The sequence below is a fragment of the Hydra viridissima genome, unplaced genomic scaffold (genome assembly GCF_058129835.1).
Source record: "Hydra viridissima isolate aposymbiotic clone 2 unplaced genomic scaffold, HvirCarnegie_v1 scaffold_1, whole genome shotgun sequence".
In the NCBI taxonomy this organism is placed as follows: domain Eukaryota; kingdom Metazoa; phylum Cnidaria; class Hydrozoa; order Anthoathecata; family Hydridae; genus Hydra; species Hydra viridissima.
The window spans coordinates 29,833,651-29,905,739 of record NW_028324300.1 but is presented as its reverse complement, the minus strand read 5'-3'; the positions used below and the strand labels follow the sequence as shown (position 1 = coordinate 29,905,739).

The 72,089-nt window shown below is 29.7% G+C and overlaps 2 protein-coding genes and 5 pseudogenes across 16 annotated transcripts; 3 read left to right on the top strand and 4 right to left on the bottom strand.

Moving 5' to 3' along the window:
- The first annotated feature begins 106 nt into the window (after positions 1-106).
- LOC149894419 (high choriolytic enzyme 1-like) lies at positions 107-18,442 on the top strand. Of its 6 annotated transcripts, XM_090098938.1 has the most exons (21): positions 107-357; positions 578-680; positions 2,434-2,496; positions 9,794-9,865; positions 10,052-10,078; positions 10,704-10,730; positions 11,066-11,104; positions 11,439-11,468; positions 11,911-11,997; positions 12,193-12,319; positions 12,462-12,532; positions 13,111-13,215; positions 13,390-13,439; positions 13,568-13,766; positions 14,078-14,122; positions 14,996-15,046; positions 15,136-15,186; positions 15,661-15,711; positions 15,801-15,851; positions 17,714-17,846; positions 18,152-18,442. In XM_090098938.1, the coding sequence occupies exons 2-20, from the start codon at positions 587-589 to the stop codon at positions 17,809-17,811; spliced, it is 1,338 nt and encodes a 445-aa protein (XP_089955064.1). In that variant the 5' UTR covers positions 107-357; positions 578-586; the 3' UTR covers positions 17,812-17,846; positions 18,152-18,442. The 6 variants fall into 6 exon arrangements, 5 of the variants coding, with proteins under 5 accessions (XP_089955064.1, XP_089955057.1, XP_089955075.1 ...); XR_016456003.1 differs by lacking the exons at positions 17,714-17,846; positions 18,152-18,442 and adding an exon at positions 16,588-17,370 and having other exon boundaries at positions 15,801-16,271; XM_090098931.1 differs by having other exon boundaries at positions 17,714-18,168.
- On the bottom strand, positions 5,087-7,906 carry LOC145180648 (uncharacterized; annotated as a pseudogene). Its single transcript, XR_016448978.1, has 2 exons — positions 5,297-7,906; positions 5,087-5,196 (listed from the first exon to the last, which is right to left on the bottom strand). The product of XR_016448978.1 is annotated as an uncharacterized LOC145180648 (transcript).
- Positions 18,443-24,512: 6,070 nt separating the features above from the next.
- Positions 24,513-41,848, top strand: LOC149894418 (hatching enzyme 1.2-like). Of its 9 annotated transcripts, none has more exons than XM_090100214.1 (14): positions 24,513-24,625; positions 27,519-27,560; positions 28,362-28,403; positions 29,110-29,151; positions 32,248-32,286; positions 32,441-32,470; positions 33,831-33,917; positions 34,561-34,702; positions 36,250-36,320; positions 39,861-39,965; positions 40,335-40,384; positions 40,771-40,963; positions 41,246-41,290; positions 41,442-41,848. In XM_090100214.1, exons 1-14 carry the CDS (start codon positions 24,535-24,537, stop codon positions 41,546-41,548), a joined length of 1,086 nt encoding a protein of 361 aa, XP_089956340.1. In that variant the 5' UTR covers positions 24,513-24,534; the 3' UTR covers positions 41,549-41,848. The 9 variants fall into 9 exon arrangements, with proteins under 9 accessions (XP_089956340.1, XP_089956356.1, XP_089956372.1 ...); XM_090100271.1 differs by lacking the exon at positions 24,513-24,625 and adding an exon at positions 26,531-26,643; XM_090100262.1 differs by lacking the exon at positions 24,513-24,625 and adding an exon at positions 26,877-27,025.
- LOC145188651 (uncharacterized) lies at positions 37,684-39,704 on the bottom strand (annotated as a pseudogene).
- A 22,495-nt stretch (positions 41,849-64,343) lies between the features above and the next one.
- On the bottom strand, positions 64,344-67,925 carry LOC149894417 (uncharacterized; annotated as a pseudogene).
- A 289-nt stretch (positions 67,926-68,214) lies between these two features.
- Positions 68,215-69,820, bottom strand: LOC149894416 (uncharacterized; annotated as a pseudogene).
- A 1,299-nt stretch (positions 69,821-71,119) lies between these two features.
- Positions 71,120-72,089, top strand: part of LOC149894414 (uncharacterized) — a 6,726-nt pseudogene continuing 5,756 nt past the window's right edge.

The following is a 72,089-nucleotide window of genomic DNA, read 5'->3' as shown; positions in this document are numbered from 1 at the left end:
TTTCCGGTAACATGTGCGTTAGTATGATTTCGAATCATTCTTCTTAAAAAATAGAATCATTCTCGGTTTCTCTCTAAGAGAAAAACCGAAATACGGTTGGATTTAGCAAGATGCTGACAAAATTGATGCTGACAAAAATAATCAGCATTAAACCTTTTAACTAAAAACTTATTTAGTTTTTTGTTTAAAGAAAAATGTCCCATTGATCCAATCATAAGTAGATTAATGCATGAACAGCAAGAACTACTTTAAACTGATTTGATCTGCCGAGATTGCAAGTTAGAAAATTTGCTTCCAACATTCTTAAAGATAAGAAAAGAACAATCTCTTAGAAACAACACAAAGAAAGGTTTTTTGGTAATACTTTAATTTTTTTATTTTTTATTCCTGCCATCAATATTTGTTTTTTTGGATTTTTTTTTCGTTTGTATTACTGTCGGTATTGTTGCTGGTGTTGTTGATACTGGATTTTTTAAAATATTTTTTGTATTTATAGTTAATACTGAATATTTTTAATAAAAGTATATTTAAACTTTCAATAAGATTATTTTTTCATAAACCATTTTTTGAAATTAAGTATTCTGAGATGAAGTTGTTACCCCTTTTGGTCCTAACAATTGCTTACGTTAAAGGACAACCTGCAAAACCATCGAAGTTGGTAAAATCTCCTGATGTAAAAGGTATCTTATATTTTTCTGAAATTTGTATCATCATATTTTATTAAATATATATTATCTAAAAGTTACTTAACTTAGAATGCCATCCGCCAATTTTAATTAATGGAGTTAGGAGCCTGGGTAATAGCGGGTTTTAATACCATTAACACGCATTTTATAAAAAACTTTCCAAAACTAAAAATTTTGAAAATTTAGATGACAAAAGAAATGAAATCGCTTTAAATTTCTCAAGTAAAAATTAAACGAAAAAAAAAAGAAGTTTAAAAAAAAAGAGCACAGAAAAAAAATAAAAATAATAATAATAAAATAAAAGGAGCGAAAAAGCTCGACGCTTAAACATTTCAAGATAAGGATATTTAACTGGGTAAACTTTACAGTAGCAAAAATTTTAAAAATTACAGTACCTAAAATAATAGAAACTTTTATATCAGCTGACAATTTCCGCCATTAAGTTGAAAAGTACTACCTCCGTTCCACATAAGTTGTCACATTTTGCTACTTTTTGTCCGAATATTGAAAATGTATGCTATTTTAGTCATTTTTTTAAAGATCAGCTAAATTTGTGCCGTTCTAATTATTTTCTAAAAGTGTGAATTTAAGAAAAAAAAGTAGTAGTACTCAGAACAAAATACTAGTTGTATTAATTAATACAAGTTGTATTACAGTGTGAATCTGACCTAAATAAAGAAACTCCCCATAAATTTAAAATGTAATGCTGAACCGTGGAGAATACGAAAAGTGTTTTTAAATATTGAATAATTGAAATGTTACTACTACACAATTAATAAAGAACTGATTTCTGAATCGCAATTTTTTATTCAACTATTGATCACCTATTTTTAAGTGCCCAAGCTTGTTAGAAAGCCTTGAGTAACATTTTTCAACGAGCTATAGCTTTTGAAAATCGCTCCACCACAAGCGAAGCTATAGCTATAAAAGTTTGATCAAATGGGATAAGTATTATGGAACAAAATTTATGCGTCAAATGTGTCAACTATTGTAGAACAGAGGGAGTATTAAATTTCGCACAATATTTACGATTTTCCTGACGAATCTTCCATTAGGATAACAAGCTAAATTTCGTGGTTCCTTTTTCTTACCTGAATGATTTGGTTCGGCACGACCTATTCTGGGAAAGTGATTACTGACTTAGATAATATTTTTTTCTGATATTGAGGTTAGCATAAAACTCAAATGTAACAAATTGAGAAGGTTATTCCTTTAGAAAAAAGGAATGCAATTCGTCTTAGTTCGTTAATTATCACCTTGAAGCAAAAGAAAAATTAAAATTTTTGTTGTTCAAACCTTCTAATAGAAAAGGTATTTTCATTGAAATAAAGAAAAATAAGAAAACACGTTATAATGTATATACAATTACTATAGATATTAATTGCAATAATAACTGCTATTTGTAATTACTCATGTATGTTGCAATTAAATTTGTAATTGGTGTGTAAGTGTTGATACCGATGGTCCTGAACTTTGTGAACTAAGATATGAGCAGTTCGATGCAACGTACACATTAAATAATTAGGCCATTAAACAATTATTATCCAACCGTATGCAAAGTTTTTAATTTGCATTTTTTAACTTTTTACTCAAATTTTAATGTCATACAGTTGAATAATAAACTATAAACAGGAGGATTAATTAAGTTGATCTCGGAAGTTTGTTGAATCATTAAGAGGAACTCTCAAACGGTTTAACTCTAACAAGTATAACATTGTGTAAACATTTAGATAAAATTTTCTTTTAGTGGAAGATTATCTTCACGATCTTTCGTTGAGTATCAAGACTCTCCGTGATAAATTTAAAAAAGGTAAAATTATTGCTAATAATAATATATTTTTTTAATCTAATTCACTGTAATATACAGGCCTGGATTAACCATTAAGCAAACAAGGCATTTGCGTTGGGCACCAAGCGTTTGGGGGCGCCACAAGTCCTCAAGAAATTTTTTTTTTAACAAATTTAAGTCCAGAAACAACTGAAAATAGAACAAGCGCTTTGAAAATGAAGAAATACATTATAATAAAAATTCACATTCAAGTTTGGTAAAATCTTGAATGCTTAAAAATTAAGCTATGAATGAGTCGGTTTTTTCTATTTAGCTTTTTTTTAAACTAATTTTTTTTTTCGCGCTTTAATGACTTTTTTTTTTGCACTTTAACGACTTAACTTGAGACAGAAATGAGTAGACGAAGACAAGTATATAATGATAAGCAGTTTTGCTTTTCTTGTTTGGTCGATGGATCATCTGAGAGCTTACGATAAGAAAACTGCAACAGCAACTTCTACAATTTATTATAAATATTTGACACTAGGCATGCGCAATGGATGGGATTCCCTAAAATGCCGTTTTAAAACTTTTTACGCAACGTCAAAACGTTGAAATTCGTGTTTTCTGAAAACGGCTTATAAATTGATCAAAGTACTACTTGCTCCAAAAGTGTTACAAAGTAATTATTTAATTTCTGATACAAATTTAGGATATATACATAAGTATAAATACATACATACATACATACATACATACATACATACATACATACATACATACATACATACATACATACATACATACATACATACATACATACATACATACATACATACATACATACATACATACATACATACATACATACATACATACATACATACATACATACATACATACATACATACATACATACATACATACATACATACATACATACATACATACATACATACATACATACATACATACATATATATATATATATATATATATATATATATATATATATATATATATATATATATATATATATATATATATATATATATATATATATATATATATATATATATATGTCGAGTAGTCTACATGAGTAGGAAAACCGTTTTTAAAAAATAAACAGTGCTTCTACCGGAGTAACTTTTAACCAGTTATAACATACAAACTCTTGAGGTAGTTGAAGTACATTGAGTAAACGATTTATATCACTACGTAGAAATATAAATTCACTTTTGCATTCATCATCAGACATGATTTCTAAACAAAATTGTTTATAACTCCGAAACGGTACATCTAAATTCTTAGACAAATTTAATTTGTATAGTAGTAAAAATTCCTCGTCGTCTATGATATTTGATTCTAATGCAAGTAATAAACTATTTCTAACATTTCTTAAAGGGGCCATATTTAAATTTTTTTTGTTTATTTCAAGATGTTTTCTTTTTTTGAAGTAAAAATTCGTAACTAATTTTATCGGAAAACCGCAACTGCAAGTCGCAACCGCTCGATCCAGACCTTTGTCGTCTCCGTTGCCGTTGCAGTTTTCAAATCGTAAGCTTTCTAATATCACAAACATCTCAGTGTTGTGAAGAACTAATAAATGCTTATCCTAAAGATCTGAACAATAATTTGTATACTGAACTACAACAGTTTCATTCATATATTCGACACAAGTTTTACAGCTGCATCAAAATCGGAAAACAACACGTTCAATCATGGAGAATTATACCAAGTAACAGTTAGAGACAATATTGAGTGTGCTTTTCCAAATGTTGAAATCGCCTTTCGCATATTTTTAACATTAACGGTTACTACCTGTTCAACTGAGCGTTCTTTTTCTCAGTTGAAACGTACAAAAAATCCATATAGATCAACAATGAAACAAGAAAGGCTCGATTCCTTATCTCTGCTTATGATTGAGGCAGATATGTTGCGCGGCAGATATGTTGCGCAAAATTAACTTTGACAATATACTCAAAGACTTTGGTTGATGTAAATCTAGAAAAAAAAACTTTAAAATGTACAGTATCGGACAAAACTTGGTGGATAAACTCAAATTCAAATATAAACTAAATATAAACTAAAAATAAACTCAAATTTAGAACAAAAGTTGATCAAAAACTAAAAAGAACTAGTAAAACAATTGTACATGTTAATTTTTAAATAGTTTATTATGTTCTTAACAAAATTTAAAACGTTTGAATCATACTAAGAATCACAAAAAAAATTTATAACACATTTTTCTCAACAAACTACATTTTTTCTTTAACAAAACAAAGTGGACAAATCAAAACGAAGCTTTTTTTATAAGATTTCATTGTCTTTATTCAATTTAACGCAGGGTTGGAAAAAAACCCGGTTTTTTTTTAAAAAAACCCAGCCCACTGGGTATTTTTGGATTTTTTTGGATTTTATTGGGTTTTTTTGGGTTTTTTTTTAAACTAGCTTTTTTTGCTTAGAAAATAAAAGACATAATACTTATTTTGTATTCAAACTATCTTTATACATTTAATTTTTTCAAAATTATAATTAAAAACACATGGTAATAGTTATATTTATTTATTGAAAAGAGCTTTTACAAGGAAAATTTGATAAATTGAAGAACTGTAAATAAAATTCTCCTTACATAATTTTACTTTGTTTGATTATTACAATAATTTTCAGTTCTTGACAGCTTTTCAGATGTTTTTGACAGATTTCCAGTTAAACACTTCCTCTGGGATCATCAAGAATAAACTAAAACAAATATAAATTACACTTAAATAATAGAAATAGAGTTTTTTTCACAATTTAGATGGTTATTCTGAAGTTAAAAACGATTTTTCCTACTACTTACCTACTTATTGATCAGATTCGATATCATCACAGGAACTGCTGTCAGCTGCTGAGCTATTGTGAAATGATTTTTAAATTTTCACAAGTTTCATTGCCTTATCTGCACCAAGACGATTCCTGATCTTCGACCAGACAAATCCAAAGGTTGAAAACCATCTCTCAATTGAGGCTGAGCTAGTGGACAGGAGTGTAGAGAAGCTAGAAAGCTGCAGAAATTGGCAGAAACCTCTTTATCCCTGATTTGAGATCTAGTAACCTTTCCTTTCATGATGTTCCACCATTCTGATGGAGAGATAACCTTCAGTGATTCTGAGAACATTTGCTGGAGAACACCTCCCTGTCTTTCAAGTTAAACTTGTATAGTAAACCCAAGAAATCAGGATTCCTTTCCTCTAACCATTGTTCTGCAATGTTTTCATTATCATTAGCAATGAAGCTTTTGTAATCATCTACATAGCGATAGTCAGTTATATAGGCCAAAATATGAAATGGTTGGACAGCATCTTGAAATCTCTTCTTTATTGTATTATAGTATATGGATAGCTCTTCATCCTTTATTAATGAATACCAGATATGAACTGCGTCAGAGAGATAACAAGAATCACTCTGCATCTTGTCTAAGGCAATCCCCAAATTTTTCATTTCACTAAGAAGACGACTTGCCTCACGTTTGATGGCTATATTCTCAATTATTCTTCCAATATTGGCTGGAAAATCTTCCATCTTCTCTCCATAGATCTCCACGTAGAAGTTATAATTTTTCTGGTATGTCTCAATGCAGGCAACTTGAGAGTTCCAGCGTGTTTCATTTGGCAGCTGAGGCATACATCCACCTTTTTCCTTTAACAAACCATGGGCCATATGCACATTTCTAAAATATTTCTGAACTCCCACAACCTGTTTTAGAATTGTTGAAAAAGAATTGCAAATGTCTTTCTGTAGTAAATTCATATAGTGTGCATTACAGCCATATGTTAACATATCAGGATACTCTTGTTTGATCAGCTCTTTCATTTTCTTCATCTTAGCTTTATTGTCAGTGCAGACAGCAAATACAAACTTATTATAATCATTTTTTATGCTAACTATAGCTTCATTGATGATTTTGAAGCAGTATTCTGCAGTTTTTTTTTCTGATCCTGAGTCAACTATGTTGTACAGATAACTCTTTTTTCCATCATAAAATGAGTGAGCAATTATTGGGTCATTCTGAATACTAGACCATCCATCTTGACAAATTACCAACGTGTCTTTGGTTTCCAGTTCGTTCTTTATCCCAGCTGACAGATTATCATAGACTTCATTTAATAGATCTCCACCCAGTTTCTTTCGGCTCGGTGGGACATACCCAGGACAATGAAGAGAGAAAAGTTTCTGAAACTCACAATTTTCCACTGAATTAAAAGAAATGTTAGAGCTGAAAAAAAACCGGCCAACTTGCATGTCTATGGGATCTTTCTGATTATTTGATGCTCTAACTACAAAGTTATTTAAGTTACTACTTTTAAACCTTTTTGCTGGTGTGGAGCTGGACATAATAGATCCTTCGGTAATTGAAGTATCTGACTCATTTGACAAGAGGCTAATATTGCTCATTGAGCTTCCAGGTCTTGGTTCTTGTTCATCAGTGTCCTTCTTTCTCTCTTTACACTTCTCCAAATGAATACGAACTCTTTCAATTTTTCCACTAATCTTCTCTGAACAATGGTCACACTGAACACTATTTTTGTCCCCTTCTATCTCACTGACCTCCTTCCACTCCCATCCTTTCTTCCTTCTACTTCCGAATGGCATTCTTATAAAGATTTTTTTCTGAAAAATACACATTGCATCGAAATATGCAAGTTAAATATATTTAATGCTACACAAATATTAATACTGTTTGAATAAAAGTTTCTTGAGTAATTTGTAAGATAGAACACAGGCCTGACTTTGATATGGTTGATGAAAGCCACTGAGATCACTGAAAGTATATTGTAAAAAATACTAAAACTATATTTTCAGAAATATTTCAAAAAAGTTATGTCTTTTAAAAATTTTGATTCTTATTAAATACTATATTCTGATCATATCCATATCCTCTTTTCAATATAATTACCTTTTAATTAGTCATAATTATGTTTAAATGTTTTCTGAAATAAATAAATCACAGAAAAAAACCAAGCAAAGAGAATCCTTTAAATAAAATATTATTTAAAAAAAAACAAAAAAAACCCGGGTGTTTTTGGGTTTTTTTAAGTGGGTTTTTTTGGGTGGTTTTTTTTGGGTGTGTTTTTTAATGCCAACCCTGATTTACCGCATTCTTTTGTTTTCACTTTTATCATAACATTACTCTAAAATAATAAAATAGATTTCGGAACGTCTGGCCAATTATTTTTTCAGTTAAACTAAAAATAGATTTAACTCGTGATAAATGGGGTAAATTGCAACTTAAAATGGCTTACGACAAATTAGGAAGTGTTTTACGTAAAAATATGATTAAAGATTTTAAAAGCGGAAAACGTCAAGCTGAAATTTGTAGAAAATATAATATAGCTAAATCGACTGTTAGCAAAACTGTCAAATAATTTGGATCTCGTAACTGCTATAAAACAAACCATCGGGGCGGACGTCCAAGAAAAACATCACAAAGACTAGATCGAATAATTGTTAAAGAGCTTAAAAAAGATCCATTTTTTTCATCCACAAAATTAACCGAAAAACTTGAACTACAAATCTCTAATTGCACTGTGCGACGAAGAGCTAACGAAGCAAAATTATTTTCTCGAATGCCTGCCAAAAAACCGCTAACTTCCTTTAAAAATAGAAAGCACACCAAAATTGGACTGTAGACCAGTGGATAATCATACTTTTTAGTAATGAATCAAAATATAACCTTTTTGGAAGCGACGGCAAGAAGCGAGTCTGGAGACCAAAGAACACCAGATTCAATACTAAATATACCACGAAGAGTGTTAAGCATGGAACGTCTGTTATGGTTTGGGGATGTTTCTCAGCACTAGGAACTGGTCCTATTTACAAAATTAATGGAACTATGGACCGCTTTGTTTACAAAGATATAATGGAAGATGTTATGTTACCACATGCTGAATGGGAGATGCCCCTAAAATGGATTTTCCAACAGGACAATGATCCCAAATATACGTCAAAAATTGTAAAACAATGGTTCAAAAAAAGGACAAGAATATCACCATAATGGAGTGGCCTGCACAAAGCCTTGACTTAAATACAATAGAAAATTTGTGGGAAATAATTGACAATAAGATTGAGCGTGCAAATGTGAAGACCAGTGAGGAATTATTTGAACAAATCGAGAAGGCCTGGCGAGAGATTGATATGAGAATTGTTGACTCATTAATTGCGTCTAAGCCCCGAAGAATGAAAAAAGTAATTAAAAGTAAAGGAGGTCCTACCAAATATTAAGTTAACTTTTGAAGTTTTTTGAAAAATAGTAAGTTAGTTTTTGAATTTTTTTGAATTTTCAGTCGATTTTTTGAATGTCCACTTTGTTTTGTCCAAAGAAAAATGTAGTTTTTTTAGGGAAAATGTGTTTTAAAACTTTTTTAGTGATTTTTAGTATGATTAAAAAGTTTTAAGTTATGTTAACAACATAATAAACTACATAAAAAATAATATGTTAAATTGTTTTACTAGTTTTTTTAGTTTTTGATCAACTTTTGTTCTAAATTTGAGTTTGTCCACCATGTTTTGTCCGATACTGTAAATAACTATATCTTTTTGATTTTTTCGTCTAATAAAAAATACAGTTTGTCTATTATTATTTCAAAATTTATTAACTATTAATTTTGATACAGAAATACTTTATTGTAGGTTTTATATGAGTGATAGTAGTACAAACTACAAACATATTTGTTAACAACTGTTTTCTTTGCATAATATTGAACGTACCAGCGGTCACAGTCAACGAAAAATCAGGGGCCCCGGGCAGAAGGGGGCACCGATAAGGGTTTGTGCCTTGGGCACTAAAAAGGCTTAATCCGGCCCTGGTAATATAGTAAGTAGTATACTAATATTGTTAGTAAAGCTGAACTGGGTTCAACTTTTTTCTGTTATTGGGCCGTGGTATTTATAATTTAAGACGTTATAAATACTTTTTTAAAAGCAAGATAAAACCTATTAGGAAAGAGAAACCAAATTAACCCACTTTAATTAAAATTGTTTCTAACTCAAAGTGTTTTTTTTTTTAAGCTCTCCCCCTTCAAAACGGTGACTTACTATTATTTAGTTTTTCTCCGTATATTTTAAAAAGAATCAGCTTTTTCTAACGCGACTCCGATTCGGAAGTAAAGGCGTTCGAATATCGTTAAGTCAGCAACATTTCGTATGCGATTATTTTTTATCGTAATAAAAACTCGACATTCGATCATATACTTACGAATAACACATTCAAAAAGTAGTGACATTTCTTGGATGTGAAGTGGATGATATTTTTAATGTTTTTAACTAATTTAAGTTCTAAAGTTTTTTACTTTTGTAGATTTTGAAAAAGACCATATTTTAAGTAAAATTGATATCAACCATCTTCATCCTGATATCAATAACAATCTAGGTAAGTTTTTTAGCGGATTAATGTTAACATTCTAAAAAATAGATTTGACAATAAAGAAATACAAATTTTTTGACCTCGATATACCGGTAGCCTCTTCTGAACTTGGTATAAATTGGTGTATCTGTTTTAAAAAGTTTTTTTTTGAATATTACGAAAGATATCTTAATTTTTTTTTTCAATTTATAGGACTTGATGATAAAAAACGCAAGAATAGTATGACTTTAATTTCTGCTTCAAATTGTTTCAATTATAAAATTTTATTTGTGTTTGTTAAGATTCTATTTTGTAAATTATCTATTTTAAAAAACAGTTTTTATGTAGTAATATTTTAATAAAAAGTAAATTTTTCTTTAAAATATTTAATTTTAAAAATTCCCTTAAATCTTTTTGTTACTTGTTATTTTAATCTCGTTTCCAGCATTAAAAAAAATAAATATATCTTTTTAAAACCTAAAACTGTATTGAATAAAACCTAAAAATGTATTGAAAAGTATTTTTGTTATTTATAAAAATGTCTAATATCAGTTTTTAACTCAGTAAAATAGAGAGTAAAAGAGAGAAATATGAATAGAGACTTTGATGAGTTACTATTCTACCTCAGCTCAAATACACTTTGTCACTATTTATCCTTGTCTTGGTTAGCAGCTTGTTTTTTTTGTGTGTAGCTTTTGAAAAAGACAACAAAAATAAATAAATGCTCCTAACCAAGCAGTATGTTTAATCAAAATTGATGTCAACCAGCTATCTTGATACTAAACTTAAAGTGTATTTATTTGAAAAGGTTTTCTTTATTCTTATTAAAGGCATTTGCTTAAAAAAAAATTCTTTTAATTTATAGGAGTTGAAAAAAAACACAACAAGAATGGTATGAGTTTTATGATTCAAATTTTGTGTTTATAATTTTGTAGTTATTAAGGTGTTTGTTTTAAATTCATTTCTATTAAATATCTTCCTCTTTAATTGTCATTGTGTTGTTTCATTATAATAAGAAATTGCTTTTTTTTTTAAATAGTTAACTGATTTAAAATTATTTTTTTCTAATTCTTTTAAACTTCTCTATTGGTTGTAATTTTACCTTAGTTTAGAGCATAGAAGGAACTTCTTTAGTTAAAATGAAGCTCAAAGAAGTAGAATAAACAGTTTGTTTCTTAATTATAAAAAGCATTATGCTTTATATTTGATTTTATCTTTTTCATTTAGAAAAAAGGAAAAGCATAGAGGAAATTAACCTTTCTCATGGTAATAATACTTATGGTAGTTTCACTTAAGGCTTCAAATTTTGTTTAAAATGTATAAAAAATGTATTACACTTACCAATCAATAAATTTTATTATTTTTCTTACTTATCTTAAGGAAGTTTTAAAGTGTTTTATGCTTTTATGTTTTATGCTTATATATATATATATATATATATATATATATATATATATATATATATATATATATATATATATATATATATATATATATATATATATATATATATATATATATATATATATATAAACTTTTTTTTTATTACCCTTTTTGTATTTTTTAAATTTTAATCATTGTTTTTTTGTTTACATTTTAGGCATTTTATCTGATATGAAACTTAGGGAAGGTAAAAAAATTTAATGTTGGAGTTTCAGATGACATCAACTTCCAATTAATTGTAAACAATATTATCAGCAACTATGTATATATATGAGTGAATGTTTTATTTACTTATCTTCTCTAAAATCATATATAGCTAATATGTAGTTAGTAATAAATGGTAATAAAATTCATAACAAAAAAAATCTTTTAAGTATAATTATTGTTTGGTAATAAAATGAAAATTTGCTACAGTGGGATTTCATTCTGAAAATTATAATAGTAAGTTTAATACCTTTATGATGTTCATGCTGTTTGCTTACTAATGCTAAACAAAATGCTAGAAAATTTAATTGTTGTTGTTTGAGATTTTTAACTTGTTTATTGGAGACGTGAAAGAGTAGGTAGCAGCATCCAAGAACAAAAGAGATGTTTGTATGAAATAATGATATTGTGTTGTGTATTGGTAGGAAACAAGCGTGAGGCAGTAGCAATTTGGAAAGATTCCTTTGGAAAGCCACATATTCCTTATGTTATAAACACAGATGGAGGAAATAGTAAATATTCTCCTTAGAATTTAAAAAAAGTTGAATTAAAACTCTTTTTCTAAGATTGCATAAACGATAAATGTGATTTTCAAATTTGAGTATATATATATATATATATATATATATATATATATATATATATATATATATATATATATATATATATATATATATATATATATAAAAAATTTTGATGTATTTAAGATTTTAACCAGGAGATCAATAATGCTATTAATGCAATGAACTCTTACATGTCTGTGTGTGGTCAAAAAGTGTGGGTACTGAGGACTAATGAAGAAGATTATGTGGAGATAATCACCTCACAAGAAGGGTATTCTACTCTTTTTCTCCTTTTTAAGTTGTTAAGTTTTTTTTATGCATATCATAGGTTACTTAAATAGATTTGTTATCTAAAGAATTTGAAAAAATGTTCAATGTTTTCATTACTTTTATTCTACTTTTCACATTTTTAGTTGTTGGTCTGATGTAGGTAGAAAAGGAGGAAAGCAGCAAATAAATATTGGAAAGGGTTGCGAGTACAAAGGTTGTTACATCATTTATTTTTATGAGTTAGTTTATATTTACTAAAAAAAATTGTGTATAAACTAATTTAGAAGAAGAAATAGTGTAGCAATTGTTAACAATGGTAAAATAGATCAGATGAATAACAGAAATTAACCATAAAAAGAACCAATACTTGATGCTAAACATGATATTCATGTTATTCTATTTGTTGTAATAAGTAAATCACTGCAAATTTATACTTTGAACCTATTGATTTATAAAATTTAGACATAGTGGGACTAAAATTTCAGTTAAAACCATAAAAAAATATTTACCCATAAGATATTATTTAGATTTTAATTCATTAGCAAGTTTACCAAGCCACCAGAGGCTTAACAAAAATGTGATTCTCTGTAAATAAGTGTTTTGGATAGTGTTTTGTCTATAATAATTTTTATTACATTTATAATGAATTATATGTAATTATGATAAACTTGTAAGATACTTTTAATAAATACATAAACCATATAATCAGTTTTTTTTCAGGTAAAATTTATTTACTTCTCTGATTTTGAACAAAATGAATTGTTATAATAAACTTTCAGTATATTTTTCAAGGCACTATTTTGCATGAAATGCTTCATACTATGGGCTTTGACCATGAACATAATCGATGCGATCGTGACCAATTTGTTGAGATTGTATGGGATAACATTGCTGGAAGTAAGTTTCATTAAATTTGATTATAAACATTAATGTTTTATAGTATCTGTTTTTTTAGTTTAATTAGGTAATTGAACCTGTAATTAAGTATTACTTAAATGTGACCCTATCTTCATTAAAAATGTTCAGTTTTGTTTTGGATTTGATTTTTCATTTTTGTCACTTTAATTTCAGCAAACAATGATCAGTTTCTCATAAATTCAAACCCACAATTTTATCCTACTGTAAGTTTTTACTGGAGACCTCTTGATTTTTTTTGAAAAAATAAATGATTGTCCTACTTGTTTTTCATTGCATTTTATTGTTTTTAGATAAATCATAAAATTTGGTCATACTGGTATATTTTTTTTAGTATTATGATATATTCTCAGTAATGCACTATGGATTGTGGTCATTTAGTATTAATTCTACTAAAGAAGAAAACTTTAAAACAATAAAGGTTCGATCGCAATATATGATATTGTCACCTGCCATAGAAGCAGTAATTGGAGAGGTAAATGACATGAGTAAATCAGATAAAGAGGATGTGAATGTTTTATATGGATGCAAGGGTGTGTTCTTATGCTTTCTGTTAATTACAATCAGTTGTAAAACATTTTTGCTTAAAAAGATTGCCTATCTACAATCTTTGAAAACCCTTAATGTTCTGCAGGCATTAAAGCTTTTCATAGGTTTTTAGATGGGCAACATTTTTTCAAACAAAAGTAAAAATTTTATTAACAATACTTAGTTTTTTTTTTTTTTTGTTAAATTTACTAATCAACTAAAAACAAGTGTAATTGCTCTCTCATTTGCATTTGTAAGTCTCCTAATAATTTTATAAAGGGGCATTTTAAGTTATAGTTTTTATATAACTGTTTAGCTCCAAGTTGTTTGGTAACATGTGAAGGTTTTAGCAACTGTACAGGTATGACTATTTGTTATATGTCTAAGTTAAACAAAAAGTGGTCTTTTTTTCTGTAATATAGCTATTTAAAGAACCTCTGCTGAGGATAAAAAGAAGGTTCTTTGCTAATGATCAAAAGGAATTTGTTTTTTTAGCCTCAAAATCAAAGATTTTAATTTAATTTATGATAAAAAAATATGAAGATAACAAAAGCTTGCTACTTTTATAATTGTTTAACAAAATATAACCAAGGACTTTGTTGTTCTTCATAATAAGACCAAGGACTTTATTGTTCTTTATTGTTCATATTCATTAAACAGATTTGTTAAACACACAAATGCTTAAGTGTCAGCCAAATTTGGAGATGAACTGAATGTCTATACTGATCCTATTACTAAAAATTCCTAAGCTATTATGAGTAGAATTTTTTTTGATGATGTGAAAGGAAATTATTGAACATCTGGTCATCAATAGTAATAACTTTTGTTTGGAATTAACAATTGATCTTTCTTTTTTTGTTAAAAAGAATACATAAATGCTTATCTAAATCTTGAATTAAGAGTATTGTCTGAAGAATAGGCTGTATTCATATTTACATATTAGTTACATACTACTTTGTAGTCAGTGAAATATTTACAGAACTTCTGTTGTTTATATTTTTAAATTATTTTAAATTATGATTTACTAAACTAAATATCAAGGTTTCCAAAATTACATATCACTGGTATAATTTTTAGTCTAGATTAATTTTTTTATGCCATGGATTTGTCATTTCTAAATAGCATCATTCTCATCAAACATTTTAAATAAAGTCTTTAATCTCCTTGATTGCTGATATATTAAAGCATGAAATTGATTTTGATTAATTAACAATCATCCTCCTTATATTCTCAGCCCTAACTGGAGATGAGCCATCTGTTACAACTGAAGCTCCAGAAGTATTATGTGAGTGGAAGTATTTACTATTTTTTTCATTTACACCTGTGTAAAGTTGCTTTTGAATTAATCAATATCTAATGTTTTCATGATAATAGTTAAAAAAGCAGATGAATCATTTGGTAACAAAGGGTCTCCAGCAATAGTATGTAAGTTGAGTTGCTTGTAAATTTATTTATGTCAACTCCTTGTTAAAAAGTTTAGTTTTTATGTGACGAAAAAAAGGTTTGAGATCTTTTCAGTTTTCTCAAAGAAGTTTCATTAGTAAGTCCACGTGTGCTACTAATTGATACCATTGAGTTCTTTAAACAACTTAGATTTATTTATTTACAGTTGAAAGTTAAAGCTGATGTCTAATTTAATTGCTTTCTCCAATAGTTCCATAAAAACCCCCTTTTTTATAAAATACATTTATGATCCAGTAAAGGCACAGAAAAGGAAGTTTTTCTTTGGAAATTGTTTCAACTATTTTCAAATTTGTTTTATGCATGGATTGAACATTTCTAAATAGCATCATTCCAATCAAAAATTTTAAATAAAGTCTTTAATCTCCTTGATTGCTGATATGTTTAAGCATGAAATTGATTTTGATTAACTAACAATGATCCTCCTTTTATTCTCAGTCCAAGCTGAAGATGAGCCATCTGTTAAAACTGAAGTTCCAGAAGTATTATGTGAGTGGAAGTATTTACTATTTTTTTCATTTACAGTTGTGTAAAGTTGCTTCTGAGTTGATCAATTTCTAATATTTTCATGATAATAGTTAAAAAAGCAGATGAATCATTTGTTGACAAAAAGCCTCCAAGAACATTAGGTAAGTTGAGTTGCTTGTAAGTTTACTTATGTCAACTCCTTGTTAAAAAGTTTAGTTTTTATGTGACGAAAAAAAAGGTTTGAGGTTTTTTCAGTTTTGTTAGAGAAGTTTCAAAAGTAATTGCAAGTGTAACTACCAATAGATATTTATTGAATTCTTTAAATAGGTTAGATTTGTTTACTTGCAAACAAACGCTAAAGCTGATGTCTAAATTAATTTGTTTTTCAAATAGTTCCATAAAACCTTCTTTATGACATGCTGGTTGAAGTCTTGTCTCAGCCTAATGGAATAGCAGATTGGGTATTAAAAAACACCCTTCAATTAAGTAATGTGATAGAAATAATTATTCTCTTATAATTGTTGTTAGTCACTGATTTGCATTCCAAGTAGTATTCATTTATTGATTAAGAATAAATGTTTGTGCAATATTAGTTCAAGTTAGAGGGGATCATTATGTTTATAAATAAATTCATCATCCAGTGAAGGCATGAAAGTAGAAGTATTTCTTAGGGAATTGCTTAAAATATTTGCAAATTTATTTTAATAATATTACCAGTATTATTACCACCAAAGCAACCCCACACCATGATACAACTTCCACCATGTTTTACAGTTAGCGCCACACACTGTTTCATCATCTGTTCACCAACTTTTCTTCGAACTAATACTCTTCTCTTCGAACTAAAAATTTAGAACTTTGCCTCGTCGCTTCAAACACGTTTCCAGTCATCAACAGTAAATTTTTCATATTTTTTTGCTCACTGTTGTCTTTTTTCTTATTTTGGGGCCGAAAAAGTGGTTTCCTTGCGGCTTTTCTACCACCAAGCCCTGCTTCCAACAATCACCTCTTCACTGTTGCCACAGATATTGTTTTTTCTCGGGAACTCTTCGTACTATTTGTAATTTTGAGGCAGTTAATTGTTTTTTATTTCTTTACTAGTTGTTTATTTTTTTACTAGTTGTAGTAATTCTTCTATATTCAGTACCAGAGGTAATTCGCTGACGTCCTGATCGCTTCTGATTGACTGCACTTCAAGTTTCTTCCTTTTTTTCTATAATATTCCAATTTGATCAATTGAATATTTATCTTGCCACAATTTAAATGTTGCCGATCGTGTTCCTACTTATAATTCTCGTTTTCTTGCCATTTATTTAAAAATATCAACTTTAATAAAAATAACAAAATTACAATTGTTATCGAACTTCACTCTGGCAAAACTAAACCATAACTTAACCTTTTGAAACGAAATACAAAGAAATTGTTAAATGTTTAGAAATGCTAAATGTTTATGCTTTTTAGCGTCTGTAAACTTGACATAAACTTTATTCAGGAAAACCCGCGGATCATGGTTTATTTAAAAAGTAAATCTAGGTAAAGAAACCGTAAACACCCACTATGAAAGCATATATTGTTAAATTAATTTTTTTTTTCTGCATTTTTTTTTACTTAAATTATCCACGTTTATATCACTATGATTTACCAATATTACAAAAAAATAAAAGTGAAAGAAATATAAAATTACTGGTACACTTTTTAGTGATTTTTTTTTTTTACGGTTTGGACAGGACATTTCTAAATAATACCCTTTTAATCAAGCCACTAAGCTTAAGTAATTATTCTCCTATATTGTTGATTTGCAATCGTCGAAGTTTGAAAGAAGAATGAATCTATTTAATCTGTTAGTCCAAGTTACAGATGAGCCGATAGCTTTTACTCATCCTGCAATTAAGGCTTGTGAATAGAAGTAATCATCTTTGTTTAAGTTGTTTGTTGTTATGTAATACTGCTTTCGTCAAATAATTAACAGCTGATGTTTACATCTCAGTCAGAATTGAAGTCTAAATTTTTGTTTTACGAATAGATAAAAGAAAGCGCGAAGGGTTGGAGTTAGCGAAAGAACTTGACAATTTGCTGAGAAGGTTTAAAGATTATGTAGGACGTACTAAAGACGAATCTTAGAAGATGGCGCTCCTCAGAGTTGATCTTCAGAATAAGTTTGTAAAGAATTGATGATTATTTCACTCGATTATTTCACTCGATTATTTCAAACCTTTTACTGGGTTGTTTCATACATTTAAAATTTAGAATAAAATGCATAAATTATTTTTTTATCTCGAACCTTCTCTTTTCGTCGTTTTTGTTATTTTTTTTTGAGGTTTCAATATGTTCTAACATGTTTTCTGATATAGATATGGCTATTTTCTTATATGGTATAATTAATTCAAAACTTATTCATAATTTATCAATTCATTATTTCTAATTTATTCATGATATCTTGATTTTGTAATATTATATTTAGCATAATGATCCTAATGTTATATTGGCTGCTCATACGATACTCAAGTTTTATATTTGGCTGCACATTAATGCCTGCACATTAATGCCTGCTTGCTGAATATCAAAATTTTTTTAAACTTGCACTATATTAGTCTTAACAAATGTAATAAAAAATATAAAAATGGTTTTCACTTGTGGTTGCCTTTCCAAAAGCAATGATTATGTTTTCTGTATTTGTTCTTAATTGACATAGTTTGACACGTTTTATTCTGAAGAACCGTTTATGTTCCGAATAAGATCAGTTTTTTAAAAAGAATATTGTATTGAATTTTAGCCACATAAAATTAGGCACTTACCTTAAAAAATGCATTAAACTTAATATTTAATATTATACCGTAAATTAAAAAAAAGTAGTTTTTAATTTTTGGTAAAAGGTGTAAAGCATAACGTTCTATTTTTTTTTGTGTAAAAATAATCAAAGTTTATAAATCCAACTCTAGTTTCACTTAAAGTGGTTTAACTTGTAGGATATTAAACTGTTTTAGTAATAAGTTACAAAGGACTTATAGGTTTCCGTAATCTCCTTCCTGTAAAAGTCTGTTAAAAGTTTGCCGCACTCTTTGAAAGATGTATCCTAACATTTTTCAGCTTCATCACAAATGCGTGTCTATTTCATGCCGAGTCAATTTTTTTTGTCTGTTAAGTCTCTTTCTTGTCTCTTTGCGTTCTTTTTCGCATTAAGATCTTAAATTTCAAGCAAAAATTATCTAATCTTGACGAAAGAGTATGATTTACATCAAATTAGTGTATTTTACTGTTCAAGAATTGAAATTAGATTTGCCCGTTAAAGTATCCGTAACGGCGCGCGCCACTAATCCACCATTGCATCGCGTAACTTGAAAATTAGCGGCTTTGAGGGGAAAATAAATTCAAACTTGGTTTCTAAAGTATTTTATAATACCAATAGCTTTGCAGTGGCTTAATATAAAAACTCACACGCTTTGTTTTAAAAGTTTCTTATTTTCCCAGACAGTTGGTGTTAAAGTTTTGGTGACACCATAGCCGTTTGAAACATTATTTTACATTTATTAATTGCCCCTTATAACATCAAATTCTATTTTGCAAAACAATGCAACATGGTCTGATATCCAACATGATCTTTTTTTATAACTTTTAATCACTGTGACTAGCATGAGATCAGTGTCTCTTTGGCGTTCAACGCTTCAAATGTAAATCAGGATAGGATTTGGCTAGACAAGCAATTTGGAAGCTCGAAAACTGGTTTAAATAGAGCGGGGGAAAAACAGTTTATGAGAATCTTCTAGGATTTCCAAGAATCCTGAAATAAAAGACAATCATTAGTCTTCAGAGGCCCAAAATGCAACAGAATGCTTGTTTGTTGCAGTTTTTGTAGTAAATGGTGCATCTGTCGGCTACAACTTTGGTACGAAGAACTGCTAGGGATCCATCGTCAATTAACAAAGCTCATAAGTTTTAATTCTAAATTCAGTCTCTACAGCATATTAGAAATGATACCGCAGTGATATCATCAATGTTGCATTTTACGAAAAAAAAGCATCGTTAGAATTGTAATATATGAAGTGATGAAAAAGTTAAAATATTAGCTTGTATCCTTTAAAACCATAATATTTGAACGAGGGTAACAATGAACTTTGTTTCTCCGCCCTTTCTCTTGAACGTAGCTTAAAGCTATTTATGAAAAGAATGTTGATAAAAATGGAGTTAACCCAGAGCATATTTAAAAGAAGATAACGCATTCCTGAATTTAAAAGGAGCTTAAATACCTTTCGAGCGCACTTGTTAATAAATCAAAGTAATATTCAACTAAAGCATTAAATTTGAAGCGTCTTCAACTAAAGCATTAAATTTGAAGCGTCTTCAACTAAAGCATTTAATTTGAAACGTCTGAGCCAAATTTAGTTTTAAAGAGAAATACAAATTAACATGAAACTGTTTATCGTTAGACTTTTTAGTTCATTTTGTGATTTCATAAATAAAAGAGGAGATGTTCGTTTTCAAAGTGATAAAATCTGAGGGATAGAAAAAGCTACACGCACGCACGCACGCCCACACACCTGTACACGCTACTAAAAGTTACATGCAGTTTATGCTTTATTATTTGCTTTGCAGAAGTCTGCAATTATTAATGCCCATGTATTGGTGCAAGATGCAATCATTAGTAAACTATCTTCAAGTGAATTAAAATTAAATCTGGCAAAAATGTCATTAAATTTGTAATAAATGTTTAATAGTAAGTTTTGCAGCCTCGAAGTATTTAAATCACGGGTATCAATCGTTATAAGAATTTATTAAAGCCACTAAGTTACAAAGTCATTTATTTAGTTCTTTTGAATCAATAAATTTTGTAAGTTTACTATAGAAATATATTTCATTCTTCACAAAACAAACTTACAATGCTAAATTATTATAAACGATTTTATTTTATTTATTTATCTTTCTATTAACTCTTCAGATAAATGTAGGTGGAAATCAAAGATAAGAATGTAAACTTAAGCATAAGTAAGAACTTTAAAAAAACGAAACATTTAAAACAATTAAAAGGTTTATAAAAAACACGAAGGTGTTTCAAGAAGGTGTTGGCGATAATTTTAGTCTGAAATATTGATCGAGTCTGGGCTGCATACTTTAGTTTTACTCTATGCATCAGAGTCTTGTTACGGAAAGTATCGTGTGGTCACCGGATCGGTTATTTTTAACGATACTCATCCTATGATATCCATACCGATAAAGAATTAGCATCGGTCTCGGAAGGACTGATTTTTCCACAACTAAATTCGAAGTATTATTGATGGTAGTATCGTACATACGTACATATTCCGAGACTAATGTTTATAATACTCTACGGTGCTATTGACGTTTTTTCAGTTATTGAAATCCCTAGTGACGCATGCTTTTTACTTCCTAGTGATGTATGCTTTTTACTAAATTGGTGCTCGAGTTACAAACTCATGGTTTTTTTTCTTAATGTTCATCTACCCGTTTCCATTGACGAGTAAATCAAGTTAATAAGCTAGTTATCAAAAAAATTGTAAATTCTTTTTCTTATTTTAAGTAAAAGTTGACAAAATCTCATTTCTTAGATGGGCAAAAATATAAGTCAATAAAAATAATTAAATGAAGTGTCATCACAAAAATGCAAAACTTACCTTTCGAATATTTTTCATCAAGATACTTTTAAAAGATTGAAGTTAACAAAAATGTTAAAGATCATCAACTACTTGTTTATCACTCTTCTAATAGTAAACATTTATAGAAGATAAATCAGGCAACTCTTCATTACACAAAGAGTTAAAGAATAAATTCTTTAAGCTATCCTACGATTTGAACTTTTCAAAATGACAACAATTTTTTAAAAGTTTCAAATGCTTCTTGAAATTGTCAAATAAAAATTGTTTTAGAAATATTGAGGTGATAAACCTGGAAACCAACGAAAGAAAACTCTTTTAACGGATTTCGCAACATGAAATGCATTACTTGTCTAAAAAAAGTATAAACGATGTTTATTATGAGGAATTTTGGTCTGCTATTTATTTGCATCTGAAAGAGGTTTGCATTAAAAGCAAATTTGCTGCATAAAGAATGTCATTTAAGTTATATTGAAAGCTGCATTAGAAAGTTATGCAATCTCCTATACATAATCATGTCATATCTGTCACTTTGCCACGTTAAAAAGTAATTAAATAGTGAATTCAATATCCGTCTGAAAATAATTCGGCAAAAAAGAATTTTTTTTTTGCAATTCAATAAGAGTATTATAAAATTTAATCTTTATTGATTGTTGCTGCAAAAAGTAAAAAATTTGTTTCTTGCTTTTATTTGGAATGACTTTGGTCCAATTGAACAATATTCATCATTTGTTTCATAAATTTTTAAATACTTGCTTGAATTTAGATGAAAATATAGGTATCAGTTTAAACTGACACTAGCTGCAGGAGGGTGCAGGTTTTCTCACACGTCATACTTGGCTCTGACAAAAAGAGTAATCAAGCTCTAAAACAAGCAATCACATATTTAATGTAAAAATGTTCCGAAAAAACGAAACGGATGCAAAAACGTCATGAAATTAACGTAGCCATAATAACTTTTGCACCACATTAATGTTACGTTGCGAAGGCTATATTCCATCGGCAAAATAAATAATAATCTTTTTTTTGCAGCTTTTGCCACTGCCAACCAACCTATGACACTAAATAACAGATAAACTTTTGATAGTGAAGCTATTTAATTAAAAAGAAGAAAACTGTTCTACCAAATTCAAAATATGACAACAAATCGGAAAATTATGGTTGAATATTGAATGCTCGGATGAGACACTATAAGAATTGTATTTCCAATCAATAAACTATTTTTAGTAAACTATGTTTAAATTTAACTAAATACAGTCAAATTAATCAATAAATTTAACTAAATAATATGTTAGTTTAAAGATATACATGTATCAAACATCTCTATGAGCAATTCTCTTAAACAATTAAATAGTACGCTTTAATGTCTTAAAACTGACGAAAGGGCAAAATAAAGTAGCCACCATGGTACTCTAACATATTCCTCAACCGTTTTGTTATCTAAACCATTCTATATGCACATACAGAAATAGAAATCTTACAGATGAGTGCACTTGCTTATAGTGGCTTCATAGCGAAGTGGATCCACAATTGCTAAACCAGCCGTCGACAAACTTAAACTCGATAGCCTAATACGGGTCTTTGTATAATCCATTATGGCTCAAATATAGAGTCGGAATTCCCGACTAAAAAAAGTTATACAAGTTCGAAAAGACAAATAAAAGAGCAAAAAATGTGTAAAATTGATCACTTCTCAAAACTAGCATAAGTGTTGAAATGGTCACACAAGAACAAAATAATCAACTTTAGTGTAGTATTGCCAAAGGCGCAACGGCAAAACGAGAAATTACAAAGTAACTATGTTTTGAAGGATAAAACGAGAAACAGTGAATCTAGAAACAGCGGAATAAAAATAGGAAAAGGAAATGTATCATTAATGATTTAGCACAGTGGAAATCATTTACGAATTCCAATATGTAACTTCTTTTACGAAATCCAGAATCCTACTTCATTAATCCAGTGTGTTAAACTCTAACACTATCAGAAGATCTTTGTACAGTTGGAAGATTTTTTTTGAATCCTTACTATTTATAGCAAAAACATTTAAAAGTATATTATTAGCACTTTACGCAAAAACAGCATCGCTAGACTTTAGTAAAGTGATAAAAAAGTTCAATTATTGGCTCATATCCTTAAAATCAGAACTCTTTAAACAAAAATGGTGCCAGGATTAAATTTTGTTTCTCCACCCTTTTTTCGTGAACGAAGATTAATGCCATTTACAAAATAAATCGCGATATAAATGAAATTGAGATAGAGTTTAGTATAAGTACCGTTTACGGTTATAAAATTATCATTTTTTAACCGTAAATGGTACGAGGATTGAACTTTGTTCCTCCGCCCTTTTTCGTGAACGTAGCTTAAAGCCATTTACAAAAAGAATCTTGATAAAAATGTAATTAGCATTGAGCTTAATTGAAAGTAGATAATGCATTCCTGAATGCATTTTTATGAAATAAATTTTATTTATCTCATATATTAGCCTGTAAAAAAATTGACAATTATAAATAAAGCTTTATAAATATTGTAGATACTGTTTATAGATATACTAATACACAACTGTCACCTGGGAATCGCAATAAAAAAGCTTAAATACCTTTCAAGCGCACTTGATAATTAATCAAAGTAGTATTATCTTCAGCAAGAGCATTAACTTTTGAGACGTCTGCGCTAAAGTTGAATTACAATTTAACACGAGATTGTTTATCGTGGGACTTTTTAGTTCATTTTGTGATTTGGTAAGTAAGGAGACCGTCTTCAAAATCCACAAGATGTTCGTTTTCAAAATTAAACAAGCTAGAGAACAAAACGAAACTAAACAAATGCACTTTTTTGCTACATTAACCGCTTTGCAAAATTCGGCAGCATTGATGCCCATGTATTGAATACTTTTTTGCAAGATGCAATCATCATTAAATTATCTTCAAGTGAATTAACATTAAATCAGGCAAAAATGTCATTAAATTTATTATAAATAGTATATTGCATGTTTAACAGCCTCGAAGTATTCAAAACACGGGTACCACTGGTTATATAACATTGTTAAATTTATCCACAAAAGTTACCTAGTCATTTATTCTGTTATTTTGAATTAATATTAAGTTCACTCTATAAATATATTTCTTTCTTCACGAAACAACCTTTTAACACCACGTTTCTACGAACGATATTGTTATGATGTTATAAGTAATTCTAAGTTAAATATCTTTTCTTTTAAAGATTTCGCTTTTAGGTTGAAATGAAGCAATTTATAATAATAATGATAGTGCTTGGTTGCATCTATGGACGAGGTATTCCGAAGAAGCCGAACAGTAAACGCAACTATAAAGGTCACATTTCTTTTATCGCGGATTTTTTTTGTTGTTCTATAAACTCTTCAGATGTAGGTGGATATCGAAGATAAGTATGTAAACTTAAGCATGAGTAAGGAATTTATAAAAATGAAACATTTGTAACGATGAAAAGGTTTATAAAAAACACGCATTGCAATGAGGCGTTGAAAATTAGAGTTTTTTAGTCTGAAAATTTTTAGTCTGAAAATTTAACGGAATCTTGACATAATTGGTTTTATCTTAATATTTAGATTATTTTTGAAAAATGAAACTTAAACATGAAAAACTTTTTGAGTTAACAAGCTTAAATGACTGAAAATAGCTTGTCTGTTTTTTATTATTATTTTTTTCATATCTATTGCTTTAAATGAACAAGCAAAAGGCTTTTAACTGTAAAATATTTTTACCTTAGAATAGAGCAATTTTTCAAGCAAGATGCATCGCTTAAATTGTTGACTATGCTTTTTATCAGACTAACATTTTACAATATTTTAACTCTTTCGAAGTCTTCATATAAACTACAAAAGTTAAGTATAGTAAAAAGCTGCCTACATTAGTTTTTGTGTAGAAGTGTGAAACATGTAAATAAAAAAAACGTGACTCATGTCATGAACTCTAATACAATTTAATAGAGGAGAAAAATGTCATAGTTTGAGAGGAATGTCTAAAAGGTTTGGAAAAATCTGGAAAAATTTTCTCTGTCCGCTTTCAGATCATATGACAATTAAAGTGGGCTATTTGCAGAATAATAAGTTTAAAAAATATTGTCACCGGGGATAAGGATATTAGAAAACGTGCAAGAGAAACTCTGCTCTGATTATAATCAGATGGACATCAATAAATATTAATGTCCTTGCCTACAATCTTATTTTTTGGTATTTTTTGCCAAAGCGTAGCTTCGCGTAAACAAAAACAAACTTTAAACGAAAATCAATTTTTTCGACATTCTGAAATTACAAATGTTGGGTTTTTCCATTTTGGCATCTCAAATGCCTTTAATGATTTCAAAAACTGTTATTAATTTTGAAATACCGTTAATGGTATTTTATTAACTTTTCCATTTGAAAACGAAAACGATTTCTAACTTTATAGACTAGCTAATTTTACCTTCAAATAGGACTATTTTTCAAGCGCGATACATAGCTTAGATCAACGTCAATGTTTTTCAACAGTCTAACTTTTAAAAATATTTTGATTCTTTCTAAGCCTTCATATAAACTGCAAGTTTAAAGTGTTATAAAAAGCCGTCGACATTAGTTAAAAGTAAAGAGGTGTAAAATATGTATATCAAAAAACTTGACTCGTATAATGAACTCTAATTCAATTTAATTGCAGAGAAATGTCTCTGTTTAAGAGAATATTCTAAAAATTTATCTGCAATATCTTTCACTGTCCGCTATTATACCATTTGACTATTATTAAAAACTTTTGTTAATGTTAAAATACTGTTAATGAAGTTTTATTAGTTTTTCCATTTGGCAATAATTTCGCTTTTTCAGTGCAAATCTCTTCTAGTACCCTTCCCCCTTCTTAAGAGAGAACGCAATTTTTGAATCGTCCACTTACAGCAAGTTACTACGATTGTCCAAAAATCTCAAAATAGATGAGTTCCTGTAATCATCTCTCAAAACTTTATTCCTTCAGCGAATCTACATAATCCAATTTTGAACTGTTTAAAGAAATATTTTCAACTCAGACGGAAATGAATATATTGAATCGGTGTGTGTCATAATATACAATATTTCAGACAAAATCATTAAAGCTCATATGAAAAGAGTTTTATAATATTTGAAGATTGTTGACTTCAGATTTATAAAACGATAAGCTCATGCTTATATCAAATCACGGAGAACGTTAGGGCGTCCACAATAAGAAATAAAAAGGAGTAAATAAAAAAAATTTAAAAAATAGGAAAACAATAGATATATTCTGCGGGCAAAACATTTTCCAATTTCTTTTGGTGGTAAATAAGAATTCTTAAAATTGAGCTCTAGCTACACACGGAAACTATTATTGTACTAATTATGATTATTTAAACTTTTAATTTTATTAAACCTTTTTTAGACTTTTAAAGACTTTTTAAGTTTAGACCTCAAGTTTATCAAATAAGGCTGAAAATCCCTTAAAACCGAACAACAACAAAAAAAAATGTAATAACAAAAGTTAGAAATAAAATTAAGTAACCAATATAAAGGAACCAAATTAAATAGCAATAACACATAGATACCCTTACTTAAGTAAGTTTTTGACTTTTGTGAACAAGTCTCTCCAGTAAAATTATACGTTGAGTTGCTCATAAGTTTATATATGTTAATTCCTAGTTAAAAAGTATAGTTTTTATGAGAAGAAGAAATGCAGATTTGAGATTTTTTCCGTTTTGTTAAAGAAGTTTCAATAGTGAGTACAAATGAATAATAGATACTTTTTGAAAAATAAATAGTAGACACTTTTTGAATTCCTTAAACAACCTAGAGTTATTTGTTTGCAGTCATAACCTAAAGTTGATGTTTAATTTCTTTTTTTTCTTAAAAATTTCCTTCAAACGCTCATTTCTAAAAGAAATATAAGTTGAACATTAACATGCTATTTCTTTTTGACATAATAAATGCCTCTGTTTAAACAAATTACAGGTTGAACATTAAATAACACTCTTTGAAAGAAATCTGATTGAATAAATGATCATCTAACAGTTTGTTAGTTACTGATTAGCATTCCGAATGATTTTCTTTTGTTGATTAAAAGTAGTTGTTTCTACAATGCTAGTTCAATTTGCAGTTCTGCAAGTTGTTTTTAAGTACACATACAATCAAGTAAAGGTTTAAAAGAAGAAGTATTTTTTGTGAATTTACTGGAACTATCTGCAATCTATTTTAAGATGTCTTGTTTTTAGACAAATCATCAGTTGCCCATATTAATCCTCCAGAAAAGATATGTGAGTAAACATTATTCTTATAATTGTTAGTCGTAGTTGTGTAATGATGCTGTTCAGTTGATCAATATCTAATATTTTCATGATAACAGCTAAAAAAACAGCAAAAAGAAAATCGTTTGAGTTGATTGTATGTTTATTTATGTTAAGTCTCTGTTAAAATGTTAAGTTTTTACATGAAGCAAGAAAAGGTTTGATATTTTTTCAGTTTTGTTAAAGAAGTTTCAAGAGTAAGTGCAAGTAAAGCACTTTTCAATACTATTGAAAGTTTGAAAATTATGAAATCTAGATTTATAATACGATAAGCTCATGTTTATGATATGCTGAGCTCTTATTTATATTAAATTACTTGGTGCATAGGAGCACCCAAAAAAAAAAAATTTGAAAATGAAAAAAAGAAATTAGAAATAAAAAGTAGTTAATTTTCAATAGGCCAATTTTTTCCAACTTGATTTTTTCCTTCAAAATTTCCTCAAAACACTCATTATGACTTGCTGAAACACATGCTGCTCGAGCTCTTGGCTCTATCTAAAGAAGTTGCAGGTTGAATGTTAAATATTATCCTTCGAATACAATCTGATTGAAACAATGATTATCTAATAGCTTTTGTTAGTTACTGATCAGCATTCCGAGTGATTTTTATTGTTGATTAAAAATAATAGTTTCTGCAATGTTAGTTCAAGTTGCAGTTTCGCAAACTGTTTATAAATACAAATACAATCAAGTTTAGGTTTAAAAGAAGAAGTATCTTTTGTGAATTTACTGGAGCTATCTGCAGTTTATTTTAAACTGTCTTGTTTTTAGACAAACCATCAGTTGCTGATATTGATCCTCCAGGAAAGATATGTTAGTTAACATTATTTTTTTACTTGTTGTTTGTAGTTTTTGTCTAATAATCGATACTATGAAAATCTTTTCAACATTTATAATATTTTTTAGACAACTAAAGCTGACTTGAAATGACTATTATTATAATATATATATATAAAATTATATAAAAAATCATTTAAACTGATTTGAATAGAGTTTAATTAGATTTGAAAATTATGAAATCTAGATTTGTAACAAGATTAGCTTGTGTTTATGATATGCTTGGTGCAGAAGAGCATCCATAAAAGAAAATTAGAATATGTAAAGAAGAAAATAAGAAATAAAAAAAAACAAATAGACAGATTTCTATGTGTTAGTTTTGTCCAATTTTATTTTCTTCTTCAAAATTTTCTTAAAACAATCATTCTGACTTGTTGAAAAACATGCTGCTTGAGAACTAGCCTTTGTCTAAATAAATTGCATGTTGAACATTAAATAACACCCTTCAAAAGCAATCTGATGGAGATGTATATCTAATAGTTTTTGTTAGTTACTGATTAGCATTCTGAGTGATTTTTATTTGTAGATTGAAAGTTATGGTTTCTGCAATACTATTTTAAGTTTCAGATCATCAAGTTGTTTATAAATACACATACAATCAGGTGAAGGTTTAAAAGAAGAAGTATCTCTGGTGAATTTACTAAAACTATTTGCAATTTATTTTAAGCTGTCTTGTTTTTAGACAAATCATCAGTTGCCCATATTAATCCTCCAGAAAAGATATGTGAGTAAACATTATTCTTATAATTGTTAGTCGTAGTTGTGTAATGATGCTGTTCAGTTGATCGATATCTAATATTTTCATGATGTCAGCTAAAAAATAGCAAAAAGCAAATTATTTGAGCTGCTTGTATGTTTGTTTAAGTTACATCCTTGTTACAATGTTAAGTTTTAACACAAGAAAAAAGGTTTGAGATTTTTTCAGTTTTGTTGAAGAAGTTACAAGAGTAAATGCAAGTAAACCACAAATCAATACTTTTGAATTTTTTCATCATATATAATATTTTTCAGACAACTAAAATTGATTTGAAAAGGTCATTATTATATTATATATATAAAGTTATTTAAAATATCATCAAAGCTGATTTGAAAAGAATTTCATCAGATTTGATACTTATGAAATCTAGATTTATAATATGTATAATAAGCTCATGTTTATGATATGGTGAGTTCATATTCATAATAAATTACTTAGTGCATATGAGCATCCATAAAAGGAAAATTAAAAATGTAAAGAAGAGAATTAAAAAAATAAAAAACGAAGCAAAAAGATAATTCTTTATGGGCAAATTTTTTCCTGTTTGTTTTATTAAAAAAAAAAAAAAAAAAATTAAGTTGAGCTCTAGCCTTACATGGAAATTAATATTTTAAAAAATATATTAGTTTAAACTTTTTTTAAAAATGTAATGATACATTTTAAGTTATAGTTGTTATACATTTTTGGACTTTTAGAGATTTTTTAGTTAAGATATCATGCTTATAAAATCATTGCTTTTTCCACAAATGTAGTATTAAAAATAGAAACTCGCCATTGTTTTAGAATATATTATGTGTCTATTAGGGAAGTTATTTACCTTATGTACTGGTCAATGATCTTCTGTTCTTAACTGATCAGAGAAGTTTAATGTTTTATAAGTTAAGGTGTTTTTTCCACAGTTACTGTTTTCATGTTAGTATTAAATTGGATTATATTAGTTGTTATATTAGTTTTTTACATTTTGGCATCTCCAATGCCTGTTATGATTTCAAAAATTTTTGTCATGTTGAAATACCATAAATGTTATTTTATTAATTTCTCCATTTGGCAATAATTTTGCTGCTTCAGTGCAAATCTCTCCTTGGCCCCTCCACCTTCTTAAGAGAGAAAGCAATTTTGAATTGCCGGCTTGAAGCAAGTTTGAGATTGTCTTTCAAACTTTGCTTTCTCAAAATAGATGAATTTCTATAATTATCTATCAAAATTTAATTCCTACAGCGATGCTACATAATCCAATTTTGAAATGTTTAAAGATATATTTTCAAATCAGATATAAATGAATATATTTAATTGGTGTGTGTGCCATAATTTTTTAATTTTCAGACAAAATCATTAAAGCTGATTAGAAAAGAATTACATCATATTTGTAGATTATTGACTTCAGATTTATAATACAATAAGCTCATGTTTATATCAAATAGCAGAGTAGGTTAAGGGCGTCCGCAAAAAGAAATCAAAAGGAGTAAATAAAGGGAATTTAAAAAATAAGAAAAACATTAGATTCAATCTGCGGGCCAAACATTTTCCAATTTCTTTTGGTTGCAAAAAAGAATTCTTAAAATTGAGCTCTACCAACACATGGAAAATATTTTTGTACTAATTATAATTTTTTAAACTTTCAAAATGGTAAAATAGGATTTAAAAACTTATCCATTAAACATTTTTAGACTTTTTAAGTTTATCAAATAAAACTGAAAACCAATTAGAACTGAAAAATAAAAAAATGTAATAACAAAAATTAGAAATAAAGTTAAGTAATCAAAGTAACGAAATCAAATTATATTAGTTGTAGCTATAACACCTAGATACCCTTACTTAAATTAGTTTCTTAACTTTAGTGAATATCTTTCCAGTAAAAGAATGCAAATTGAGTTGCTCATAAGTTTATATATTTTAATTCCTTATTAAAAAATATAGTTTTTGTCTGAAGAAAAATTGAGGATTTGATATTTTTTCCATTTTGGTAGAGAACTTTCAATAGTAAGTGCAAATGAATAATAGATACTTTTTGAAAATTAAATATTAGGTACTAATTGAATTCTTTAAACAACTTAGAGTTATTTGTTTGCAGTCATAACCTAAAGTTGATGTTTAATTTCTTTTTTTCTTAAAAATTTTTTCTTAAAAACTCTCATCATGTCTAAAAGAAATACCTTGTTGAACATTAACATTTCTTTTCAACATAATGAAGGCTTCTGTCTAAAGAAATTGCACGTTGATCGTTAAATAAAATAATATATCTATATATATATAAAATTATATAAAAAATCATTTAAACTGATTTGAATAGAGTTTAATTAGATTTGAAAATTATGAAATCTAGATTTATAACAAGATTAGCTTGTGTTTATGATATGCTCACCTCATATTTATATCAAATTACTTAGTACACAAGAGCATCCAATTTTAAAATGTGAAGAAGAGAATTAGAAATTAAAAAACACAAATTGATAATTTTCTTTGGGGCAATTTTTTTCCTGTTTGTTTTAGATAAAAAAAAAAAAAAATTAAAATTGATCTCTAGTAATTGAAATGGAAAATTTATATTTTAAAAAAAATTATCAATTTAAAAATTTTTTTAAATGTAAAGATGTATTTTAAATTACAACTATTATACATTTTTAGACTTTTAGAGATTTAATATTTAATGCATAATCCTTATAAAATCATTGCTTATTCTTCAAATGTAGTAATAAAAATAGGAACTCACTGTTGTTTTAGAATATTTTATGTGTCTATAACGGAAGTTAGTTACCTTATGTACTGGTCAATGACCTTCTGTTCTTAACTGATCAGAGAAGTTTAATGTTTTATAATGGATGTTTCAGTTAAGGTGTATTTTCCATAGTTAATATTTCCATGTTATTAGCGCATTTTATTCACTCTAAACAGTATTAAGTCTCCAAATATACACATTATATAAGTTACATAATATGAAGTAAGCATTGTTAGATTTTTTGAAATTTTTTGAAATAAATAGACATTCTCACTCTTTTGACTTTTTAAAAAAAAATCCAACCCATAAAAAAATTTTCCTTTGAAATGATAAACTTTTTCTTTTAGATAAGAGGGAATCTATAAGTAGCATCAATATGAAACATGGTAAAAAAAAGTATTGTTTGAAGAATGTATATTTTGTTGTTGATTCTTTTTAGTAAATATAAAAAGTAGTTCTGTTTTCATATTGTTTCAAAAAATTATTTTCATTTCTAAATTTATTTCCTTCAAGATGAAAATAACTTGTTTTTTTTTTTAGGATTATTTTCTGACATCATATTTAAAGATGGTAAGAAAGCATTTTTTAGGCTGATCATCTTTATTTTTGTATCCTTAGTGTGAGGAAAGGGGTGAAATCACAACAGGTATTTGATCTGCATTGGCGAATGTAATTTTTAGTAATGTTGCATGGTCTCCTATGCTAGTTGGTCTGCACATTGAAGGATATTTTTGTGAAATTTATTCCTTAATGGTATGGGATTAGCTTACAGGAAATCTTTTGACCAGACATTAATCTCATCTACATGCTTCAAACAAAACAACAAGTTCAATAAACTGTAACTTTAATTGTAGGAGCCTGTTGAACAAAACTGTTGCCAATCTGGCAAAGGTACTGATCCTGATCCAAAATTTAAAATCTTTTAGAACTGAACAATAATAAGCTTTGGCCTTTCACCCATGAGAACAGATCCTTTAGAGCCAAAAGTAATTAAGCCAGGAGTGTCATGATTTAAATCTAATAATCGGTCTTATTAAGTTTTATTAGCTATTTTTTGTATTATTTAAGAAAAATCGTTTTGTAAAATAAATGAATGTATTATTAGCTGCATTTAATGGGAAATTTTTTTTGTTTTATTTGGCAAGTTTTCATTTTTTCTCTCTATTAGTTTTAAATATGTTTTAATAACATATTTAAAAACGGTTGGTTTTTGAAGAAAATCAAAACTTCATCAATCTTTTGGTTGTAATGATCTTTAATTGACAGTGCCTCTGATCCATTTTTTTCATTCAATTTATAAGACTCTTTATTAAAAGCATCTAGCTTTCTCAGTTATATATGATGGATGGTATTTTTGGAAATTACTCTTGAATGATTCTAAGCTAGAACAATATCTATTTGAAAATATTTCTTGAAGGAAAGTTTCTCAACCTATAGGATAAGATGGAAACAGAAATTTAAAATGATTATAAAGTCTTAAATACTTTCAAAGGATGCCACCATAATTGAAAGGATTAAGAAAATATAGTTCATTAAAGATTTACTGATTTAAAAAGACTAAAGTTCCTGAGTAAAGTAGATATGCTTTGAAAATAAGTTCTTTTATAATGGCTGAAATTAAGTTTAAATTTAAAGCAGGCTTCTAAGTATTTTGCTGTTTGTTTATTTTAGTTAGGTTAATAGTCTTTTGTGTGTTTTTAGCTGTGAAGCTATTTTTCTACAGATTTATTTATTCATTGTTTTGACATAATCAAAAGTAAGTGTAAACAATATACCAACCATTGTTGCATGAATATAGGATGCAGACCAGATCATATAGGAAACCATGCTAGTTTTAGAAAGTATTGCAGCTAATGTCTTAATGTTTGAGAATGGTAGACTTTGGTTTCTTAGAACTTGACAAATTATGTCTCTTTGTGTTACTTCATAGATTACATGAACAAATTGCCCAACCTTTGGATAGAACCTAATAAACATCCACGTGTTCCTTATGAATTCGATTTTTTTTCAGACCAAGGTAAAAGCAATTTTATTTAAAATAAAACTATGATTGTGCTGATTTGAGTACTTAAATCATAATGGTTTGAGTTTTTTTAGGTAAAATGGGAAGATAACTTTTTAAAATTTCTTTTAGTTTTAGAGTTCAGTTTTTTTAACAAAAACTAATTGAGAACAACAAAACGGTAAACTGAGGGTATTAAAAAAATTTCTTAAAGGAGTTGTAATTAAATTCTACATATGTTTGTTTTTTTAGCATAATATTTAAAAGTTTATTTCAATTTAAGAGCAAAATTATTAATATTTGATTTAAAAAATATTAATATTTGATTTACTTTTTATTTTATGTCTATATATATAAATATATATATATATATATACATATATATATACATATATATATATACATACATACATATATATATATATATATATATATATATATATATATATATATATATATATATATATATATATATATATATCATGTTTTAATCAATACATAAGTTTTGATTTATTACATATGGAGACTGTTTTAGTACTCTAGATGTTTAGGTTAAACAGGAAAGCATGTTAACAATTCCAACATAATTTGTTACAATATTTCAAAAAACTTATCGATTATTTTTTAACACAATTGTAAAATCTTTTTTCTTTATCAGGTTACATTAATATTATTGAAGATGCTATTGCAAAATTAAACAATTACATGAATAACAGTTTGTGTGCATCTTATCCTCCAGTTTGGGTACATCGCACTTCTGAGTTTGATTATGTTGTCTTTACAAATAAGGAAGATGGTGGGTAGGTCATACATTTTTTTATATATATAATCTTTTATTTCACAACTCAAATTAATCTGAGCAAAACATAAAGGTTGCAATTATTCTCATGCATAATAACCAATAAACTTAAAAAACACAATAAGATTGTAATTTTTTATAGAAATAGTGACTATTCTTTTAGATTTACACAACATGCAGCATTTTATTAAAAAACTCAAACTTAGATGATCACTTAATTTTCAACTGTTGGGGCCACTGTTTTTTGTGATCATGATGTTCTATGACATTTGTTGCAGTTTTGTTTTTTGTTTTTAGGAAGTTGGTCATCAGTTATTTATTCTGAAAACAGTTTTATATGATGACAGTGCTTATGACTCAGATTATATTTTTGTTATAATTAGGTTTGTAACCAAGGCTTTTGTTGTAGTTTGGTAACCTTAGGGAATTACAAACTCAAGGTTTTTAACTAAAGTCACCTTCTTGGATGTAATCAGAGATGCAAAAATCAGCCAGTTATTCTATAATCCTGGGTTGCATGAATGGATGATTTGATTTGGAATGACTATGTTCTCTTAATTTTTCTCAAGTGCTATGTTAACCCCATCATTGCTACAGCTATGAATGAAAGATTTTGAGCAGTATTTATATACATATCGGAACTTCTATATATGTTTCATAAATACAGTAAATAACCTAAGACAAGGAGTTTAGAATTTGCTTAAGATCTCTCATTACATTATTGTCAAAAGTGTGTAATGGAGCAATGTATGTGTGGTGCTTAAGGCTAGAGATAACCCTTCTTTTTTAAAGTTTCACTTTTAAAATGATCGTAAAAATTGTGTTATTCATCCCTCTAATGCAACTTACAAAAAGGAGCAATAGTCACTTCAGTATCAAAATATTTATTTAGAAAATATTACTTGCGCCTTTTGCTTTGAAAAATACATTAACAATAGTTAAAAGTATCATTTAATTACATTGATGTAAGAAAAATTGTTTTAAAAATCTTTAAAAACTCACTGCTAAAACTTAGAATTACCAACAAAATAAAAACTGCTCTCATTTTGTATTTTTGAAAATGTTAAGAGAAAAATTTGTTTTCTTGCAAAATATTAGTACTCTACTTTTAGCAGATTTGTAATTTATCAGTAACAGGTATGTAACAAAACAAAGAGCGTTACCAGTTTTAAAAACTTTGTTTTTATCCCCAATTTGTGCTTTGTATGTGTTTCATGTTTCCCACTTACAGATCTACATTTGCAGGAAGTTTTCATGTAAATGTTCAGTGTTTTTTTACCAGTTTATGCTCAATCTAACATGCTCATAGTATTTTTTACATTAGTTTGCAACAAATAAACTTTCACTTAGTAAGCTTCTCTAAATGAGCTAAGAATGCTTTTTTTTAGATAATTTTTCTATGACAGTCATTTTAAACATTTTCTTACATTCTGTTAGTAGATGCTTTTGTTGTTTTCATAGGTTTGAATACTCTTTCATAGATTCTAATTTTTATGCTATTTAACACATTCTAGTGAAGTCTATTAAATTCTAATACTATCTTAATAGATGCTGGAGCAGATACGGAAAAGTTGGTGGGCGTCAAGAACTAAATATTGGAAGAGGTTGCAACTACACAGGTTTATTATTACTTTGTATAACATTGTATCTTTCTTGTACTTTAAGTTAATTTTAATGGAGTTGATCAGAAGACATTTATTTTTTATTTCTATTGAAAAAATCAAAACTTCAATATAATTTACCTTAAAGAAAAAAAACAAGAAAAAAGCACATAGGATTCATTGAATTCATTTACAGCGCAAAATATTGGAAAAATCAATAATAGCAAAAGGTTTATCTTGATAATTTTTTTTTCGTTTTCCACATCACCTCTTACTGTTCAGTATAACTTTTTGAGAAAACGAATACAATAACGGTTTATGCTTTTTCAGTGTATGAGTTATGTTAGAGTTTTTGAGTTACAAACTTTTAAAAATTTTTATTTTTGAATGAAAATTATAAGCGGAAGGGTAGAGTTAACAAACTTTGAAGAATTATTTTTAATTTTATTGTTTCACTTTTTGTGGAATATACAGATATACTAGGCCATCCCATAATTTTTTTTTGACAACCAAATTACATAGGGAGTCGCTAATGAGTGGCATAAAGGTCATATTTTTAAGTCAAACTTTTTTATTTTTTATTTTTTCCTGTTAGAAGTATTCGCGCCGGTCGTTCGAAGTTACGCTCTAGACAATTTATGACCAAAATTGAGCAGTTTTCAACACAACGGCGCGAATCGATTCTGATGTCGAATCCAGTTAATTTTTTTCATTTATACTCTCTTCATTTGTTCCTATACCAAAAAAAACACTGTACTTTTTGAGTTAAGAAATATATAATGCCTACCGTTCACTGATTTTGATAGAAAAATCAACATTTGTGTTATTTCAAAGTGCCTTTTTGTTGATCTATGAGGTTATTTTCAGTCATGGTGCAATATTCATTTTTTTTACTTCTTATTGGTATCAAATGATAATGTTTTTAAAAAAATTACTTTTCTTGGAACCTAAGATTAAACAAAGCCAAACTTAAAATGGTCACCCCAAAAGATTTGTTATAGGACTTTAAATATTTTGCAGTAGATTTAACTAAATCAAAATGTGTTGATATATTTCAGAAAATACCTACTTAGATTTTGTGTGTGTTATTTTAAATTCTCATTAAATTTTAAGTGCTCATCACAGAGCACAGCGGGAAAATTTTTTACTAGTAAATGTCGTTTTTATGACAAAATCGGCATCAATCCTCGGACCTCCGATATTAAAGTAAGAACTCTAAGTACTGCCATAGCTGCTATTATATTTATTATATATATAATAAATTCTTTCTTTTAAGGCAGATATCTCTAAAAATTACATAATTTAATTTTTTTTAAAATACATTTTTAAGGTTTAGAGTCTAGAGTAAGGTAATTAGAAATATTGGAAAGGTTTTGAATTATCAACTCACAGCCAGTAGTGAGGGAGCAGTCGTTGTGACTGACTCCTTGTATCCATTCTTCGTCTTTTTAAATGGCTTTTTCCAAGAGTTTTTCATTTGGAGAAGGTTCTGAAGTTTTTCCTCGCTCTTCGCAGGCTATACATTATCTTGAATGAGTTTTGCTGCATGTTCTGATGAGTCGTTAACAACTTCGACAGATTTTACGAAGCTTTGAAACTCATTGTATCCTGGAAATTCTTTCCAAAAAATTTGAGGGAGTTTCATCCAGACATTTTTCAGAAGTATGACCTAGGATATCAAAAATTAACCAGGAATCTGGCGAAATATATGATTCAAGACCTGGTGGTTGGTCTATTTTAAACAGAAAGCTGCTATCAGAAGGGATTTTAGCTTTGGTTCTACCCGTTCCTAGATTTTTAATGCCACTCCATTGGGTTGAATAAAGAACTTTTGCCATCTTTTCCATTTCGATGTAGTGATCTTTATTAAAACATGCTAGCGCCAGCACCATGGTTGATGGATCCAAATACCACATATGGTTTCGCTATGATTTTAATACCACTTCTGCGGCAGGCTCATACACATTGTAATGGCACATCTGCCAATAGTTTCGTTGATCCTAAGAGTGTGAGTTAAAAATAATGCAATATAGATAGTAAGTAAGGTTGATAATGACACGTCTAACATCTAATGTAATAAGTGTCATTTATTTATGTCATTATTCTAAAACAATTTAGTTGGTCTTTTTTTGAAACAAGTTATTCTTAAATTATGAGACTAATATAAAAATATTTAGGAAATTAAGTTTTACTTCAAAAGCTGCAGAATCAGAAAACTCGCAGGTCAAAAACCACGATGCCCAGAAAAGAGAAATGAAGTCAGCCATTCTGTTGATCTCTGACAATTTCATCACTCAGAAAAAGAACCTGTGTGATCTTAGGGAAAAGCAAATTGAACTTCATATAGTACAATGCCTTTGCCATGAACCTGGCGTGTGAAATAGCTCCGGTTTTGTGAATTTTATACCTAACTGTCTGATCTTCTTCAAGGAACATAACTACAAGCTCTGCCAGTTCACAACAATCTTTGCGCTTCTCAAAAGTCTAAATGTATATAATTTACAATTTAATTAGGAACTTTTATGTTTCTTCTTTCTATTTTTATAGTTGGTATATATATTTGGTAAAAAGTTGTTTTAAAGTAATATATTTCTTTATTTTAATCTTACCTGACTATTTCTTAACTTGTTTTTATCTATCAGGTCCTTGCAAGTTTTGAGCGCCAATAGAGCCTGCTTCTCCAGCCAGGTACCCTTAACATTCTGGTGATTAAATTTCAACAGCATCTTCTCGTTGTTTGCATCAATACCATGCCAATTCTGCTTTAGAGATTTAAATATTTGATTCTCTGGTCCAACAGATTTGTTTACTGCAACTTCATTGCAAAAGTGATTTACATGGAGCTCTCCTACATGATGGCGGCAGGCTAACAAGAGCAATGGTCGGCCATGAAAATTAGCTAATCTTGCACAAGCTCCTTTTAAACAGCCAGTGTTTGAAGCAGTGGTATCAAAACAAACTCCGTGGACGAACTGCCCTAGATCAAAAGAATCTAATAGATTTTGAATTGCTATGAACTAAGCCTCACCACTGCCGTGTTCCAACCCTGGAGCGCCTAACAGATCGGACTGATTGTCATGCCTTTTTAGAAAACAATTGTTTTCTAAACTGCGCTTTTTTTAAATATTACCCGATTTTTGCATTTCTAAAGTACCACCTGGTAACAAATATGATAATAATAAAAATGCGCACAATCGGTATGGATAAAAAACCTTCCATTCTTTGTATTGACGCAATTAAATTGTTAAAGGTTTATAAATTTCTATTCGCGCTGATCATTTGAAACTGCCCATAAAAACTCAAAAAATGTAAAAAAGTTAAACTTTAAACGAATGGCGCGAGTATAAATACTCATCCAGAATAAAAAAAAAATTCATTAACAAACCAATACCTTAGGAACATTTTGAGACACTCCGTAAAATAAAATTCGTTCATAAGGGTCAAAATGGGATGGCCTAAGATATACATAAAAACAAACCAGGTCATGAGTTTTTGTTTTTGTAAATTTTTTATACTTTCCCATTCAATTTATAATTTTCTAATTTCATTTACTCACAGACACTGTATTGCATGAAATGCTTCATGCAATGGGTTTTTTGCATGAGCAAAATCGATGTGACTGTGATACGACAGTAAAGATTGTGCATGAAAACATTAAACAAGGTTTGCGAACGATTTATTGGTTGGTTTAAAGAATAATAGAGAGAATTGAAATTTGTAAATATTTATATCTTGGCATTCTTCTTCTATTAATGATTGCCAGAATGAATTATTTACAGGAATAAAATGAATAAGAATAAATAACTTAGAGTAAAATGAAAGATAACAAGCAAGAAATCTTTGATTTGGCTTGATTTTAATACTGGTTCTGTTGTTCCAACTTTTCCTTTTAATTTTGTAAGCTAAAATACTTGTAAATAAGTAACTTAGATTTAACGAGTTTACCAACTTTGTTAAAAGTAATATATACAACTGGTATTTATAGATACCCAATACACTTGTTAAGCTTAAGTCATTTTTCCTTTGTTTAAGGTAAAGAGCATAATTTTGATATTGATCAAGCTAGAACAACCTATACTTCGGTAAGTTTGTGATGTAGTATTTTGAATGAGTTATTATTATATGCAATAACATCTGTACTGATGTTTGATTTTCAACCAAAAGTAGTCCTTTGTAAAAATGAAAGAAATTTCTCTGAAACAATTTTGATGAATGCACTCTCAATAAAATAAACGATGAAATAAATAATAAAAAATATTTAAAAAAACAAATAATTACATTTACTTCTTTTCTGAATTGAAGTTTTAATTTTTTAAATTATTCTAAAAATTTTTTTAAAATTGCATTTGCTTAAAGTTTCATCATGATCGCATGCTTTAAAAAAATTTCTTTCGGAATTTGAGAATGTATGAATTCTTAGCAAATAACTATTTTTAAAAACTAATTTAATCGGTGCAATATTCTTTAGAATTATGATATATGGTCAATCATGCAGTACGACCTGTGGGCTTTTAGCAAGTATGAAACCAAGACCGAGGACACAAAAACTATTAAAGTGCTGGGTAGAACTTTGACAAAAGACGAGGAGAAAAAAATCGGCAACCCTCCTACATTGAGCGATACTGATAAGTTGGAACTAAACATAATGTATGGATGCTTAGGTATATCATTTTTGACATCCTTAAGACGTTTTTTTCTAGCGCATACAATTTTTAAATGATTTAAAACAAAGAGCTTGTTTCTGTTTAATAAGAACGATCGATGTCAATAATAAGAGCGGTTGCCAGTTTAAAAAATGCATTTTTACCAAGTTATTACAAGATTTTCAATTTGAGTTTGTTGTTTATCTTTTAAGTGAGAGATATCGTGGTAACTTTCCTGTAGAAATTTCATTTAATAAAGTACGTTGCATTGATTTAAGTCCCTCATGTTTCGTATTTTAGCCGCTACTTGTACGGTAGGATGTGATGGTGTCGAAAGATGTCTATGTAAAAATCTTTAAACCCCAACTTGATTTACGTTAACAGATGTTCTGTTTTATGATTTAACTTTTTAATTTTACCTGATTGTTTTTCTCTATTGCACGTAGCAAATCGGGTTATATATTTATAAATATATATTTATATTTACGTTTTTCAGATGAACACTCAATCCACGATAACCTCAAAGACACCATCAAGCACTCAAAATCAACAAGCACACAAAATCACCATCAAGCACACAAAATCAGTAAGCATTCAATTTGAAACGATCAATAGTTTGCAAACGCGTATATAAAGACTGATTGTTTTCGAACTTAATACGTCACAGCAATGCAATTTATGTTTCGTTGCAAATAATTACTCTTTCACTATTTAACTTGAATTAAGTTTGCTTATAGCATCAGAATGATTTTTTTCAATCGTTCGAATTATAAAACTTCACCGTTTTCACGTGAACTGTTTTTCGATGTTTGTTTGTTTTTTCTTTTATAAATGCATTTTTTATGTGAGCATTTTATGTAGATATAGTATTTTCATTAAAATCAAAGAAAGATTATTCGAAAATGTTCTCTTATATTTCTTTCTTTAAAAGTGTACGTTTCAACACGCGCTCGAGGAGAAGAAATCAAAATATTGTTGTTTTCTCTTTAAGTTTAATCTGATAAGGTTCAGATGTCTAATTCTTAGTCAATATAAGTTTCCATCTGCAGATATAGTTTGTAATGCATGACGTACTTCTAGCAGTGACGACTGTACTATTAGAGAAGATATACATGGCCAAATAAAAGTCATAACGAACAAATTGCCAAATGTTCTCGGCTGAAACTAGATAGCTTTATATCAAGTGGTTTTTCTGTGACCGGGGAAAAAATACAAAAAAAAAAGGAAAGACTTAACCCCGTCACGCTGAAACTGGTAGATCTAGAATGTTGGGACCTGGTGACGATCTGTAGAGTTTTAAGTCGGAGAATTGTTGTTGCAAGCATGATCAAAGTAAGACGAAAATAAGGTATCTGATATTTATAAAAAGATTCAGACTGTCTTTATTTGCCATCAACTATTCATCTTCGGATCAACTTCATGAAAATTATCTTTTGTACAATAAAGGCACAAAAATATATAAAATGATGATCAGCCTTTATATTAGCAACCTTTCTCAATATTAAGTTCTTAACGTCCACCAATTTTTCCGAATACGCTCCAGCATTTCTTAGGATTGTATTAGAAATTAAAAGAGTTTACTAGAATGTGTTAAATGAACATTAGAATCTTTAAAATAACATTCAAACCTATTAACAGAGCATCTACATAAAGAATGTAAGAAAATGTTTTTCACTGACTCTTATAGAAAAATCTCAGATAAAAGCAGCTTTAGCCCTTTGGTGGAAGCTGGTTAAGTGAAGGTTTATTTGTTACAAACTAGCCTAAAATGGGACTTTAAGTGTAATTATTGTTTAAATATTGGTTATTTATTATCTTTATTGAATACACATTTTTGACAATAATGTAAGGAGAGATCTTAGGCAAAAACTAAACTCTTTGTTATTACAAATTGTATTTTTTATATATATATAGAAGTTCTAATGTGTTTATAAATGTTGCTCAAAATCTCTTATTCATAATGGTGGAAACGATGGGGTTAACCTAGCAACTGAGAAAAATCAAGAGAATACAGTTATTCCATATCATATCATCCAGTTATGTAAACTATTATTAAAGAATAAATGGCTGATTTTCGCACCTCCGATAACATCCAAAAAGGTAATTATTGTTAAAGAACTTTGTAATTACCCAAGGGGATGTAATTCCCTAAGGTTACAAAGCTATAACAAAAGCTTTGCTTACACACCTAAGACCGCCATTATTCGAAACTTACTATAACACAAATATGATCTGATTCATAAGCACTATTATCCTAGAAAAATGGTAACAGAATAAGTGACCTGTTACGGTCCATTCTAGAACTTTCTAGATACAACAGAACATTCGAGAATCTTCCATAGAACCCTCTAGATATATAATAACGTTCCAGAATGTTCTGTATCTTTCTAGGAACTTTCTATTTTACTATAAATATTAAGTTTGTGATATTATTGTATTGTATTGGTATTACTGAATCAAAAATAAAAGCTTTACAAAAATCGAACTTTTCTTTGGATCTGTTAAGAAACATAACAGATTTTTGGCGACGAAGATCTCTCTATTTTCTAAAAACTACTCATGGAAGAAAAACACGGTGCTACTCTGGTAGCGATATTGGCAGAAATGCAGAAGCTGCAAGAAGCTAGTCAACGACAACTAGCCGAACAACAGCGACAAATCAAAGAGCAACAAGACGCCATTGTCAAACTGCTTGAAGCCAATGAATCAAAGGTCACTCAAGATTTTGCTGCTTTTGATTCAACAGCTGAATTATGGGTCGACTATCAGGAAAGATTCGAAACATTCGCTAAAGCTCGGGGTATAACAAGAAATAACAAAGCTGCTTATTTTCTCAGTTGTCAAACTCCAGTCATCTACAAACAGTTGTGCAATCTTGCAAGCCAACAAGAGACTCCTTTGACAGTCAACCATCTTTCGTATGATCAAATTGCTCAATTCATGAAAGAGCAATACAATCCAACCAAATTTCTTGTTCGTGAAAGATTCAAATTTTGGTCAAGCATTGGTCGAAATCAAGGTGAATCTATTCCACAACTGGTTGCTCGAATTCGACAATTGGCTGCAACATGCGACTTTGCTAACATCACAAATCCACTGGATGAAGCTCTTCGAACACATTTTATCTGCTCTATTAAAAATGAAGCAGTGCTCAAAGCTCTTTTCAAGTGCAAAAACGAAGATCTAACTTTCGCCAAGGCGGTAGAAATAGCAACCGAAACCGAGGAGGCCGCCAAGGTAGCCAAGGAAACTGCCGTTGGTCCCTCAAAGTCTCCGATGTCTCTCCCAATCAATAAGTTGGGGCAACATAAATCGGAATCCAAATCCTCAGCTCCTCGACAAAACAAATCTCAGACTGAGTCAACCGCTTGTAGAAGTTGTGGCAAATCGACCCATGAACGCAAAAATTGCCGTTTCAAGGACGCCGAATGTAATTTTTGTGGTAAAAATGGTCACATTGAAGCAGTTTGTTTCAAGAAAAAAGCTGAATCCCGAAAGACGGTCAAGCCTATATTCATTTATGGACAGACTAAAGCACTTCGCCAAGTCAACCAAATCAATGTTGATGATGAAATTACACAAAATCTCCAAATCAATGGGCATTCGATAAGAATCGAACTCGATACTGGAGCTCCCGCCAATTTCATCACCCATACTTTATGGCAAAGTTTGGGTAAACCACATCTTCAATCGTCGGATTTACAATTCGAGTCAGCAAGCAAGCATCAACTTCCGATACTAGGGAAAGTTGAATTATCAGTTAAAGCTCCAACAACCTGTTGCAAGATCTGGTTCCACGTAACTTCTGTTCCTGGACTAAATCTTATTGGCCGATCGGGTATTCGACTACTTGATCTTTCAGTTGATGAAAAGATTAAGAAATCATCCAAGAGTACTGTTGCTAAGGTCTTTGAGCATCTCAAACCTGACACAGATCTCCAACAAAGGTGCAGAATTCTATGTTCTGAGTTTCCAGACCTGTTTAAACCAGAATTGGGTTGTTTGAAAGACTTTGAACTTGAAATAAAATTCAAGCCTGACTACAAGCCTATCTTCTGCCGTCCAAGACCTGTACCTTTCGCTATTCAAGAAGATCTGGTTGACGCTTACGAAGCTGGTACCAAGCATGGTGTTTGGAAACGTACTCAATTCAACGACGAAGGTACACCTGTGGTTCCTATTCAAAAGACCGCGCTTCCGGGACAAACAAAACGAAAGATTCGAATTTGTGGCGATTATTCAGTCTCCATTAATACTCAGCTAGAACCTCATCGCTACCCAATGCCGTTGCCAGAAGACCTGTTGCGTAAACTGCGTGGCGGTTATGGATACACAAAAATTGACCTGGCTGACGCTTATAATCAAATTCGTTTGGGTCCAATTTCTCAGAGACGACTGGCTCTCAGTACACATACTGGTGTACTTCTTCAGCTACGTCTTCCATTTGGAATCACTTCAGCACCGGGGTACTTTCAAGAGACAATGGATAAATTAACAAGTTATCTACCTGGTGTAGCTGTCTATCTCGATGATAGTCTCGTCAGTGGCAACAACGCAGCCGATCACATTTCCAACTTGCGTGGTCTTCTACAACGACTAAGCAAAAACGGACTACGCTGTCGTCTAGAAAAATGTATTTTCGCTAGTCCTTCGATCGAATATCTTGGTCATATAATATCTTCGGAAAGTATTGCTAAAGGTAACAAAGTTGATGCTGTTTTGGCTATGCCAGTTCCTAAGGACGTTAATACGCTGCGATCTTTTCTTGGTCAAGTACAGTTTTACGGCAAATTTCTTCCTCCAAATTTGTCTATGACATTAGACCCGCTCTATCGTCTAATTAAGAAAGATGTGCCATGGCAGTGGACATCCGAACAACAGTCAGCTTTTGAAGCTGTGAAACAGTTGTTATCATCTGATTCAGTTCTTACTCCTTCGAAACCGTTAGGAATGGCAACAGACGCTTCAGAAGTTGGTATTGGTGCCATATTGTTTCATCGATTAGCAGATGGCTCTGAACGTCCAATTGCAAATGTATCGAAGATTTTGACTGATTGTCAACGTCGCTACAGTCAAATTCACAAAGAAGCATTGGCAATAATTTTTGGCTTAAAAAAGTTTCATCAATTTCTTTTTGGTCGTCGTTTTACCATTGTCACTGATCATAAACCACTACTGGCTCTATTTGGTCCAACAAAGGCTACTCCAGCTATGGCAGCAAATAGACTGGCTCGATGGGCTTTAATTCTTAGCCAATACAATTATGAAATCGAGTTTCGTAAGACAGCTGAACACGGCAACGCTGACGCGCTCAGTCGATTACCGGTTGACCATGATCGCATTTTCGATGGGGAGGAAAGTAGTGAAGAAAATTTAATGATTTGTGCGGTGAAAACCGTTAGTCGTCAAATCAATATGCATGATCCGAATATCTTGGTCCGCGAGTCGAGCAAAGATCCTGTCATCGCTGCAGTTATTCGCAATGTTCGAGATGGTTGGGTCGAATCCGACAATAATGACGAGATACGGGAATTCCAAAAACTTTCCGAAGCTCTCTCAGTTTCAGGCAAATGCTTGTTCTATGGTCCACGTGTTGTCGTCCCCAAAACTCTTCAAGATCAAGTCTTGAAGATACTGCACCTAGGTCATTTCGGCATTCAACGAATGAAACAACTCGCACGATCTGCCGTATATTGGCCAGGCATTGATTCAGCTATCACTAATCTAGCACACCAGTGTACTACCTGTGCGGAAAATCAGAACCTTCCATCAAAACCAGCAGTCCATCCATGGATGCTACCAGAACGCCCTTGGAGTCGTCTACATCTTGATCATGCAATCAATTTCATGGGTACTAATTGGCTTATCATGATTGATGCTCTATCTAAATATCCATGTATTCATCCTACGTCTTCTATTAGTGCCAAATCTACCATTGATTTACTGGAAGAAGATTTTGCACACTTCGGTTATCCACATGCTCTAGTTACCGATAACTATTCCTCATTCACTTCTCAGGAATTTCTAGAATGGTGTAATAGTCGAGGTATTGTCCTGCTCAAAGGTGCTCCATATCACCCCGCCACAAATGATGCTGCCGAACGACTAGTTCAAACTTTCAAAAAAGCCATGAAGAAATCAAACCTACCTCCTAAAAATGCTCTTCAGGAATTTCTCATGGTCTACCGCCGAACTCCTTTAGCAAATGGATCGTCCCCTAGCGAATTGCTCAATGGCAGACAAATTCGGGCGCAAATCGATCTGCTTTTGCCATCCCCTGTTCATTTACAACAATCAAAGCAATCTATGGACTCTTCCAAAGTTGTAAAATATTCAGTGGGAGACTTGGTTTATGCCAGATATTTTAGCTCAAGTAATGATTACAACTCAAAATGGATTACGGCTATTGTCACTGAAGTATGCGGTCCTCGATCTGTCATAGTGAAGACAGAGCCTGATGGTCTAGTCTGGCATCGTCATATTGAACAACTCAGGCATCGCTACAACTCCGGGGAGGTGGAGGAGTCAATAATAGTACAGCCCGATTTGTTGTCGTGTGAGCCGACTGATCAAGAAAAAAACAAAAAAAAAAACAAGTCAAAACAAGACGATCTAGTAGATGCCTATCAAAGAATAATCAAAACGCTTGCTCTCCGTAAAACCAAGCTGGCGAGGAGATGTTACGGTCCATTCTAGAACTTTCTAGATACAACAGAACATTCGAGAATCTTCCATAGAACCCTCTAGATATATAATAACGTTCCAGAATGTTCTGTATCTTTCTAGGAACTTTCTATTTTACTATAAATATTAAGTTTGTGATATTATTGTATTGTATTGGTATTACTGAATCAAAAATAAAAGCTTTACAAAAATCGAACTTTTCTTTGGATCTGTTAAGAAACATAACATGACCTTGTGTTAAATAGAAATAAACTTTTAAGTATTACGCTAAAACAACAAAAAACCAATGTATGTAGAATTTAATTGCATTTCATTTTACTTTTTTGATACACTTTTTTGAACACTTCAACTCTTTTGATACACTCAGTTTACTATTTGGTTCTCTTCAATCAGCTTTTGTTAAATAATCTGAACTCTAACATTAAAAGGTTTTTTAAAATTATATCTTTCCCTTTTTCTTATGAAAATTATTCAAACTATAATGATTCAAATACTTAAATCATCACAATCTTGATTGTATCACACCAAATATACTTGCACCATTTCTTGTGACATTTCTAAAACATAAGGGACACGTGGCTGTCCATTGGATAGAATCCAATGGACATGTTCCTGAATCAACTGAAAATATATCAAAGCACACTCTTTTGAAGGAAGTAAAGCCGTAGGGGGCTTTTTATCATTTTAAATTACTTCCAACTTGCCCTTTAACTCAATTTAAAGCTCGAAACAAATCTGTTTTAGCTTATGATCTACACTAATGAAACAAAAATCACATCAAGATTAAACAATGATTATTCTTTTAGAAACACACAACATGCTATGCAATGCTGCCAATGTTTCAATTTTTTTGTTTGTGGAGCCCCTGTGGGATTGGAGCAGTTGTGTTGTAACATAAAATCTAATCTTTGACTATGATAAACTGTGATAATAGTTACAGTTGCGTTGTTTTTTTTTTTACCGAAAGGTATCATCTTTATTGTGATACCAACTTTCTTAGATAATAGTCCTAATGAATCAGATCATATTTGTATTATAATAAATTTTTAATAAAGGCGGTTTTTGGTGCGTAAACAAAACTTTTGTTTTAGCTTGGCAACTATAGGGAATTACAAACTCAGACTTTTTAACAAGCTTTATCTTTTTGGAAGTAATTAGAGATGCAAAAATCAGCAATCACTTCTGTAACAATGGGTTACAAAAACATAGTTTTTGCCTAAAGTTTCTCATTTCTTTATTGCAGAAGTGTGTATTCAATAAAGGTAATAAACAACTAATATTTAAACAACTTTTACACCTAAAGTTAAAAGATTATTGCAAAGTTAATGAGGATAAGCTGGCTAATTTAGAAATAAGTTTGCTTTCAAATAAATGTGTACTAAAAGTTTTAAATTAATCCTATACAATATACGTTAAGCGATTACTTATGAATTAAATAATTTATTTTTAAACAAATTATTCAGAAAAAAAAAATGAAGTATAGCGTATTCAAAAAGTAATCATTACTTACTAAAACTTATAACTCCTTTTCTCCCAACTTTTAAAATTGGAGATAGAAAAAAATAATTCTAACCTCGCGAATTAGCTAAGTAATAAAAAACAAAATAAAAAATAAATGTTTCTATTTACTTATTTTTTAAATGAAAATGTTTCTTTTTTTAAATTTTGCTTTTTAAAAGAGTATTAACTAAAAACTTCATCATGACTGCATGCTTCGAAAATATTTTTTTAGGAATTTGAGAGTGTATGAGCATTTAGCAAACCTCTACTCTTAAGAAGTATTAAATTTTTAAATAATTATTTAATCCTCACAAATTTCTTTAAAAATACGATTTAACCTCAGTAATGCAGCACAACTTCGGTTCACATAAGTTCAATATATATAACGAGGAATCAAAAACTGTAAAAGTGCGGAAGAATTTCGCACAGTTGACAGCAGGCGAAGAATGGAAAGTCGGCGAACCCTCTTACTTTGAGCGAAAGTGATAAGTTGGAACCTAATATAATATGGATGCCTAGAAATGTAGTTTTTAATACTCTTGAGACATTTGTTTCTAGCTCATGATTTTTAAAAGAATTAAAACAATGAGCTTCTTTCTATTATTTTATTCTATTATTTTTATTATTTCTATTAAATCTTTATTTCTATTTTATAAGAGCGACGGAAGTCAACATTTTAGAGCGGTTGAAATTATCAGCTGAAATGAAAAGTATCTTTTTAAAAACTTAGTTGCCAAAATTATTGCTAATTCTTAATTTATATTTAAAAAAAGGTAGCATTCTCGCAGCAAACGCAACTTCTCTTCTCCTCTATGTCATTTTCCCGTACAGTTCATACTTCTGACTATCCATTAAAGGCCCTCAATTTTGAAATTGATTAGTGTAGTACAAATACTTCACTATACTTCAGTAAGTTGGTGATGTAATATTTTGAATGAGTTATTATTATGTGCAGTAACATATGTACTGATGCTTGATTTTCAACCAAAAGTAGTCATTTGTAAAAATGAAAGAAATTTCTCTGGAACATTTTTGATGAATGCACTCTAAATGATACAAACGATGAAACAAATAATTCAAAAAACAAATAACTGTATTTATTTCTTTTCTGTATTGAAATTTTTATTTTTTAAATTATTCTAAAAATTTTTTTAAAAGTGTATTTGCTGAAAGCTTCATCATGACTGCATGCTTCAAAAAAACTTACTTTGGAATTTGAGAATGTATGAATTCTTAGCAAATAACTATTGTTAAGAACTAATTTAATCGGTGCAATATTCTTTAGAAATATGATATATGGTCAATCATGCAGTACGACCTGTGAGCTTTTAGCAAATATGAAACCAAGACCGAGGACACAAAAACCATGAAAGTACTGGGTAGAACTTTGACAGAAGAAGAGGAGAGAAACATGGGCGCCGGCAGGATTTTTTTCAAGGGGGGGGGGGGGGCAAAATAAAGTTCAAAAGTGATATTTCAAAAACTACAAAAATTCATCAATTAATCAAGTCATTTTATTAGACCAGTGACAACAGAAAATTAAAGAAAATGTAAAACTAAAAACACAAGAGTTAAATCATTGTTATTCAGTAAATAGAAATTGTAGTCGTTTGCGTTCACTGCCAAACTTATTTACAATTAGTTCCATAAACTCAGATTTTCTGGAGCGTATTTTTTCACGATGCACGCTCGGCATCCAAAGCCCAGACAAACGCTCATAACGCTAATAATGCTAAATTATGCCAAATAATGCTAAATTATATAATAATATAACGATTAGTTAAAAAACATTGATTTATTAAATACAAATTAGACATATTCCAAAAAACAAAACAAAAATTAAAATGCAGCAGGTTAATTCAAGTTAATCAAATTAAATATATATAATTTAATAATCAACATTTAGCTAGCAAAAAACACAAGGTAATAATATTATTAAAATGAATATAACACAATAAATAGGAAAAAAATAAATAGAAATACAATACAAATAAGAAACATTTTGCCAATAAACAAAAAAACAACAGCATAAAAAAGTAAATGAAACTGACTCATTAAAAAATAATTTTAAAAATTTGATCAGTGCATCCAATTCTTTCTTCGTTAGTTCGAAGTTTATTTGTTTGCGTAAGAACCTTGTCATTGTAATTCGATTTCTTTTTTATTATCATTATTTCCTTTATTTTCCTTTTTTTTCTTCTTCTCTTCCTTTTGTTTTCTATACTTCTCCTTTATCTATTGTTTTTTTCTATTTATTCCTTTTTCATTTTTCTATGATCTATTTCTATCATATTTTTTTAAAAACTTTTATTCTAACATCTTTTTTTAAAAATATAAAATATGCCTTTATAAAAAAGCGTCCGCCATCGTGGAAGTCATTGCATTCGATAGTAATATTTCATTTAAACTGTTGTCATTTACATTACGGTGAGTAAACTATAAATGAGTTAAATTGATAAGATATCGAAATAAACAGTTAAAAAAAATTTTGTGAGTATCAAAATTTGTTATTTTGCTTTTCCAGGGGGGGGGGGGGGCAACTGCCCCACCTTGCCCTTGCCTGCCGGCGCCCATGGAGAGAAAAATCGGCAATCCTCCTAACTTGAGCGATACTGATAAGTTGGAACTAAACACAATCTATGGATGCTTAGGTATGTCATTTTTAACATTCTTAGAACGTTTTTTTCTAGCGCATACAAATTTGAAATGATTTAAAATAAAGAGCTTGTTTCTGCTTAATAAAAGCGATCGAAGTCAATTATAAGAGCGGTTGCCAGTTTAAAAAATGCGTTTTTAAGAAATCAATAACCAAGTTATTACAAATTCTTAAGTTATATCTACTATTAAACAAATGAAAAAGATTTTCTGAAATTGAATTCTTAACCGTGGAAATTTTGCGCTTACAGTTTAATGGTTTACGCAAACTAGTTCCGATTGTAATTTGTCGGTTGTTATTTTATGATTTGCAATTTGAGTGTGTTGTTTATCTTTTAAGTAAGAGATATCGTGGTAACTTTCCTGTAGAAATTTCATTTAATAAAGTACTTTGAATTGATTTAAGTCCCTCTTGTTTCGTATTTTAGCCGCTACTTGTACGGTAGGATGTGATGGTGTCGAAAGATGTCTATGTAAAAATCTTTAAACCCCAACTTGATTTACGTTATCAGATGTTCTGTTTTATGATAAACCGAGTTATATATTTTTAAATATATATTTACATATTTATATTTTTCAAATGAACACTCAATCCACGACAACCTCAAAGATACCATCAAGCACTCAAACTCCGACCACCACTTCAAAACCAACAAGCATGACCATACCACTAGTGTCGACGACTTTACTACTGGAGAAGATATGCTTGGCACAGAAAAAGCTATAACGGTTTAATTAATGAAATTTTTTGGTTGAAACTAGGTGGCTTTAAATCAGTTGGTGAATCTATGACCGGAAAAGAAATTGACGCTGCAAACAGTTAAAAAAAAAAAAGACTCAACTTTACTAAAACTGGTGGATTTAGACTGTGACAACTTGTATCTTCTTGATGAAAGATGGTTGAGTCGGAAAATGGTTTCAGAAATATTCTTCTATTTACCCAAGGCAAAATGAAGCTTCTTTCAAGAAGAGAAACTTAATTTCAAAGTTCTTAATAAAAAAGCTGATACTAATTGATTGTTTGAGTTGGCATTCCTTGTTGACATGTTAATACATTTACTAACTTTAAATTTTTTCATTAAGCAAATTATTAACTTTTAGCAGATGTGAATGATTTTTCTGCTAGTTTCATGCAAAAACTGCAGCTTTTCGAACGCTAACCAAAGGATAGAAAATGTCAACACTTAAAGATTAAAGACTTACATCAAACTTTTGCTAATACTGCACCGCTAATAAACTTGACCCTCAAGTTGAACTTTGAGTAAATTAAAAAATTCCGATAAATTCAGATTCTATTATCACATTTAAATAAAAGTGACAAAAATTTGAAAACAAAAGTATATGCTTTATAAGTGGATTTACAAAAACTAAAATGTTATTTCATTAATGTTCATGTAGAAAGTTAAAAAAATTACATTAAAAAGTCACTTAGATGCCCATAATAGTTTAGTGGCCACTGTGTTTGTTTGAAGCAAATTAAGAAAAAAATCATTTTCTGGAAACAGATTAAAGAGTAGATATAATTCAATCAATACAACGTGAAATTTTTGTATACAAAATGTATGTATGTATGTATGTATGTATGTATGTATGTATGTATGTATGTATGTATGTATGTATGTATGTATGTATGTATGTATGTATGTATGTATGTATGTATGTATGTATGTATGTATGTATGTATGTATGTATGTATGTATGTATGTATGTATGTATGTATGTATGTATGTATGTATGTATGTATGTATGTATGTATGTATGTATGTATGTATGTATGTATGTATGTATGTATGTATGTATGTATGTATGTATGTATGTATGTATGTATGTATGTATGTATGTATGTATGTATGTATGTATGTATGTATGTATGTATGTATGTATGTATGTATGTATGTATGTATGTATGTATGTATGTATGTATGTATGTATGTATGTATGTATGTATGTATGTATGTATGTATGTATGTATGTATGTATGTATGTATGTATGTATGTATGTATGTATGTATGTATGTATGTATGTATGTATGTATGTATGTATGTATGTATGTATGTATGTATGTATGTATGTATGTATGTATGTATGTATGTATGTATGTATGTATGTATGTATGTATGTATGTATGTATGTATGTATGTATGTATGTATGTATGTATGTATGTATGTATGTATGTATGTATGTATGTATGTATGTATGTATGTATGTATGTATGTATGTATGTATGTATGTATGTATGTATGTATGTATGTATGTATGTATGTATGTATGTATGTATGTATGTATGTATGTATGTATGTATGTATGTATGTATGTATGTATGTATGTATGTATGTATGTATGTATGTATGTATGTATGTATGTATGTATGTATGTATGTATGTATGTATGTATGTATGTATGTATGTATGTATGTATGTATGTATGTATGTATGTATGTATGTATGTATGTATACAACTATATTATAAAATAGGCCCTCAGAATTATCATGAAATTTATAATTGTAATGGGTGGATGAAAGATTTTAGGTTTGGATGGGGGAGAAAAGTGCTTTTTTCGCATAATTGGTCATTTTTTGCAAAAAGGATTGCGAATGTAACCAGTGGCGTACCTAGGGTAAATAGTGCCTGGGGCAAACACCGATCTCGCGCCCCTCTTCCCCCACATAAAGTGCTTAACTACAATTTTTTAATAAATGATGACACAAACTTTATTTTATATAATTTTCGCTTATTGTATCGCAACCAAGCCTCTTTTGCGCCCCTTTCAGGCTGGCGCCCATGGCACGTACCCTGCCTGCCCTACCCTAGATACGCCACTGAATGTAACTTTTGTTGTATTAAAAATTCTTTTTATTTTTGTTAAAAAGTTCGTTTTTATTTTTATGTTAAATTGCTACATTTATTTGTTAAGTAATAATCATTCAATGCAGTGTGAAAAGTATGCACGACAATAATAATTTCTATATGTTCTTTACATTATATCACAGGAAACATATCACTGAACTGATCAAGAGCTGGGAGAGTTTAAATAAAGATAAAAATAAGAACTCAAAAGCATTAGAAAAAACTAGATAAGTTTTTAAAAAGAAAGGAGAGAAAGTTTTATGGACTGCTACAAAAAATATCCAAGATATTCTAAAGAAGACTAAGGTAAATAAAGTAGTAATTGACATGTGCCAGTAGATAACCATTTAAAAGGAAAATTGTTAAAATAAGCCCTACTCTAGTGAAATCATTTTAAAAGTAGCGGGAAAATACTCTCCTGCCATTTCGCTGTACCCACCGAAACGCGGCAAGCATTTGGCAGCTTTGAGAAAGGATGGCTATATATCAATGTTAACGTGCTACGCTCTTGTCTAATTTTTTAAGTTTTGTTCCGAAATTTGCTAAGGAAACGTTACAAATAAGCTTAATTTTAAAAGGTAAGTACGTTTTTTTTGAATATTAGATGATTATATTTTGAAATAGGTATGTTTGATACCAATTAAAGTTATTTATCATCTATTACAGTCCACCTATGAGGGTGGTTAAATATTGGATCAGAATATTTAAAAAGTTTACTAATTGACAAGGGTGGTCAATTACTCAGTAATTCCTTTGTTTATTTTAATTCATCGTAATATGCATGTTTCATGTTTTTATAGCAAACGACACTGTTTTTTGAATTTTTAACATTATAGTTTAGGTGTATCTAATAGATGACCAGGTGGTCAAATAATAAAACAAGGATGTGTCAACTTCTGAAACCATTTTTTTTTTGTATAGTTTTAGATTTATTATGCCTGCGATAAAAGGCCAATTTCGGAATTAATCAGAGAAGACGATGAAGGAAGTCATCCAAGATGTAAGAACTAATAATACACCAGTCCAGACAGCAGCTAAAAAATGTGGTGTACCGAGAATTACTCTAAAATATAAAGTGGGAGGCAAGTCACCAATGGAAAGAAAAATGGTACCTCAAACCATCCTAAGCTATGATGAGGAAACAGTTATTGCTAGTTGAGTTCTAAAAATGGCACAAGCAGGGTTCTGTTTAACTGTAAAACAGCTTCAAGATAGTGTTCAACAGTTAATGACTGACCTTAGGAGAGACAATCCCTTTTCTGACAATTGCCCTGGGAGGACATGGGTCCGAGGATTTTTAAGAAGAAATGGTAACATATCAAAACATCAGCTTTTTCATTTCGAAAGCCAAAACTTAACAGTTTCCCGTGCATCAGTGACACAGGACAATATTTTAGGGTGGTTCACGGAAGTTGAAGAGTATTTAAAAAAAAAAAATAATTTACAAGTTCTGATGGACCCCTCACGGCTCTTTAATTGCGACGGGACCGCCTTTTTTCTTAACCCGAAAGGAACTAAAGTCCTAGCAGCAAAAGGAGATAAGACAATATATTAACAAGCTAATTCAGATGACAAGGATTGTCTGACTTTACTAATTACTGGCAATCCCAACGGCAGTGTTGTAACTCCATTGGTGGTCAACAAATATGAGCGCCTGCCTCCGGAATTAACGCTAAATTTTTTTGCTTTCAATTGGGCACTTGGAAAAAGTGATTCCGGTTGGATGCAGACGGAATTTTTTTTGGAATTCTTGGTAAACTTTTATCTTTGGCTTAAAAGAAATAATACAACACTTCCTGTTATTTTATTTGTTGATGGACATGTTTCCCATATAAGTCTGCAGACAAGTCAGTTCTTCGACCAAAATGGGATTATATTGTTGGCTTTATGTGCTAATGCTACGCACATTCTACAGCCTGTAGATGTTACAGTGTTTCGCATGTTAAAAGAAAATTGGAAGCAACATGTTCATGGTTGGCGCAGCAATCACTTAGATGACCCCATCTTGAAGAAAAAAGATTTTGGTAAACTGCTAAAAGAAGTAGTGGATAAGCATGTTACTCATTCTGTGCTAGCCAACGGTTTCCGAAAGTGAGGACTCTATCCCTGGGATCCAACCGTACCTTTGGTTGCAGAACATAAAAATGACATTGCTGTGCAGAATGTTATGCAGGATGATGACCTACATTCACGTTTGAAATATGTTAAGCAGGGATTCCAATTCTTGAATGAGATTATGGGGAAAGACAAATTGGAATTATTTGAGCAATCTACAGTTGATTGGGAAGGTGACCCTTCTGGCAGATCACTTTTCTTTTTGTGGAAGAAAACTGAATAAGAACTTAAAAGACTTAACACTAAATCTAAACAAATAGCTTCGAATGACAGCACCGCATTTGGAAAGGGTGAGGACATTGCAGGACCATTGAATGTGTTGTCTCCCATATTTGAAGGCAATGAAGATACCGCAATCGCAAGACCCTCACATGTACTGTCTCTCATAGTTGAAGGCAATGAATATACCGCAAATGCAGGGGAGTCAAACATATCTCCTTTTAAAAAATATATCTTCTGTCTTCCTGTTGGCAAGAAAAAGCCACAGAAGAAAAGGCCAAAAGAAAGAATACTCGCTATTGTGTCTGGGGAGCTCGGCTAATTGTATTTCCGAAAGAAAATGAACAAGAAGAAAGAAATTGAAAAACTAAAGCAAGAAAGAGCAGCTAAAAGGGAAAGAAAGAAAGAAAAGAAAATGGAAGAAAAAGAGAGGGAAAAAAAGGAAAAGAAAAGTAAGCAAAAAATCAAAAAACAGAAATGGTATGAAGAGCCTGATTCAGACTCACTACTTTCCATTCCTGAGCTTAGCGAAGGTGAAGATTCTGACTGATATATAGATTCTTTAGATGAAGATACAACTTCTCTGGAAAAGGATGACTTTGTAATTGTGGAGTATAAAGGGAGTCATTTTCCAGGGAAGATAGTCCAAGTTGTGGCTGAGGGCTTGATATAGCCACAATGGTTAAGAGTGGCGTTTCTCTTTATCGTTGGCCAATAAAGGAATAGAAGCTTATATATATAAGGGAATAAATACAAAAGAAAATCCGCCATCTAAACTTGTGTTCTCGACGTGGTTCATATCTCATATCAGAGATGAACGCTTTTCATTCATCATTTCATTTTTAATGATGTATTTGTGTTGCATTGCTTCAAAAATATTCAAAATGTCTTTGCAATTTTATATTCACTGAAATAAAATAAAATTATTATCACTGCTTTTATTTTTCTCTCATTGAACAAATGGTCAACTACTAAAGCAAAGGACGGTCAGATACTGAAAAAAAAATTTTTTTACGGTCAATTACTAACATAACATCATGCTTAAAAAAAAACATGAAAAGATAGTACTTTGTAAAATATTGCTTAACAGTATGCTAGAAGATGGTATAGTAAGTTGTTAGAACTATTAAGACTATATAATTGGCAAACAATCTTAAAGATATAGCAGTTATATGGAGTTTTTTCTCTTAAGAGGCCAGTTACTGGTACATTTACCTTAGCCCTAATTTGGGCTCACAATTATACAGACATAAAATATTTGAGAGACCAATGAACATCCATAAGATGAATCATGGGTAAAAAATTAAGCAGTTTACACAGAAAAAGAAAAAAAGACAACAGTGGAGGTTGAAACATAAGCAGGTAGCTCAACGAGATGAACAGCTTACTAAGAGAGATTAATAGGTTATATCTAAAAATCCGGACAAAGTTTAAGGGATCATAACTTCCTCGTTTTTTAATGTTTTATAAAAGTAAAAAAAGTATTTTATAAAGATGTATTTAATTTATTCAATATAATATTCAACTTGATTCAATCACTCCATTTTGTTTGACACAGTCAATCAAACTCTTGGTGCGACTAACTGTTTCTTGGATAACATTAGGATCAACTTTGGTCAAACAATACTTAATTCTTTCTTTAAGTTGTGAAAATTTTCTTTCTTGCCAATTATTCTTATACATATGACCTTTCAATATTGACCAAAAATGGGTCTGCATTCGGGTATATTTGGTGGATTATCTTTTTTTGGTACAATTTCAATATTTTTAGCCTTTAAATATTCCAATACGCTTTTGACATAATGAGCAAATGCAAGATCTGACCAGAACACAATAATATCATTTAAATGATGCTCTTCTATAAACGGGATAAGTCTCTTTTGAACACAATGCTCTAAGTAAATAAACTGGTTGATAGCGTTGTTAGATTCTCCAATTCTTAAGATCATTTGCTCATCTCGCTTCGGAATCTTTTGCTTTTTATAACATTTGATAGCAGACTGATTGCTGAGTATTTTATTCACATACGGTTGCGAAATACTGAAGTTACGAGCTATTTACCTCTGTGAAATACCATCTTGATAGTCAAACATGGTTTTAACTTAGAAACCTTACTTTTTGGCATTTTTTTGGCTCTACGACCAGGTTTTTTTCATGTCCAAATTTGTTTTCAGCGCGTTTTAATATGTCATAAATGGTAGTTCTTGGAATATTTTCAGCAAGAAAATTCTTTACTGTGAATATTTTGCCGAGATTTATATTTTCCAAATAAAACCCATAGACACTTTTCCGCTGCTCATCTTCGTTTTTATGGTTCACCTTCATTTTTAAATGATTGGTTCAAATACTTTTTATGTTTTTCTAAAAAAAGAATATGTGAGCTAAATAAATATATTTTAATTATTATGTATACTTATTTTAACACGAAGCAAAATTAACTTTAGCTTTGTCCGGATTTTTAGTTATCACCCGTTACTTGACTTCAAAACTAAAGCTTTACTTAGATACCAGTGATATAAATACTAGCTAAGACTCGGATCGTTCATTTGATATTACCTAGCCAGGTGCAGGTAACGACAAACCACAATTAGCCGAGGATATCATTAAAGAAGTTGTCATGGCTGCAGTTTTTAAAAACACTTCATCTTGAGATTTGATGCATGTATGCAAAGTTTTGATTGTTAGTTCAGGTTTCCACATGTTAAAGATTTTTCAGTCTCATTTTTTCATTTGGCGAGCAAATAAGAAGACCATTCATGAAAAAGCTGTAGAACATAATGAGGGATTGAAAGTTTGATGTCTTAGCTATATTAATAGAGACATTAAGCTTCTTGGTATTCCAGGTAAGGAACATGGAAGCATAAGCTTCTTGGTATTCCAGGTAAGGAACATGGAACTGGAGCTACTCAGTGTGATGTTTTAGCTTTGGTATTGGATGCTATGGAATGTGTGATGATGTGAAGGGATTATGTTTTTACACAACTGCCTCAAACACAAGAAGGCATTTGGGAACTATTCTCATGTTTAGAAAAAAGACAGGATTCTATATTACTATAGCTTACATCTAGAAGGTATACTCATTAGCTTCATTTTAAGCATTTATGGGAGCAAAGTAGTATAGGCAAAACAGCCGCAGTGTAATATTTCATTTACATCTTCGTTGTCAAGAAACCAATTTACTACAAGGTTATCTTAGCGCATTCAGAGGTACGACAAAACTTATTGCAATGAATGTTACTTAGTAAAACTTTGAAGATCGCATGTTAGGAATAAACAAAGATCTAGGAAGATAACTGTTTGCTGTACTGTAACTGATGAATGACACAAAGTGACAGATGTGCTGTCTAGTAGGTAATTGAGCTTCATGATGTTTAAATCAAGTTTTCATTGATTGCTTGTCCTCATAAACTCCCACTCTGATTTTATATATGTTTTATTTTCAAAAAATCAATAGCTCTTACAATAGGAACATGTCAAATAAAAAATTTTTATGATTAAGACAGCTTTTTTGTTTCAGATGTGGTTTTATTAAACCTAGTATTCATAACTTTCTCAATGAAAATATTATTAATATTTCTAAATCAAAATTTAGCTGAAAATATATTCAAATTAGTTCAGCCTAAAATCTCAGAATTTGAAAATGTTAGTGTAAAGCATGCTGTTCAGCAGTTTGCTTACCTGTATTAACGAAAATGCAAATATTTTCAATATATTGTCAAAAATTTTGAAAAGAAGTTAGTGAATTAGCTAAAAGAATACTTCGTTTTTAGAGAAACACATAATGAACCAACAACAAGTAGATATATTAACTTTGTGTCACGAAGACTGCACCAGTCAGCACACCACAAACGTTTGAGTACCAAGACTCTTCCTTTACTATGACAGCCATTCGGGTGTAGTCAAATGTAGAAAGCACTTTTCATCCATATCCAGAAAGTATTTTTCTGTATCCAGAAAAGTTAACTCTTTCTTCTGTAACTTTTTTCTAAAAGGTGTAAAAAACAAACACACAAAAACAAAAAAAATATATAGAAAAGAAAAGTTAAGCAATTACTCAATATAGCTTTACCTTCTCAAATAGGAACTCTTGTTTTAACAGCAACAATACCGCCAACCAACCAATGACCTTAAATAACAGATAGACTTTTAACAGTGAAGCTCCTTAGTTAAAAAGGAGAACGCAAAACTAATTATTTCTATGTTAATTTAAAGGCATCAAACTTAAACATTTCTCTGAGCACTTTCTATTTTTCTAAAACTGTTAAATGGTACGCTTTTATGCCTTAAAAAATGACAAAAGGGAAAAATAAAGTACTCACCATGGATCTCTATATTATTGCTCTACCATTTTGCTATCTAAGCGATATTGTACCTAACAAAACAGAAATTTTACAGATGAGTGGCTTCATAACGAGGTTTTTAGTGAAATAGCAGAAATACAGTAAAAAGTGGTCAGTAAGTACGTCAGCCTTAGATCGAATACGCTGCAGAAAAGATGACGGTTGGATCCACAACTCGAAGTGTTTCGCTAGCGGTTGACAAAAATCCAGCTCGCTAGCCTAATACGGCTTTTTGTCTAATCCATTACGGTTCCTCAAAGAAAGAATAGAGAGCTTACGATATGAAAACTGCAACGGCAACGGAGACGACAAAGGTCTGGATCGAGCGGTTGCGACTAGCAGTTGCGGTATTCATATAAAATTAGTTACGAATTTCTGCTTCAAAAAAAAAGAAAACATCTTGAAATAAACAAAAAAAAAATTAAAAATGGCTCCTTTAAGAAATGTTAGAAATAGTTTATTGCTTGCATTAGAATCAAATATCATAGACGACGAGGAATTTTTACTACTGTACAAATTTAATTCGTCTAAGAATCCAGATTTACCGTTTTGGAGTTATAAGAAATTTTGTTTAGAAATCATGTCTGATGATGAATGCAAAAGTGAATTTAGATTTCTACGTAGTGATATATATTGCTTACTCAATGTACTTCAACTACCTCAAGAGTTTGTATGTTATAATGGGTTAAAAGTTACTCCGGTAGAAGCACTGTGTATTTTTTTAAAACGATTCTCCTACCCATGTAGACTACTCGATATGATACTTGATATATATATATATATATATACATATATATATATATATATATATATATATATATATATACATTTATACTTATGTATATATCTTAAATTTGTATCAGAAATTAAATAATTACTTTGTTACACTTTTGAAGCAAGTACTACTTTGATCTATTTTTAAGCCGTTTTCAGAGAACACGAATTTCAGCGTTTTGACGTTGCGTAAAAAGTTTTAAAACGGCATTTCAGGGAATCCCATCCATTGCGCATGCCTAGTGTCAAATATTTGTCATAAATTGTAGAAGTTGCCGTTGCAGTTTTCTTATCGTAAGCTCTCTAATCAAAGTTCTTGAGAAAGCCATACTGGAATGGCCAAACAGCCTAAGTTTACCGGCCACTGCTGCAAGCAAAACCGAAATATTGGAGGTTAACGAAAAGCTAATACAAGTGTATTAAAAAAAGTATTGTTTACTCCACTGAAATTCAAAGTTCTTTGATCACTACTTTTGGTCGTATAAACAGATTCACTTTCGGCGTAAAATGTTAAAAGCAGATGAAGGCTGCAAAATCAATCAAAGTTTTAATTAAAACCACGAGATTGATAAAAAGTTTTGGACAACAAAAATGTTTATTCTGTTCGCCGTTGCAGACTACTTCCAAAGAACGGTATTCATTAAGATCGCTGATCAAGGCATTGATCATAAAATTTTGGAGAAGGCAGTTAAGAATATAAATCTAAGACCAGAACTCATTCTTGTTGGATCTGGAAACTATTAGTAAAGACAATGACTCCGCATTATGTTTTGGAGGCTGAAGCGGAGGCGCTGTGAGCTACGAAATGAACAAATCTTTAAAGGTCTCTACCTTTTACTAAAATCCTTCGAGAACTCTCCAACGCCCGCCACCTTCAAGTCAGACACGCATTATTTTCTGGTAAAGCCACCGCTGAAAAATGAAGTCTGCGATATTTAAATTGTTACGACGCATTATCTGTTAAAGTTAAATTGTTTAGAAATACAAAACAAAACGCACGAATAAGAAGTCCGTTTGAATTTCATTTAAACTACACCTTTTTACACCAGACTTCTTTTGCTCCTGCGGATATTTCCATGACCACATCAGCAAAAGATCCAGCAGTTTGCAAATCTTGAAAAATTATTTTGTTGAACATAGTTCCGCTTTTTTTTAAATTTACAGTTTCTGATTGCATGAAACACTATATTAGTAGCACAGCAATTGCGTTTGGTATTGCAATGGAAATGTCACAGCTCTAAATCTAAATTCAATAATCTTTGCACGTGATTACCGCACTTGACCCATCTGATTGCCACGTGACCCAAATTAGGAGTATGTTATTTGTCGTACTTCCCTATATAATGCTAACCTATTCTTAGCCAAGTCCACATATCTACAACGCGATTTTAAACTACGGTGTTGGTGAGTATAATTTGCTCGGATGAAGCCCATGGTTGTTAGTTCTCCATAATTAGAAAAATTTTATTGGTTAAACTAAACGCAATCCTCTCAGAAAGAAGTCTTTTTTAATTCAATCGTTGTATGCATCTGTTTGTCTTCAAAAATGTAAATGTAATTGTTGCTTTGTCTGGAAAGATTTAAAATGGCTCAGCTAATTAAGTAAAAGTAGATAGTATCCAATAAAGATTGGGGATAAAATAACTGACCACCGATGTGTGAATACTTGCTTCCAAAAACGGAGTCGAAATTCCCGACTAAATAAACTTATGCAATGTTCAGAAAGACATTTTAAATAATGAATTACTATAGATTGTGATAAACTGATCAATTTTCAAAACTAGCGCAAGTATTTGAATGGTCACACAAGAACAAAATTCCTTACGTAGTCGGAATTACCGACTAAGAAAAGTTATGAAATTCAAAAAGACGTTTTAAATTTGTCAGTGATCATAACCTACACTGTTACGGTGTTGGTTGTGTGTTGGTGCATGATACTATATGAACACCTATTAGGTGTTGCCGTTAAAAGATGTTGATGTAAAAAAAGGTGTTCTTGTTACATTAACACTCCAAACATTTGATGAATGTTTATCTAAAGACGAGCAAAATTTTATAATTTATTATTGAAAAAATATAATAATAATAATTACTAAGACATATTCCTACTATATTTCATTTTTAGTTAATTTCATAAAAGAAAAACTAGGTAATGTTACCTTTTCATTTACTTTACTTTTTTCATCTGTAGATGATGAGAAAGAATTCTCAATAGAGAGTTCTTTCTTTTAAATATTTTCAGTCGGAAGTTCAATCTTTTGTTCAACCCATTGTGGTCTTCTATTTATTGTACCCCTGAATAAACTAAACAAAAATCATATGAGAACAAATAAGATCTTCATAAAACAATTAATATACAAAATAAAAAAATCACACAAATACATTTATATACCATGTATAATAATATCTAACACTGCATTTATCAAATAGGTTCCTGAAAGGTTTTTGAAAACTTTTTCATATCATCATTTTAAATCAAAGATCCTTTAAATAGGCAAAAGTTTATGCAAACAAACTTTAATTTTTTATAATTTCTTTATTAGTTTTATTTTTCCTTAACAATATGGTGCCTTACAATCAGTAGTATTATTTGTATGATGCATTAACTGATTTTAAGACTCTAACGAGTTGTAATACAGCTGATTATACTCAGTTGAATTAGAACTAAGAATGGAAGCCTTATAATCAATTAAATATAATCAGCTATTTTGTGTTTGTAAACTATTTTATAAATAGTTTACAAACACAAAATATGTGACTCTGACAAAAAAAAGTTAAACTTAAAAAAACATAAAATTATTAAAATAAGATGTTAAAGATAAAATCAAAAATATATTTAAACCATTTTAACAAAGTCATTATAAAAGTAAATAAATAGGTTTTACAATTTTGATGTTACTCATTTTTCTAATTTGCATAATTATTTCTAATATTTTAAAAACTGCCTCTTGTTTTTTGCAATGTATTAAATTAAACGCTACACTCAGTGAAGTGCTGACAAGAAGAACTTCAATTAAAATTGCACAGGGAATAGAAAATTTATCAATTGTAACTGCAAAGTTCCCATTTTCATAGTGAAAAGGAATTATATTCTATAAATAAATAAATAAATCAAATAGATCAAAAAAAGTTTTTTTTGATGTTAATCAAAAAAAAAAAGAAGGCAGAACAATTTTAATCAGTATAGTTTCATTAAAGATATATCCATTTAAAACAACTTATATTTTATATTAACTTGTTTATTAATTTCGCAAATAATACACTAAGAACAATAAATAATACAATAAATTATGCAATAATAGTTATGCAATAATACAGATATACAATGGGGTTTCAAGTCTTAACAATAACTTTAAACTAAATAATTACTATTATCAATTTTACATTAAATGATTTAAGAAATTTTGAAAAAATTAAAATTGCTGTTGTGGTAAATTCAAGAAACCGTGTTCAACTTGTTTCTCCATGTAATAAATCAAAGCTTGTGTTTTGGAGTTAAAGAGTTGAGAGAGGGTTTTAACAATAACTAAAAAATGTAGCTCCATAAACCTTATAAAGGGAATTCAAAAAAACTTTAATTTTAAAGTTAAACTTACCTTATCAGGAAATTCTACAAGTTTTTGACGAAATCTAGCGACAATAAATTGAAATCCAATTGTATGTGAATCAGAAGAAGATATTGTAGGATTTACCATCTTTACCAGATTAAGATGAGATGAATATCTCTTTAAAATTGGGGCCCATTTCATACAAATATTTCTTAGTGGATCTTTCATTAAAACTTGAACCTCTTCAAAGTCTAGTCCATTATCCTTTTACAGTGAGCTCTCATTTAACTGATACACTTAGACCATTCTCTTGCTTTCATTATATACCTAAAAAAATATAATTTTTCACAGTTACCACTAATAAAATGAGGATACCAATAAGAATTTTAAGGAGATTTAAGGTGAAATTTCACCAATTTTTAAGGAGATTTAACCCTGAAAAGGAAAATTTTCATCAAAAAATAAAGACAACTAAGGAGAAAGTCATTAGTTTTTACACATTATCTTTGTTTTCAAATAAATAGAAAAACGTCAAAAACAAATTAGGTAAAGAAATTCTTACATTTTCAGCTGATAAAAAGTAGGACTTAAATAATTCTAACTCTTTAAAAAATCCAAAAGTTTCTCTTGCATTATTACGTTGCATGAAAGTTGTTTCCATTACAACCTCTTGTTCGAGCGAGGTTTGAACATTGTTTGAAAATGTAACAAGCTAAAGTGTTTTATTAAAATATGTAATAAACATTTATACACTAAAAAATATGTTAATTTATAAAATAGATATAAAGCTAATATGTGGTACCCAATTTTTTGTGACAATCTAGGAAATGCAATTTAAAAAGATTGGGAGCAAATAGATAATTGTAAACTTACATATGCCTAATTTACAACTTCTGATACTTCATTAATATTGCTAATAAGTCTTAATGGTTCATTAATATCACTGTCACTTACTGCTCTAAAATAGATTAGGGCACAATAAAAATATATAATATGATCATAAAATAAAAAAAAAAATTATTAAATTGAAAGAGCATTGATCATCCATATCACATTTTAAAAATCCGGAAAAATGATTGCGTAAAATATCTGGAAAAATCCGGAACATATTTTCCATTATTTTCCTCTTAATCTTGCTTTGAAAGTAAACAAAGAAAATTAGGAGAAATTAATGAAAACTGACAAACTTTTCATCTTTTTATAGATATTTAATTTAATTAGGTTTTAAATATTTAAAGATTTTTAAGGAGGAGTGAAACACTGCAATAAAAATATATATATTACATAAAAATATATCAAATACATAATAATCAAGTATATATATATAAAAAAAACCTCTTCATTGCCTTTGACACAGCAGCTTTTGCATATTTCCTTCGCTTTTCAATGACAGAAGTACAATTAATTTTTCTTCAATAATTTTTGAACGTGTCAATAATTCTTTGGTGGAAGCATTTCTAGTAGTAAAAAAATAAATTAACGTTTTTCTTTTCTAGTCAATTTTTTCGTGTCTTGTTTTGTATAGTTTCCATTATTACTTAAAATAATATTAAAATATAAAAAGCTTTATAATTTAAAATTCAATTTATAATTTATAATTCTATTAAAATTTTATTCATAATAAATTAAAAATCACATGTTAAGTTTTTTAGATTTACTCAATATATTTAAAATTCATAACACAACTATAATAAAAAATTTTTATAATAGTTATAATAAAACTTTACATTTTTTATGCAAGGATAAAATATTTTTAAACAACAAAATATTATAATTTAATTAATTCAATTCAACCAATACACAGCAGATTAACTCACTGAATATTGAACAGCTTTGAACTTTGGGTACTTTTCTTGAATAACCATCACCAGCTCATTTAATTGAATTTCATTTATATATCTATGATATTTATATATCTATGATTATCTTGCTTCCACAATTGCATCTGTTGGGATTTCAAATTTCAAACCTGGCCATTGTTTTGAAGAAATACTTTATTTCCAACAACTTCTTCTGATGATTCATTAAATGCTAAACTTGACACTTGACGTTCCAAAAAAACTAGTTTCAAATTATTATTTTTAACTAAAAAATCTAGGGTTTCTTTATCATCTATTTCTGCACCAGAACCATCATACAATTGCAGCAAAGTACTGGACAAACATGGGCACTTATTGCCACATTTCGACAGCAAATCAGAATATGATGTGTATAGAATAACTTTAATTGTGTCACCTTTTTGTACATTAATAGATTGCATCTGCAAATATCGATGATAATATATAACGCAGAAAGTAAATTAGTTATTTTTTTTATTTGTATATAATCAACTAATTAGTATTAAATTAGTATATAGTTAATGCTATCATTAATATTAATTATCATTAGTATAAGATAAAAACATCATGACCTACCTGCTGGCTTTATAAGAGGGTAATAGGGAGGACGCAGAAGTTTGCCAGGGCCCTGGGTTTTTTCAAAGGCCAAAGAAAAAAAGTTACATTACATAGTTACTAGTTTTGTTTGTTTTTGAATAAAATAAATTATAAACATAAAAGGCAGAAATAACAACTCATGAAAAATATTCATATAAAAAATAATCGGACAATGAACTCTTTTTCTTTTATTTCAACAGATATAGATGCACTTAATTTAAGAAAAAAAAAGTCAAGTAAAGAAAATGAGTTTTTATGATGCTCTACAACATATGAGTTAATCAAAGGAAAAAATGATATTGCTATTTCTTGGCACATTGCATGCCAAACATTGTTAATAGACATCAAATAATTTATTTTAACAGCTTTTTCTTTGCTTAGAATCAAATAAGATACTGTCAACTGTTTTCCCTGGACTGCTAATTTTTCTGTATGAAAAATTGTGTTCAAATATGGTTTAAATGGTTCAAAAAGTACTTCTTGAGCATGACGAAGAGATATCTTTGCATATGAGATAGATCCTGAAAAATAAAATATTTGTATTATATTGCAAGAAAAAAAAACAAATATGTGATTCATCAATTATTATGATTGCAGCTTACCTGGAACAATATAATAAGTCCTTTCAAGAAGACATCTACAAGTTTCATGCATTTGAAATCTTTTTGAAAATGAATGTATAGGGTTTTTGAATTGATGACAAACTCTAAGTAGCTTTTTAAAAATCTGATGCCGTTGTTCAAAACTCATGCACCAGAAAGGTTTCATTGTTCCCATGTAACTTAAAAGGTCAGGATAGTGAGTGATAAAATGAAGCTTTGCTGCTACTCTTGTGCCATTACATAATGTTTTGATAAAGTAAACAAGTTGTAAAATAAGAAAATACAACGGTTCAATATGTTCATTACATCTAAAATCAATAAAATTTTATAATTGATAATCATCATATCCCAATAAGGTGCATCCTCATCATTGAAATTATTAAAAAGAAACAATGGCAAACACAAAGAAATGGTTAGCATTTCACTAGCAGTAAGTGCTAGCTTTGATGTCATATTAGTTGACGTCAATATTAAATTCACTGGCAATTTTACATCTCTTAGCAATAAATTCATAACAATCAATGTTAGTTTTCGCTTGACCATATAGTGATTCAAAAATGTTGAAGTTACAACATGGCTTATTCCTTCGAAAAAATCATGCATGAAATCACTTGGGAAAAAAGCAGGTAAAAATACATACGGTAAGTGTAAAAACGGAGATACCTCCAAACATCCATGTCGTTGTTTTGTACTATCAACAATATAAGATTCGTGAGTTCTTTGAAATACATTTGTGTTTTCCTGTCTAACACAGGAGTAACAATGTCTACATATGTATCCACTATGAAAATGTGATTGCAAACCAAGAAGCGGATGAACTATTTAATTGTCAGCAGCAATAAAACATGCAATACAGGATACTCTTCATCACTTACAAAAAATATATTAAATAATTAGTTGAACAAGTCATCAATAATTGGCTTAAAAAACTCATTGAGTGTAATTTTTTTAACCAATTTAAAATTGTACAATGAAGCTAAATGATAGTTGCCCATTTTAGATCCATTATTGTTTTGGTTTAAAATAGAAAAATAAATGGCTGAGATTTTATGTATACCCCTGCTGTTACCTATTGGGTTATATACCTCTAACTCATCAGAATACAAACCAATGTAGGGTAATTCCATATCAATTAAGCCAAGCCATGTCACCATACATCTCAGATTTTGCTGATTTTTATACAGTTGAGAGTACTTAGTAAAACAAGAAATCCTAGAAAACCTTAGCTTCTAGCTCCAATAGGATCCTGAAATATGATCATTTTACTTTCAACTGATCTTGGTCAGGCCCCTCTTGTCCTCTTAGAATTGAAACCTTTGTTTAAAGGTTCCAAGTCACATAGCTTTAAAAATATTTGATATTTTGACTTAAAAATTTGTACCTGACTATTTTCAGGGTTGAACAATTAAATAAAATAATAAAAAATGTTTTTAAGTACCTGTAGTTATCAATTTAAATAAATTTAGGCAATTTTTTATACACCTGATTTTGATGCTCAAGAAACCCGCATGACCTTGATGATATCAAAAAAATATTTTACACATTATTCTAAATTTTATGATTTTTCACAAAACATAAGAATTTTGATCTGCGAGTATATGGATTTCCATATATGGATAACGGGGCACAGGCCCCACCTTTTTGTAGCGGAATCTTGCAATACATTTTCCACTACCTTTCAGACTAGCTAGAGCTATGAAAATTTCTGTATTTATATAGTGTTAATAAACGAGCATTTTAATGTTAAAAAAGGGCCGAAGACACTAGGGGAGGGGGCTGGGGGCATGTGCCCCACCTTTTTGAGGTGAATCTTGAGATGGATTTTTCACTATCTTCCAGACAAGCTGCAGCTCTGAAACTTTGAGCATTTGTGTAGTCCTGATGAACATGCGTTAAAATTGTTTCAGGTCAGACAACCAGATAGTCCATGGGGCTGGGGCACCTGGGACTATCTGGTTGTCTGACCTTTGTTCCATTTGGTTTTGATCATTCTATTTTCAATAATCTTTCTTAAATTGTTTTAAGAAATTTAATGTTTATAAGAATTTTGATTTGCATGTATAAGATTAAAAACAGTCTAACATAATGATTTTAACAGAATTTTATTTTGTATAATTTAAAATTTGAATTAAAAAAGATTAATACATTTTGCTAATTCTAAAATGGTAACAGCAAGTTGTTAACAGAAACAAAAAACATCCTGTCACTACACTAGTATAAAAGAAATTTGTTGCCTATTTAAGTCATCATTAACATTTTTAACATTAACAAATTGAGTATAATTAAACATGGTGAAAAGGAAACTTTCTTTTTGTCAAAGTAAGATTAAAGAAATCAATCACTGTTTAGTTTTGTATTACCATGGTGATTGCTTAAGTTGCTTTAATTAAATTAATTACCATTGGTTTCTCATTTTAAATTAATCTCAAATTCTTTTTAGTGTTACAGTAAGAATGGATTCATGTGATTTTGGAAAAAAGTTAAATGATACTTGTCATAAACTAAGTTATTGTAGAAAGATTGATTTAAAGAAATTTGATTGCTATAGAGAAGATGCCAGAGAAGAATTTATTTGGAGATCTGGAATAACAGATGATAAAGTTTTAACAATTTGCCTTCATCATGCAAAGATTTATGGTACACACTTTGAAAAGAAGCACACAAAATGTTGTAATTTATTGGACAAGCATAAATAAAAAAGAAAAGCAATCAAAGGTAAATATTGTTGATAAGAAATTATTGTAAAATCTTTTTTGAATAATGAAATTAAAAAATGAAATTAAATTCTGGTTATGCATTATATATTGAAATAAGTACAAATAATTTTCATATTGATAGGTAATTACTATAATCAAATTGTTCTTTTCATTTCAGAGAGTCATGTAATAACATTAGACATGGCAAAACAATTGAGAATTAATTTTCCAAATGTTGTGCCTGGATATCAACTTTGTCGGAGATGCTTTGATGCTATAATCTGTAAAGTTCATGAACAAGATAATTGTGAACTTGAAGAATCTATTTCATGTGGTACTTCTGAAAAGTCATGAGAGCCATTAAATGTTAGTTTTGAAGCAATAGGTGTATCCCCCATAAAATTTCATGGCATTCCAAAGCATCAATGGTTATCTGTTGCTAAAAGAAAAGTTATAAAAACAATGTCAAAGTATGAAGAGCATATGTCAAAGTATGAAGAGCATATTTCAAAAGTATATAATGTTAGGGAAGAAGAACTGAAACATAAAATTCCTCATACGAAAATTATTGACAAAAGTAAATGCGATGATCTAGACAAACTAACAGCAGAAATAAAAGAAAGGTTAATTGTTTCTGACCAAAAAACTAAAATTCAGTTGTTAACATTTACACCCGAGTCTTGGTCAAGAAACTTTGCTGCAAGATACTTCAACGTCACTATATACC

What these genes read in the sequence shown, in the direction of transcription:
- LOC149894418 (XM_090100214.1), top strand. Translation starts at nt 24,535, where the DNA reads ATGAAGCAATTTATAATAATAATGATAGTGCTTGGTTGCATCTATGGA. An exon ending in CAGTAAACGCAACTATAAAG is followed by an intron (nt 24,626 to 27,518) that starts GTCACATTTCTT and finishes TCTTGTTTTTAG; the next exon opens with ACAAATCATCAGTTGCCCAT. An exon ending in CATAATGTATGGATGCTTAG is followed by an intron (nt 40,964 to 41,245) that starts GTATATCATTTT and finishes TTCGTATTTTAG; the next exon opens with CCGCTACTTGTACGGTAGGA.
- LOC149894419 (XM_090098938.1), top strand. Translation starts at nt 587, where the DNA reads ATGAAGTTGTTACCCCTTTTGGTCCTAACAATTGCTTACGTTAAAGGA. An exon ending in TGATATCAATAACAATCTAG is followed by an intron (nt 9,866 to 10,051) that starts GTAAGTTTTTTA and finishes TTCAATTTATAG; the next exon opens with GACTTGATGATAAAAAACGC. An exon ending in AGGTTTTAGCAACTGTACAG is followed by an intron (nt 14,123 to 14,995) that starts GTATGACTATTT and finishes TTATATTCTCAG; the next exon opens with CCCTAACTGGAGATGAGCCA.